Below are 70,632 nucleotides of genomic sequence, written 5' to 3'. Positions count from 1 at the left end.
ACTGCATTTAGCATTTCACCCTTATCTTTGTTCTCTGTCAAGTAAATTGTAACCATTATTACACTACTGTGTCTCAGCTTCAAGATCAAATTAGCAACATAACTCCCCCTCTCAAAAAGAAAAGGAACAAAAGCCCAGGAATCAATGAGCAATCTCATACTACACTACTACTAGGCAATTAGCAAAGAAGCAGGAGGATGAACATGGTAATACTTTCACTAGGTAAACAGAGTTCATCTGTAAAATAGGTTTATTGCTAAACATAGTGCAAAGTAGCAATAGAAATTCTACGTGCCATTTGCGCTTTCATTCATTAAGTGCATTGAACTCTGAAAACATGATTCTGACTAATGAGCTGTGTTAAGTGGCTCTTGAATACTTATTTTGTTGCTATTCTAGTGAAAGACCTGGACTCACAGAAGCTGATGAAAGAAAGAAAATCTTCAGTGCTTCTGCACTCAGGTATCAGCTTTTCAACCCAACCTCTAGGACAATTCTCCATTTATTTATTTACTTAAAGATTACAAGCACAACTAAATCCTATTTAACAGCTTGCCTGAAACAGATTTTGTCATCCAAATGGAAGAAGGATTGAGGATATAGAGTTCCCAGCTAGGGAACTTCACTATAAAATACACTTCAAAAGTATTTTGAAGACTACCAATACAAAGACTGCTCCACTTCCAGACACTAAAGTATTTAATTCAAATAATGCATTATTTACTTGTTCTAAGAAAGCAGCACATGAAAAGATGCAAAAACAACTGCTTCAGTTTTTCTTAAAGAGCTTTCACTAATATTTGTGGTTAAGTTTTACCAATTTAACTGTTTTCATCCAGGTATTGAAAAAATAAGTAAAATTATTCTAATTAATCTCTCAAAATAGGCCACAAAATACATCTTTCTTCCAAAAAGAGGTGCAAGTACTAATTTCAAGACAGTGTCAACAATGCTTCTTGCAACAAACCATAGAATTCATTGTACAATAGGCACCTTTTTTTTCCAAGAGGTTTCAAGGCACTAGGTATATTTGGCTCTATAAAATTTGTTGTTTTTTTTTTTCTTTTAAACACTCTTTTGCTGCTAGGTGGAACAGAAAAGTAATTTAAAAATAAGGTGAACCCAGAGAAGTGGCTCCATTGCTGCACAACCCAGCATATGTTTTAATACCAAATCTTCAGAATTCAGAGACTTGTTGAGGACTTTCTGTAGTTTGATGGGAAATAAACAGCTCTTGTAAGCTAATGAGGCACCTTGGTTAACACAGTACTTGTTGACTTGTCCAGCTAAAAGGCAAGATACACTTCCTTTCACTTCAGTGTGAGTTTTCCTTCAATGGCAAAGGAATTCACCTTTGTACCAGAGTATGTGGAAGAACTATTCAGTTTATATTTTTGGCAGCACTCCTCTTCAAAAATCACTCAGCACACATTGCTTGTACTTAACAAAAATCAAGGCAAAGCTTTGTAAATCCCTGGAAATGTTCCATTTTGAATTTCTAAAGTTGCTGGCTTTGGGTATGATGAACAAATTGTCTTACAACAGCGTACAAGGTACATATGGTTGGCAGGAAGGATTTTTAGTCTTCTCAGTGGAAGACAGTAGTTTCATCATTTGAACTCAAATAAAAATACTAAAACTCCAATTATTACTTGATAGGCAATTTGCAATTTCAAGCCACATCTGTTTAAAATGTCTTTTTACTAATTCATTTAAGAAGTGTTATCACAACACTAAAAAGAATGATGAAAAAAGTAATCCAGTGTTTTGCAAGGGAAAAAAAAAAAACCAAAAAATAAGATATGGAAAAGAAACTGCTAAACACAAAGAAATAAATGCAACTCAGCACAATGTAGGGAATATAGCAGCACTGAATACATAAATACTCCACACACACCAATTGCTCCTTACTTAACGATTGTAACAAAACTGTGCCACAACAAAGACTTGGCACATTTTCCTCTCGAGATCAAAAATTAAGCTGCAAGAAATCTTTTGTTATATTTATTTTTTCCACATTGTTTGCCTTGCTGGGAATGACTGCGTATCAGGTGTGCTTATTTTTTCACAGACTGCAGGCTGAGCATTGGTGATGGGAAGGAAGTATTCTGTCAACTTCCAACTGAGCATCCCTGTTGAGGTGCAGCTGTCCAGCTACAGAACCACTCACTTCTCCAGGTTTTTCCGAGCATTAATTATACTCCGTCGCTTCGCCTGGTTCCTAGCCCTGTTCTCTTCATACTGGAAGACAGACAAGGAAGTTAATAGATCAGCTGTTATCATTAAGCAGACAAGTCCAATTTAAAAGTGTAGAGTTTATTACTCAAGAACAGAAACAATATCTTTGACTGATGGACTAGAAATGCAGTTCTTATTGATATCTATATATTGGTTCATTTTCATTTTGAAATCAACATTTATTTGATTAAAAAACATGTCTCTAAGATTATTAAACTAAAGAGTATTAGAACGCTCCAATAAAGAAGATTCACTTAATCTTATGGAGGAACTTATACAGCCATTTTATGTATGACAGCTACATTTCACACATGAACTAGGAAAAAAAGTTATATTGCTGCTATTCCAGAACACTGGTCAGCCTCTTTCACTTTTAAAAGATACGGATTAGCTCGTCTGCCTTCTGAAACATGAATCTGTCTTCACAGACTTGGTTTGGTTTTGATCCTGGTCATTAGTTATATGCACAGATAAAGTATTATACCAAGATGAAAGGAAGAAAGACATATTTGGGTTGAATGAGGGTAGGACATTTCAGGGGCTCATTTTATGGTTTGAAAAAGAAACACAACAGAGACAGGACTCCAGTGTAAAATGGAATCAGAGCCTTTGCAGTTTAGATACATATTTGAGACAACCATTATTTCAAGTATGCCCCTGCACTAACAAAAGCCTGAAGACTGAAAGCCCAACTTTCTTTCACTACATCCAAAAAGGAGACTTTTCCATGGCTAAAAGAAATGAAGAATTAAAAATCAATACATGATCTGATAGATACATTTCATGAGAAGCAAGTAATTCTTGACCTTAAGTACGCATTTGTTCAACTTTTTAATAACTGGTATCAAGAATAAAGCCCAAGTAACCCACAAATACACTCAGTACACTCTATATAATGTAATAAACTACTAAGGAGATTAACTCTGGAAATGATTTGCAATTTTTCACCCATTATATTGATTGGTTTTTAACTGAAATAATGGCTTGAAACATTACTTAACATTAAAACAATGCTTAACTTTTTCCCATGCCAATATTTAATTTTTTAATAACCCATCCATGTTTTTTACATAGAATGAGAACAATGCATATTTAAAAGCTACAGCTGTACCTATTCTAAACTTATAAACAGCCTTTCAGGCACTTCCTACTAATGGCAAATCAATTTATATTTTAAGAAGATAGACAAATATAGGCGACATCAAGAACTACTTTTAATGTGAAGGCTTCAATGGAACAATGAAAAATAAGATTACATGGGAAGAAACTTATTTTCCAGATCTGTGCTACAGGGGAAATAAAAAGGTAATTTCATCTGCTTGTGCCAAATAAGTCCTGTAGACTGACAGAGGGAAAAGAGGGTCCCAAACTGTTCTGGCTATCATGCACTTGAAGTTTCCCTTTTTAGATACAATTGTGAAATTTATGTCAAAATCAGCTGAAGTTACAATTTGAAGTTAAAAGGTGTGTGAAAAGTTAATTTATGTGTTTTGTCTCGTAGGCAGGACAACCATGAATACAAAAACCAGTTGATAATCTTCTGAAAATGTGCCCATTAGCCAGTGAATCTGCTTAAACTCATAAAGTCTTCCATTCCTTTGTATCTGTAGACATAGTACAGCAATAAGTAGGTATTAAGCAGCAATATTTTCATTTAGAGCCCAACTCAGCAACTCATCAGGTAGTTTCAGTCAGTATAACTGACTTCAGTAACAAGTGTTATTTATGCAGAAGGGACCATTATTGCTTTATATTCTGTTCTGTGCAAATCCTACTACTAAAAAAATAAAATTCAGAAGCAGCCTTTAAAGTGCCAGTTAAAATGCGTGTTTGCCTATTTTTGCATATGCAAAACCAGACCATGCCATTTGTTAAAGCCAGATTTTACCTGACAAATTTATCAGAGACAGTTTAAATTTAGTCTCTGATGCCCACTCCAGTATGCGCTTACATTTATTGATTGTACTACTTAGTAAAAATCAACTCTACGTCTACACCATGGATTTTCTTTTTTTATTAAGCATTTAACTGGTAGATGTGTTTCTTACCTCTTTCTTTAAGCACTTCCGCATCTCACGGTCGATATCATTGCAGTGGCCAAAAAATTTCAAAATGTTGTGCTGGTAAGTTAGGGAGAGAAAAAAAAGACCCAAACATTTACAATTCAATGTAAATGAAGAGATGAAATGTAAATGAAGAGTTTAGAGCTCTGAAGCTCTAAATTTCTTAGAAATCACATTTTCTCCTTTTGTAAAAAGTGATGCTTTGTCACTTCAGTAACTAGAAGTTGGAGGTACTCCTGAACCTCATGTGAGTCACCCCCACACTGCTGAAAGTTGAAGGTACCATGCTGTACAATCAGACTAAAACAGGATACCTAAGCTGAAGCTAGGAAGCCTAAATGTTGAACATACATTTTATTGATCTAGGAATCAGTCTTAGAACTTTTGCTCACACTAACTTGAGTAATATAAAAAAGAAATATTCTGAACTCCAGTCTGTGATACAGAAACATCTGTATCTACAGGCATCCTGGAGGCAGTGTCCTCTGTGCTTTAGTTTTCATTATTTCTTCATGACCTAAAGAAGCAAGGGACTTGATGCTCCATCATCCCAACCACACAGAGAATGTAGTGTTGGTCCAGAAGATGCAGGTACTAGGCTTAAATGACTGAAATGTTAAAACTAGTATTAAAAATGGGGGATTAAATTTCTCCAAATCTTAAGGTTAATAAATAAGATGCATTTACCATCTTTCTGACACAGTTCAACTGTAGGCCTTATGCATACTTAAGTGTTACTTAGTTTCTGAAAAACTGCAGGCATATCCTCATGAAGATATTCCACCCTAACTTGATATCCACCATAAAAATCTGTCCTCTTCGCCAGGATTTCCTGGAGCAATTTTGTATTACCAGCCATCAAATCACCCTCAGAATGCAGTCTTCCAAAAGGAATACTTTCTCAGAGTGATGCTTGCTACCATGCCACAGTGTGTCATAGCAGAATCTGGTAGCAGAGCCATTCATCCAAGCAATTCAGATGACCTGACGGAGTGGAGGTTTTAGTAGGTATTTGCAGCTACACAATCAATAGAGAATCAGCCAATCTTTTAAAGAGCTAATGAATCTGGGGGAGTGGGAGGAAAGGCCATGAAGAACAAAACAGATGAGAATGAAGTTGCTTCTGTATTTAGGAGGGAAACATATGCACATCTAGATGGATTTACACAAGCAATACAGGAACACTGTTAAGAATTCTAACAGTGGACAAGATTTCATCAAATAGAACACGATTGAAAGTAGGATCTGGTTAATAAAGATTATGACAAACACTTAACTGTAGCAGTGCTATAATTAGCTTGTTTATACCTCTCTGCTGTATAAATGGCATCAGATGACACTCTGAAGCAGTTGCGTGTGATAAATGGTTGCTTTACTGCAAGCTGATCTTGCTTTTACAGCATTTTCATTTTATCTAATATAGATTTCATTTTGTATTCTGTTCCCCTACCTGCACGTTACATTTCAAGGTGAATGTCTGTATTTCAAATTAACTCCTCTCTTATTAGTGCATACAGTGAGTGGAATATATGTTCTGGAATATATGTTTTGGAATCTGTGTTTTGGAGTTTGAGATCATCAGGACTGTGAGAAGGGCATGCAGCAAGTTCACTGCCCTGGACTTCAAGAGAGCAGAGAACCTGCTGGATAAAGTTCCATGAGATAAAGCCCTAGAGACAAGGGGGCCTAAGACTGTTGGTTGATGTTCAAGGATCACCTGCTCCAAGCTCAGGAGTGTTGCATCCTGATTAGAAGGGAATGCAGCAGGAGGCCTCCATGGATAGATAAGGAACTGCTAAGAAAACTCAGAAGGAAAAAAGCTTATAGAAGGTGGAAGGGAGGACAGGCAGCCTGGGAAGAATATAGGGACATTGTCTGGGAAGCTAGGGACCAGGTCAGAAAAGCTAAGGCTCAGTTAGAACTGAGTCTGGCCAGGGATGTCACAGATAACAGGAAAGGCTTCTATAGGTATGTAGCAAACAAAAGACAGACTAGGAATAACGTGGGTTCTCTCCACAAGGAAAACGGAGAACTGCCTATCCTAGATTTGGAGAAGCCTGAGGTTCTCAATGACTTCTTTGCCTCAGTCTTCACTGGCAAATGCTCTGACCACACCACCCAAGTCCTGGAAGGCAGATGCAGACACTACGAAAATGAAGACCTTAGACCCACTGTAGGAGAGAATCAGGTTCAAGACCATCTTAGGAACCTGAATGTGCACAAGTCCATGGGACCTGATGAAATCCATCCGTGGGTCCTGAAGGAGCTGGCGAATGAAGTTGCTAAGCCACTGGCCATCATATGTGAAAAATCATGGCGGTCAGGTGAAGTTTCCAACTTCACTCACAAACTTGAGCCAAAGATTATGATAATGGGGATCTCTGTAGTATCGCTTCTGTTCATTGAGAGCTTTCACTGCCCTTTCCAGTATCGCTGCCAGATTACTCTCCTTTCCACCCTGGGGGAAGGTTTGCTCTGTCCACCTGACATACCTACAGATGGGATATATAAATAGGAAGTCAGTTATGAGTAAGATCCCAATGACTGGAAAAAGGGAAATATAACCCCCATTTTCAAGAAGGGGAAAATGGATGACCTAGGGAACTACAGACCAGTCAGTCTCACCTCTGTGCATGGCAAAATCTTGGAGCAGATTCTCCTGGAAGGCATGCTAAGGCACATGAAAAACAAGATGCTTGGTGACAGCCAGCATGGCTTCACTAAGGGGAAATCATAGAATAGTTACGGTTGGAAAGGACCTTAAGATCATCAAGTTCCAACCCCCCTGCCATGGGCAGGGACACCTCACACCAAACCATGCCACCCAAGGCTTCTTCCAACCTGGCCTTGAACACTGCCAGGGATGGAGCATTCACAACCTCCCTGGGCAACCCATTCCAGTGCCTCACCACCCTTAGAAGTAAAGAACTTCCTCCTTATATCCAATCTAAACTTCCCCTGTTGAAGTTTGAACCCATTAAATCCTGCCTGACCAATCTGGTGACCTTCTATGATGGGGCTACAGAACTGATGGACAGGGGCAGAGCAGCTGATATCATCTACCTGGACTTGTGCATAGCATTCAACACTGTCCCACACAACATCCTTGCCTCTAAATTGGAGAGACATCAATTTGATAGGTGGACTACTCGGTGGACTACAGACCAGGGAACTACAGACCAGCCAGTATCACCTCTGTGCCTGGCAAAATCTTGGAGCATTCTCTTGAAAAGCAAGCTAATGCACATGAAAAACAACGAGGTGGTTTGTGACAGCCAGCATGGCTTCACTAAGGGGAAATCCTGCCAGATCAATTTGGTGGCCTTCAGAATGGAGCCCCAGTGGGGCTACAGAACTGATAGATGGGGTAGAGCAGTTGACATCATCTACCTGGACTTGTGCAAAGCGTTCGACACTGTCCCGCATGACATCCTTGTCTCTAAATTGGAGAGACATCAATTTGATGGATGGACCACTCGGTGGATAAAGAACTGGCTGGATGGCCGCACACAAAGAGTTGTGGTCAATGGCTCAATGTCCAGCTGGAGACCAGTAACGAGTGGAGTCCCTCAGGGATCGGCGTTGGGACCGGTCTTGTTCAACATCTTTGTCGCTGACATGGACATGGGATTGAGTGCGCCCTCAGCAAGTTTGCCGATGACACCAAGCTGTGTGGTTCGGTTGATACCCTGGAGGGAAGGAATGCCATCCAGAGGGACCTTGACACGCTTGTGAGGTGGGCTGATGCCAACCTCATGAAGTTTAACCATGCCAAGTGCAAGGTCCTGACCCTGGGTCGAAGCAAGCCCAGGCACAGCTACAGGTTGAGCGGAGAAGAGATTCAGAGCAGCCCTGCAAAGAAGGACTTGAGGGTGTTGAGGTGAGCTACAAGGAAGAAGTTCTTTACTGTGAGGGTGGTGAGGCACTGGTACAGGTTGCCCAAGTAAGTTGTGAATGCTCCATCCCTGGCAGTGTTCAAGGCCTGGTTGGATGGGGCTTGGAGTAACCTGGTCTAGTGTAAGGTATTCCTGCCTATGGCAGGGTGGGTGGAACTAGATGATAATAAGGTCCTTTCCAACCCAAACCATTCTATGATTCTGTGCTTATTTAGCCATATTCCTAAACTGTCAACTTTTTGGCTGAGATTACAAGGAAAAAAGAATAAATTTCTCAAAAATAATTATTATGCCAATACAGTGATATGATTGCAAGACAATAAGTATTTCTTTAACTATCCACCTATACAAATAAGTCTCTTTAAAGCATGCACTTCATACAAGAGAGAATTATTAAACCAAACAAAGAAATCAAAATAAGGACATCAAATAGGAATCCCATCAACCTGTCCTCAGTAGATGCAAAACTTGATATAATGGGCAGGTTCTAGATTAGAAACAAATCAAACTGACTGTTATGAAAATGCACACACAGGACACCCAATTAAAAAAATAAAGCTTTTTGTCTCTCAGGAATATTAATTTAAATTGCAGATGAAACTTTTTAGGACATGCTGGCATTATAACAGAATATGTTGCAGTCACTGAACTAATTATGTTCACTGACTTCAGATTTCAGTGACTTCAATTTTAAAAGAATATTTCAGTACATTCCCCTTGAATTTTAAACAAAAAGGTATCGCTTCCTTTCTAGTGAGTGTGAAAGAAGCCATTTTCACTCTTTCTGTTCTGAGACTGCTAGCACAAAGACCCTCTTATAGTTGAGCATAAGACTGACAAATGTAATTCCTCTTCATGTAAAGATTAACCTCAAACAAGACCAAAAGAATACAGTCCTGTGTATGACTCTGTTATTGCTGGTCCTAGTCCAGCAATTTGACTTCAGAAGTTAAATTAGCAGTAGATGCCTTTGAATCACTTGCTGCCAAGGAATTCAGATACACCATTTAGTTCTAGTGCCCTGTCAAACTCAAGGCAGACTAATAAGCTACATTATATAAAACACCTATACTTGCATATTAGCATTCCTTGTTAAAAAACAAACAAACAACAGTCATCATTACTTTCAAGTAGTATATGAATATTTCTAGATTTTCTAGTCAAAACATAGCAAGGCCAGCTATGTATGTACCAAAAAGCAAGACAAATCTGAGTGTATTTTCTTTCCTGATTGGGTTTGTTTCACAATTATGAAAAATTAATGACAATATTTTAATTTTATATTCCCTATAGAGGTTTTAGTTTCCTTGTAACTGATAGTCATTTTAGTTGGCAATCCTTTTAATCTACAGTAGTTAATGCAAAAAAAAAACAAAAAGAGGAAAAAAGATAGTCTGTGCAGTCTCTCAAATTACCTAAACCATTTTCAGGCAAATTGAAATTTTAGAACTCAGAGGAAAAGTTAACTCATACACTTAATACAGCCGGCTTTGCTACATCTAGAGGTTTACTACAGAGCAAATTAGAAAAAAGGCTTTTAAATAAGTGAAATGAAGATTCCATCTTTGTCTTCTTGAAGCAATAAGGAGCCTTGAGAAGCCTGAAGACAATTTGGCATTTTACATCCTTGGGTAGGTGCTTATTACGAAGATGTAAGTCAAACAGTAATTCTCATTTAGCTCTCCAAGCACTGAATATAAGGCATTGCTGCATGTCCAGATCCCCATTAATGTATCTGCTTATAAACAGATTGAAGCATCTGCCCAGTGGACAGCTGAAATACGGAAATATTGGAGCATACAAAATGAGGCCATTTCAAGTTGGTGTATTATTGGTTTTTGAGAGGCACAGAGAACTGAAAGGTGCAGAAGTGATTTCATTTCTTAAGATAGACTTGTCAAGCTGTAGCACAGGGAATTTTAAGGCATGTTTTATTTCCCACAGAAATCACTACCAAAATTTTACACACAGTTGTCAGTGAAAACATACTAGCTATACTTCATGGCTGTTCTGCCTAGAGGAGGTTTTTCTGTCTATGATCATATAATATTCTCACTAATTTATCTGACACTCATTTCCCCAACCCACCCACTCTTCGCTCTGCTTAAAACTCCTTACCTCCTTATGACACTTCTTGAGCAGACTGATAACTAGGTTACATTCCTCAGTGTGCAGATGAGGAGACAGGTCTGGATGCATCTTTAGTGAGGGATAATTTTAGTAGCACAAAGACAAGAGTCTGAGGAAAACTTCCACCTGCCAACATTAAAATATGAAGTATAACCAGAAAGTCTGAGTTAACTGCTTAGGGTATTGTCACACAACTATTTTAACAAAATATATTTTAGATCAAGACGCAGCTTAATACGTATGATTTCTACTACACAGTTTAAAGTAATTAAAACCAGCACATGCCTGCTCTTCTACACAGCCCAAATGTTAGCAGTTAACTGGAAGATCACATTCCTTGCTATTATGAACATAAGCATGCATTTGGGATTTTAATTTTTAAGGGACTGCCTAGTATCATTAATCTTTCTTGAGCTTCCTTTTCACTTTCCTGAGTTGTCTTCTTTATAGTTTAAAAAAGAAAAAAAGCTAAACTTAGGTAATTTTCTTTCTCCCTTCTGCAAGGGTGGATCAGGACAGGAAGCACAATAGCATGTCATTGCAGCACTCTAAGAACTGGCATCTTTTTAATTATCTATGAACTTTTTGAAAATCCTGACACAAAGCTTTGAAGATGCTTTTAAAAACAGCACTTAATCACTCAGTCAAAACAGTAATGATTTGTTAAAGTTATGCCCATCTGGAATGTCCCTTCTTGCAACTTCACACTGTTCCCTCTTGCCCTTTCACCATGTTCCTCTGGAAAACATCTGGATCTGCCTTCTGCATGAACTCCCTACACCTTCAGGCTGTGGAAGACAGCATTTAGGTTTGCCCTGAGTCTTCTCATTTGAACACTAAAGAAGCCTACCTCCCATAACCTTGCTGCATAGGCCAGCTCTTCCACCCTCCTGAGCCTCTTCGTTTCCTCTTTGCTGGACTCGGCTTTTTACCACCTCTGTCAGACTGTGGGACCAAAATGTGAACAAAGCATTTCAGATGTATCTTCAAGACTACCAAGGAGAAGGAATAATAGTAACTCCCTGCCGGCTACACTTCTAACACAGCCCAGTGTGCCGTTAGCCTTTGTTGCCACAAGGGTGCACTGCTAAACCGTGTTCTAAATTCATGTCAACCACAACCCTTTTCTGCAGTCCTCTGCAGGGTTCCGTGGGTTTGAGCAAACTTCATTCTAGAAGTACATTTTTATGTTACCTCGCATGTGAACAAAACGAAAACCCAAGTAATTTTAATTTCGAAGATCTTCTGTTGAAACGGATGAAAGCATTGTATAAAAGTGGCTGAAATGACACTTTTGTTGTGGAAGATCACCAGAGAGGGAAGAAGAAAATGCCAGTTCATACCAGAACAAATGGACTCATCCTGACAAAATTCTACTTGTATTATCCATATGGCCACTGAATTAAAAAGATGCCTTTTGCTTACTTAACAATTTTTTACTATCTTCCACACCCCCTCCCCGGAGATCACCTTTCTAGCTACAGTACATCAGGCAAACACCACTACAAATTACACTAAGCAGCCACCACTGGTTTAACATTCCAGCTAGATGTAGCTAGTGGTCAGATTTTACAGTTGCAGAATCCCAATACTGAGCTGCAGTGCTGGCAGCTCTGCTCTACACTGTTATTCCTTAATATTAATTAATTAATTAATATAAATTAACTTAAATACTTAGAGTATTTAAGTAGCCTATTTGGCTTGAGGAGGTATGTTCCCTAATTTACCCAGTGTTTCCTATCGTGTTCAGCTTAACAAGAGTTACATTCCCACATGCAAACTAAATTTTAAAAACCCAAACAGATTTAAAAGCCTCTTGACACCCATGAGAATATGTTCCACATGGTGTTGCAAAAACATGTCGTAAATTCTTTCAATCCTCCCCCTTACTATCTGGGAGTCTAATATTACACTACATATACTCTTAGTACAGATGAAGTTGGAAACAGTACAAGTTGCTTAAGCATTCTGTCCAACAAATTAGCAAATGAACCTCTAGAAGTATGACAGCAGGAGCACGATAGTAACAGGAAAGTGATTAAGAACCCTATTGTGTTATTGCCACCAGCTTTTGATTGCATGCCATACAAAGTCAATGTGTTTTAAATTTATCAGTGGATTTTTTTGATAGCAGTAGTGTTAGCATTTCCTTGAGAGGGTGACCTGCTCAGGGACTGTGCATTACTTTAACGTGTATGAACCCGGATGATTATTAAATCTCTCCATCATTAAGCCTCCAACTGCTCTTTTAACACTGTCATCTGAGCTGGCTATCTCGGAAGGAGAAAACAAGACCAGTGCCATAGTGAAATAGGTAGCATGCACATCAGCAGAGGCCAGAAAGTCAGAGGGAGCATTTCAATGAAAGATTTACTATTTCTAAACTAAGATTAGTAATCACTGCCATTATTTACAGAATTACTCTCACATAGAGTGCATGAAAGCTATCAATGCCACAAATAGGTGACAGTGCATTTCATCAATTAAGAGCCTTCTAACAATTCAAATTAGTTTTTCCAATGGCACATCTTGCAGGACAGATGCTACAAATCAGAGCTGCTGTCACACTAGTTCTTAGATCAGTACTCCTGAAATTAAGTTTCAGATAGCATTCAATATTAAACTCTTTCAGCCACCAGATATGGCACTCAGTTCATGTAGGCACCAAAGGAGTAAAGTAACAAAAGATCTTACAGTGGTCATGGAAGGTTTAACTGAAGCCTCTTAAGTACTTTGAAGTTCATGACTGAACAGTGTTATCAGTGCTCAGTATTATATTTACGTTTAGGAGTTTCATATTAGATAGTGATCAATGAATGATCAGAAAAGGCTAAAATATTTTTGCTGGAGGGGACTGACTCTGACAGATGAATGAGTTTCAGGAGTAACAAAAACATGTATGAAAAAAAGATGGCATAAGCTATTGTTTCCTTAATTTCTTTTCAACAGTGTTCTAGTCTAAAATGAAGACAGCAGTTGCCATCTTACCAGAATTTAAGTCCACATGGATGGAATTTTGGTAGCTCATAAAGACCCTAAGTATGAAAAAGCTTGGGGGGAAAGAGATGTGACACCCCTCCCCCCCAAAAAAAAAACAAAAACACTGGGAATAAGCAATATGTATTACTCTGATAAAACTGCTAACAGAAATTCTGGATAAAGAACTCCATTAGGTTGCTTTAGTCTCACTGATCAACCTCATGCTTAGTATTTCCATGTCTGGGGGACAACAATGAAAGAAAGGTTTAAATATAGATAACTGCTTTTCTAAGATGCTTTTTCCATATGGCATTATAGGAGACTTTAAAAAAAAAAAACAACAAACTATTTTTTTAACAAAGTTTTGCTAAATTTCCCATTTTAAAAGCTGCCCATAAAACTCTGGGTTGTTGGTTTGGTTTTTTTTTTCCCTAAGTTTCAAATGTCCATGGTAAAAAAAAAGAAACAAAACAAAAAAAAACAAAACCAAAAACAAACCCATCAGATGAATTCACATATTGCTTAGGAAAAAAATGACTTCTTAAACCAAAATGAAAATCTTTGTTTACTAACCCTGAAGATCAAAAAATTGCATCAGAGCATGCCCATTGCTAGTAACGAAGCTTCTCACCCAAAATCAGAGCTTCCTTTGCACAGCATTACAGAACACACACATTTGCTTCAACCACTCAAGTAATAGCAGGAGGTGGCAGCATCATCACCCAAAGGAGACCACGTCTAGGTCTCCACATTAGTAGCCACTCTACTAACAATGTGTAACATTTACTTTCACTGTCCAACCTGAGTAACACGAGGTATTTGAAGTTTTAAGCTCTTATTTACATAGTATCGTTCCGTTTGGCTTTGGAGAAAAATACTTTTGATCTAAACAGCTCTTTGTTTATTCAAATCATTAGTGGTTTCTGTAAGATTATACAAAGTTTTGGCATAAAAAAGGATTCAGCTCCACGCCTAAATTGGTTGGTGTCATGTAAAGGTAACATCACTTCAGCAGAATTATCTTTCATATACAGTTTATAAATATTCTTGATGGTAACATCTTCGAATGCTCAGATCATTTCAGTGAAATGAGAAGTCACAGCTGAGGAATGCAATTTCAAAAAACTAGGGAACTCTAAAGTAAAGACTCTGCATCTAGCTTTCAGTAACATGGATAATGTCTCCCCGACCAGGATATTAATGCATGCAGCTGTCCTTAAGGTTGTGATTAGGCACATCAAGAAAGACCCTCAACTTTCCACCGCTTTCAAGAAACTTAGAAATTCACCTTAATAAACCAAGTTTAGCTAAATATTTTAAAAATTTTTCATAACCCCTTGAGTATCAGTCTACAAAACTCTGCAGTAGTTTTTCAATATTACATATAACAATGGGAAACAATTTAGATAAATGTATGTGTGTTATGAAGACTTGTAAACAGTAATGATATGCAAAAGGGGGTAAATTATGCCCACTTTAAAATGTTTTCTATTAGTAGATTGCATTTACTTTCCCTGAACCTAAATAATAATTAATAAAACAAAACCCAGAACTTTAACACGATTCATATCAATTTGAATTTTGTACACGACCACTTTCTGCTAACAATTCAACATCCCTTACAGGAGCTGAATGAGTGCTTACCTGCTACTTGTAGCTCATAAAACTACATCATACCTGATTTTATACTTTGCAAAGCAAGTCAAGAAGGTGTTATACTAATGACTAAAGCAAGCTGAAGGGCAACTTGAATATCAAGTAAGTTCTATTTCTGGCTAAAATAAATGATCAAGGGAAGTACAGTAAGCCATTTTTGCCTCCTGGCAGTTATTTAAGGTTGTATTCATACAACAACCATCTGCATAGAGATCAAAAGGATCATGCTCCCCAGCTGGAAAAGCCAGTGTCTCCTTCCTTGAGCAGACCCTGGAGGAAGGCACATGGCACTTGGCAGAAGCCAGTGTACTGCTAGCGTAACACAGCTCTGCTATCAAGTGAAAGGAGCTGCTGCACCTACAGTGTTCTCAACAGTTATGGCAGAAGCAGAGATGCCCGCTTAAGAGCCCTCACTGTCTTCAGTCTGTAGTTTCTCACTGTGATGGGATATGCACACACAGAGGGGAAAAGCAAGCTTATGACGGCTGCAATACAGCCTCATGTTCCCACTTAGAACGGCCCTCTTGAAAGCCCTGCTCGAGCCCTAAAGGAGGACGGGAGCAGAGGGTCCCAGAAGCCGGCCCCAAGCTGAAGCAGGGCACGTCACGGTTCCCCACAGCCGGGTGGGTGGACGGCGGGGAGGTGAGTGGGGATGGAGCTTCCCCACATACTCATTCCTCTTTTCCTTTAGGCCTCGAAAAGAACAACACTGCCCGATCGGGTCCGGCCAAAGCCTCCCTCTCAGCCACCCTCACACTTACTCCAGTCCTCAGCGGACGAGCGCACCCAGGCACCGCCACAGACGCGCCGTCCGCCCAGCGCCAGGCCGAAGCACGGCTGACAGCGACAGACCCAACCGGAAACCCGCTCACAGCACCGGGCAGACGGGAGAACAGCCCTCACAGCGCCGGCGCGGGGCGGAGCGGGGGGTGAGCTGCCTTGTTATTGGTCCGCTCCGTCACCATGCGCAGTCCGATTGGGAGATTCGAAAAGTGGGCGGTGCCCGGCAGTTGGCGGGCTCCCGGCGGCCGGTTGCTTGAAGTGCGGCCGCTGCCTCCGCCGCGGTGCGTGGTGGTGGTGGGAGTGCTGCGGTGCTCCCCTCCGTTACGCCGGTCCTTTCGTGTCTGTGCGGGCTGCCTGAGCTATTCCGGACGGGCAGTAACGGGTGAGTGCCAGCGCCCCATCCCCCTCCAGAAGCTCACACCAGGCATCAATGAGGTAAACGTCTGAGGACGTGGGGAAAAGTTACTATAGGAAGCTGTTTAACTTGCTGTTGGTGTCTGCCGAAAGCTGGTAGTGCTGCGCCTAAGGCTGATGCCAACGTTCTGCTAGTCGTGTTAGGTACAGCTTTGTATATCTTAACTACGGGAGGGAGCCTGCCTGCGCCTAGGTTCTCACCTTCTTTCACGCTTCAGCTTTCCAGGTGGCTGCGTCATGGATGAAACTGTTGCCGAGTATATCCGAACAACTGTACAAAAAATCCCACGAAATGAAATCAAGACAATGCTACAGGAATGGGGCTTTCTGTCTGAGAAGCAGCTGCAAACCATCAACTTCCGTCAGACAAAGAAGAGCATCGCTTACGATGTTTTTCAGCTGTGTGAGGTAATCCTCTCCTCTGGCAGCTGCTTCTCAGTAACGTACAGGACACACATTGAAGCACTGTCAGAACTAAATTCTTATGAGTAAATGATTTTGTTTGGTCATGACATAGCATCAAATTTCAGTCTGTAGTATGAAAAATGTAAAACTGAGCTGGGGATGCCATCAGTTTTTTCTGTGATAGGACTGCAGGATTAACCTTCCTGCATAGGGAAGTACATGTTATGAGCTCCAAGTTGCACGAGCTAGAGAAAAGCTCTGTGTTGTAAGCCTTTAAAAAATGAGTGTCTAAATTCTAATATAAAGGCACTGATTGCTATCAAGTCATTACACAGAGCTAATTTAAATCTAGCATGGGTAATAATAGCAATAGTATATGTATTCTATAGGAACTTTGGAAACATGTTTGGCCAGAGTTATGTCTGTTCTGTGTCCTGTAAGCAAAAAAAGCTTTCTTATATCTGACTTACCTACTCCTGATTTTGGTGTACCAGGAATCTTTGTATGTGTCTTCATATATAGAATCATAACCTAGATAGATATAGTTATTGTTGTTATCTTGCATTCTGTACCTTTTTGTATCATTTGCTCTGAATTTCATATGCAAAGGTTAGTCATGTGGAGTTGAGCTCAAATGGCAGGCAAGAAATTGTTGACTTGTTCTTGTAAGATAGCAAATGTAATATTTTAAAATGGCATTTGTTTCTGACACTGACCTGTACTAAGTGGTGAAGTTTCTTAAGAAACTGTAAAGGTTACATAAGGAGAAACAAATCATGTTAGAATACCAGACAGTGGAATACTAATCAGTGTTGTATCATGTCATGAAGACCTGCTCTTTTTAGTTTCTAAGAGCTTGTGCATTATAGCACAAGGGCAACATTGTTGCTGCCTCTGCAGAGGAACACTTGAACCTTGATGAAATAGCTTTCTTTATTGATTTCTCGAGAATCTTGTGTTCATATTGGGACCGGCTGTGGTGTCTTTGAGCAGAATGTACATGCCAAGGACATCAGTGCAGTGTCATTTGAATTTCCAGTACTGAGAATTTTCACTTACTAAACATTATGATGGAATGTTCTGGACCTGCAGTTGACTATTACTCTTCTTTCTAGGAAATACCTGGAAGCATAAAGGAAGCAGCTGTCCTAGACATGATCTGTAAGTTAAAAACACAAAAAAAAAGATTGAAAATACCATCTTTGTATTTTTTCTGAATAAGTTGGTAACACCCTTAATTGCGTAGCAATTGCCCCAGAGAGGTACAGATTAATTTGCTGCAGATCGCATTTTAGATGTATCTTACTGGATCTGACCTTTTCTAGAAAGAATAATAAAATCTAAAACTGAAAATCGACAAAAGGACATTTGCTTCTTCTGAGGTATAAATAGATGTAGACTGTGGTAAGCCACATATCAGTCTATACTTCTTAGTTTGAGTTTAGACTGAGTTTTGGTAGTTATAGGTAAGATTTTTCTTTAAACACTGAACCTCAGGGATACCTTTTATTAGTCACTTAACTGAATTAAAACAGATCTCCCCATCTTGTTTAATAAAAAAAATTTTGCATTTATATTTGCTATGCGTAGTAATTTTAAGAATACTGAATAAATTATATTGCATTATCTGAACTATTTTTTTAACAACCTGGTCATAAGTACTGTAAAATTATTGTTTCTTTAATTACCATTTGGTAATACACTATGTTACTGAACAATTCCCATTTTTCTTAGACACCCATGCCTATGCACATAAGAGAACATGGAAAGCATACCAGCTTCTCACAGCAGGTAAGATGTCTTTCCTTGCTGTAATCTCACAGTTCTTGGCAACTTACTGCACTGCTACCCCATACCATACATTTTAAACCCAAGTATAGTCCACTGGGTTTTTTCAGTAGATATCTTCAACATTTAACTATAGTCTAGCGTGGATTTTTCAATTGACATGTATTCTAAAAATATTAAATATATTCTATTAAATTCTCAAGCAATTATTAGAATTAGGATCTACTAATTATATAATAAACTTTATAGAGCAATACAGGGGCTCAAATTTAATACACAGATTTTTGTATAAGGCTATGCAACTTAAGCTTTTTCTGCTTATTTTATATCAGGAAAGCTAAAGACATGTCTGACCTAGCTCTTGTAAACACAAGTCTTGTTTCTTTTTTTCCTTGTTCTTGTGTAGCAGAGAAAGAAACGGAGTATTTTGACATAAGAGATTTCAAAAAGAAATTTAAAAGAAAACTTCGTTCAGCCTTGGGAAATGTAAGAATAAATTCATTCTAAATGTGTTACACAGCTCTATTGTCAATAGATTGTTTTCATAACTTTAGCAAAGTATTTTGTGGGTTGGTTTGGGGGTATTTTTCTTCTTCTGCATCAAGAATTAATTGAACTAATCATTTAGGAATGGTAGGAACTGCATGTGAAATAGACAATAGTTTCTTATCTTTATCTAAAGTTCCTGCAACTCTACAATTATGCTGGAGTGAAATAAAATGTAAAATTGTTTTAAAATATGACTGGCCTTGGGAAAGGTGGCACGTTTACGTTTTCCATCAAATCTTTGCCCTGAGTGTACATGTTGCCTAGGTGAGCTGATATTGCTTTGTCCCATTACCCAGTAACAACAATTGTAGCACAGTTATATGTTTCTTTTTAGTTCTTGTTTTGAAATAATTTTTGATGGCTATGAGAACTAGGCCCTGGTATTTAATTACATTATAATGGCTGGAAGGTCACTGTCAATAACAAGGAGCAGTTTCTAGACTACAGAAATGAGTCGAAAGCAGATACTATCACTTCACTTTTTTACTAAGCAATGCGCAGAAGCGTTTTCTTGCTTTAGCTCACCAACTTCACTTAAGTAAGGTAACAGAAATTGCCTCTGGCTAGTTGCTGTGTCACTGCTTGACACACGAAGGATTCCCACTCTCACCAGTAGAGGGCAACAAATACAATTCAGAGTAACATAAGCAGCAGTTCATACAGCTGTAGTACAATCAAGTTTTGCAATATTTTATGTTAAACGTTAAATATTTAAAATGCACAAAAACTTTGAGAAGTTATTTTGGTTCAGTAATATGAGCAGTTTATGAATTAGCTGGACTAAAAGCTTGGCTACATGTATCTCAGTCAAAGGGAGGGTTAGTTGATCTGGCATTTTAAGGATATTTTCCCACTCTTTTAACTCGCTGAGATTGAGTCAAGGTAAAAAGAAGTAACCAAGGAGTGAATCTACAAAAACAGGAATCTTATTCAAATTCCTGATTGTGCACTCTTAAGCAGTGATAAACATTACATACAGGTCTAAAAATTACAAGTTGATCAAAAGTTTGGTTTCTCAAGAATTAGACATAATGAAAATACTGCCATTAGCCCTCCATCTAAATAGACACCTTTTTCTTGTGATGTCATTTTCCCTACAGAAATCAAGGTTTTTATAATAAGCTATTTCTATTTTTGCCCTTCAGAAGAAAGTGTGTATCAACAGGAAGGAAAGTCATATTAAGAGTCTGAAATAGCTCTTTTTTGTTCTGTGTGTGGTTTTTTTTCCTCCCTGTTTTGTGAGGTAATTGTTCTTTGGTAATTTGATTAAGTACAATCCTCACCACACTAGTGTGATTTGTTTCTTATTCAAGCAATGGTGTACTAAATTATGTTTGGGTTGTGTGAATACAGGGTTAAGAGAAAATCTTTACAGACTGTACCTGACTGTACTGGTAAATCAAAGCTTTTCTTTCTGTGTTAGGTCACCATCAACTTTAGAGAGTATGAGGATAATGCAATCTGGATTAGGATTGCCTGGGGAACACCGTGTCGGGAGCCAAACCAATACAGAGCCAGCTATGTTGTATACCATTCATACACTCCTTATGTCTTTATTTCTTTCTCACAATATAGGAGCAACTTCCCTCTGCTCTGTCAGGTATGAAATAAAACTGTGTAGACCCTGACTTTACCACTGTCAAAGTAGAGCTGTTAACTGTGTTAGCTTGTAAGAGAATGCATAAAGATTTGTCATGTAATGTAATTATTTACTCGTTTACATAGTTGGGGTTTTTTTTTCCTCCCTTAGCTCATGGTAAAAACGGGGCAAAAATGAATCTTTGCAACCTTTGGAATGCTGCATCATGAATAAAGTCATTTTAATGGGATTTTTGCTGACCTTGACTTGCTCTAATTTCTTAACCAAGTGTTAGACAGCATTCAGTTAAATTGTTTCATGAAATTGAAGACTATCACATTAACAGTTTACTTTAACAGTTTACTTCAAGAATTGAATATATGAGCTCATTGGGGACTGCTATTAAGTAGTTTTAAAAGACATTTTCTGTCAATGTAGAGTGAACAGCACTGGCAGTCTTTTTTTTTTTTTTTTTTTACTTTTGGGTTTTTTTTTTCCCTTGTTTAGCAGACTTCCGTCCTAGTACCGTAATTATTTATCTCTTTGTTTTTTTCAGGTTGATAAAGTTCTAGGGGCTTACCTTGTTAATCCTGTGAATGCTTTTAAATATTAACCTAAGCTTAATAACAGTCTGTTCAACGCTTCTTCAGACATGAGAATTTTGGTAGTTACACACAGCTGCTTACCTTGCAACAAAACCACCACCAAGTCCAGAAACACTGTATTTTTTATTTTTTTTTGTATTATAGACATAGTGATAATTAAGGCTGATGTTAAAACAATTTAAATTTTTATCTGAAGGCCCTGGTTGCTGCTTCCTATTCCCATGACATCTGTGCAATGGAGCTTCAAGATCGCTGTTTAAACTCCCTTAAAGACTGTGTGTTTTACAGATATAACCCGGTGAGTCATTTTACAAATACATCCCAAGATAAATCTTACTTTTTGTTTCGGGCCTATTTCTCAACCTGAAGCAAGGGGGGGAATTCACCTTTTACAAGCTGCCATCAAGTTAAAATAACATTGAACTACTGAGATGGACAAGCCCTTTTTATTGAGGTAACATTACAGTAGGGATGTAATTACTTGGCATCCCACCTATGCTTTATTGTTGTTATTCCTGATGGTCAAACTCCATCTAAAATTTGTATGAACAACCCAGTCCTAGAATTTCTTGGCATTTAACCAGGCTTCCAAGAGCAGTAAGTTGAAGCCTATTGGAATAGGCGCTTAACCCTGCTCATCCATGTAAAATTTGCACATGGAATCATAGAGTAGTTAGGGTTGGAAAGGACCTTAAGATCATCAAGTTCCAATCCCCTGCCATGAGCAGGGACATCTCACACTAAACCGTGCCATCCAAGGCTTTGTCCAGCCTGGCCTTAAACACCACCAGGGATGGAGCATTCACAACTTCTCTGGGCAACCCATTTCAGTGCCTCACCACCCTCACAGTAAAGAACTTCTTCCTTATATCCAATCTAAACTTCCCTTGTTGTGTTTTCACCCATTACCCCTTGTCCTATCACTACAGTCCCTAATGAAGAGTCCATTCCCAGCAACCCTATAGCCCCCCCTTCAAGTACTGGAAGGCTGCTATGGGGTCTCCATGCAGCCTTCTCTTCTCCAGGCTGAACAGCCCCAACTTTCTCAGCCCGTCTTCATATGGGAGGTGCTCCAGTCCCCTGATCACCCTCGTGGCCTCCTCTGGACTTGTTCCAACAGTTCCATGCCCTTTTTATGTTGAGGACACCAGAACTGCACACAATGCTCCAGGTGAGGTCTCACGAGAGCAGAGTAGAGGGGCAGGATCACCTTCTTCGACCTGCTGGCCACGCTCCTTTTGATGCAGCCCAGGATACGGTTGCTTTCTGGGCTGTGAGCGCACACTGAAGCCGGCTCATGTTCATTTTCTCATCAACCAACACCCCCAAGTCCTTCTCTGCAGGGCTGCTCTGAATCTCTTCTCTGCCCAACCTGTAGCTGTGCCTGGGATTGCTCCGACCCAGGTGTAGGACCTTGCACTTGGCATGGTTAAACTTCATGAGGTTGGCATCAGCCCACTTCACAAGCGTGTCGAGCTCCCTCTGGATGGCATTCCTTCCCTCCAGGGTATCAACCGAACCACACAGCTCGGTGTCATTGGCAAACTTGCTGAGGGCGCACTCAATCCCACTGTCCATGTCAGTGACAGAGATGTTGAACAAGACCGGTCCCAACACTGATCCCTGAGGGACTCCACTCGTTGCTGGTCTCCAGCTGGACATTGAGCCATTGACCACAACTCTTTGCGTGCAGCCATCCAGCCAGTTCTTTATCCACCGAGTGGTCCATCCATCAAATTGATGTCTCTCCAATTTAGAGACAAGGATGTCATACGGGGCATTCTCAAAGGCTTTGCACAAGTCCAGGTAGATGACATCAACTGCTCTACCCCTGTCCATCAGTTCTGTAGCCCCATCATAGAAGGCCACCAAATTGGTCAGGCAGGATTTCCCCTTAGTGAAGCCATGCTGGCTGTCACCAAGCACCTTGTTGATTTTCATGTGCCTTAGCATGCCTTCCAGGAGAATCTGCTCCAAGATTTTGCCAGGCACAGAGGTGAGACTGGTCTGTAGTTCCCTGGGTCATCCATTTTTCCCCTTCTGGAAAATGGGCGTTATATTTCCCTTTTTCCAGTCATTGGGAACTTCACCTGACTGCCAGGATTTTTCATATACGATGGACAGCGGCTTAGCAACTTCATTTGTCAGCTCCTTCAGGACCCATGGATGGATTTCATCAGGTCCCATGGACTTGTGCACATTCAGATTCTTAAGATGGTCTCAAACCAGATCCTCTCCTCCAGTCTTCGTGTCTGCCTTCCAAGACTTGGGTGGTGTGGAAAATGTTCACAAGTATCACAGGACGGGTGTTCTTGTCTCAGACTAAAGCTGGGCTTTCTGACTTGTAATTACTGTCAAGAATTGGAAAGATGCTCACTTTCAGAATGAAGCAAAACATGGAAATCTTTTCAGCTACAGCCTCTAAAAGCGGAAATGAACTAAACCTTTTTTTTTTCCTTTTTCCATTTAGAACATCCAGACTTTTTATTCTGAACCTCTAAAGGAACACAGTGTAGAACCAGAGAGTGGTATGTATATTTAAAATTAAACAGTAGTTTCAATGCTATTTCTGCTGGCTTATGCAATGAGATTCATTAGTTTGGGTTTTTCTTTTGGCTAGGAATGAAAACATAAATGATGGAGACAGAATTTATCACTGTCATTTTTTGCTAAGCTAGTTAAAATTATTTTCAGATTTTCTCTAATCTGGTGAGAAAAGCAGCATTGTATCAGCTGACAAAGTTGTCTTTCTGTTTTTTCCCTTCCATACTCTTTTCCCCTGCAGATTTAAGGTTAGTTCAAGAAAACAGAAAAACTAAAGAAAAAATACAGAGAATGAATCAGCAGATTTTTGGTAATGATCCCCTACTGAAACTTGAATATGTACAATATAAGGTAAAAAACTTTGGGTTTTTTTTATCATTTAATTGTAATAATATGTAAAATATTTCTGGCTTATACTCCCTGGTTAAATTTTGTATTAACAGCTTCAGACGATGTTTAGAAGTTATCCTAAACAGAATGTTTTGCATCAAAAAGAACCGTTCAGATGTCTGGTGAAGTTTTCTAGTCCACATCTCTTAGAATCATTGAAATCCCTGGCGGGAACGAGTAAGTGTTCTAATTCTATAAAATGGAGGAAAAATCCACAGTTAAATATTCGTCATCTTACATTCCGCTTCTGTATTGCGTACAGGAGAACCTTTGCAGTTTGTTCAGAAATACATAGAAATCTAGTAGAATAAAAATATTACCAGTCTGAAAACTTTCTAAACACATACCAGTTTGTTCTTAGAATTACTAGTTTGTACATACATATTCAAGCTGTGGTTTAGTTTTAGAACAGTTATGAAAGGTAAATATTCTTTGGGTTAAGCTCTAATTATCTGCCTTTCTCTCCAGGTATGGTTGATGCACCGCTTTCACCACTGCTTACCTCTCTATTACGCAAACCTAGGAGCTATTATAGAATTAAAGAGAAAACTGATTAATTTCCAGAAGGCTTTCTAAGTCCCTAACTTAAGACCAATTCACAGAGGAATATACAATTCATTTATTACTGGTATTAATCTAAACCACTGTAAATGTTAAAGAACATTTTTTAAAATAACTTGTATTTTTTCCAAACTATTGCTTCTCTGAATCAGTTTTCCACATTTGTCTTTCAGCAGAAGGGTTAGCCCTTTCCTTAAATAACCAGGAAAAAAAAAAAATAGCTGTGAAATTTAAACAGATTGCAGGCTCTTGGCATATAGGTGGCAGTAAGAGGTTTCCGTTCATCTTGAGTTGATGTTAATGCAGAGGTTTTGCTCACTGAGGGCAACAGCCTGTAACAAGTACTGGAAATAAGATATTCATACAAATAGGTATATTTTTTTATCAAATTTCCTCCTAGAGGAATACAATGAAATAAGCAGTAATTTTATTTTTGTGGAAGTCCACTGTTTAGTATATTCCCATTAAGTTTTGATCTTTCTGCAATCCTTGCACATTACCAGCTTGTGGTGCTTGGAGACATGAAGACTGCAAACTTGAGACGGAAACATTTACCACTGCAAACAGCAGCATTGCACTGGAATTCAATAGGGTTGGTATATTTCAACTAGTAATTAGATAGCTATTTCCATGTAATTTGCTGCATCATTTGTAATTTGATGTGAATGTGATCTGAAGAGGCAGGTTTTCAGTAAGTGTTACTTTTAATTCTGTTACCTGGAAAGTTCATGCATCTACTTTGTGTGTAGGGAATTTCTGGTACACTTCAGATACCTCAATGTGCAGAGAGTCTTTTATAACTTCACAGCACAGCTTAAATATTTTCAGAGGCTGTATGGAATGTCTTTCTTCTGAAACTGTAAATAAATGTGTAAATTAAGTCTTCTCAATAGAAGCTTGTTTTGCCTGACTCAGAAACATGACTTAACATATACTGATTTTTGGCCTGTTCTCATTTTCATCAGCATTTCTGTCTATCTTGCCCATAGAAAGAAGTTAGTTGAGGACTATGGGCTAGTGCTGTATTTCTCAGACTTCCCTCTCTGGACTTAAATGTTAGTTTGTGAAAAAACATAATGGTATGATTAATCATAGACTCATACAGTAGTTAGGGTTGGAAAGGACCTTAAGATCACCTGGTTCCAACCCCCCTGCCACAGGCAGGGAAACCTCACAACAGACCCTGTCACCCAAGACTTCATCCAACCTGGATGAAACAATGGCAGGTTTTCTAATACATAGACCATACAGGACACATAGTTGTCTCTTGCCAACTTACACCCTTAGAGAGCCTTTCAGGACCCAGACCATTAACATTCCCCTATGCACCTGCCTCTGTGCAACTGCTTCCAAATGCTTACTCCTAAACGACTTACTTCAGGCATTTAATTAACTACCGCAAAGTTCCAAAATACCCCTTAGAACAGTGTGGGTTACCTAGCCTATGGCCTGTATCTGACTCGTGCTTCTGGGAAAGGCAGCCTCCATCTCCCCTATAACAACTGCAAAGTAGGTGTCTCTGATGTACCTTTGTCCCTCTAACTTCCTGTAATGAAGGTTACAGAACAGCGCAAGTGAACGTGAGGCAGGCCTACTTACCCCCACCACGGGAGGGTGACGGGGCTGAGGCTGGCACAAGCGCTCTCCCTGTGGAAGAAGCCCCAGCTCCACGTATTCTCGCATCCCCGCCATTACTCTCTCCTTTTCGTTTGCTTCCGTTGTACAGCCACCTACCCAGCGCTCGCTGCACGGCCGCCCTAATGGCTCCTCCTCCTCCCCTCAGCACCCATCACAGTAACAGCTCCTCGTCCCTCCACCGCCCCGCCGCAATAACGGCTCCTCCTCGTCCTCCCCTCAGCACCCATCGCAGTAATGGCTCCTCCTCGTCCTCCCCTCAGCACCCATCGCAGTAATGGCTCCTCCTCGTCCTCCCCTCAGCACCCATCACAGTAACGGCTCCTCCTCCCTCAGCACCCATCACAGTAACGGCTCCTCCTCCCCTCAGCACCCATCAATCACAGTAACGGCTCCTCCTCCTCCTCCCTCAGCACCCACCACAGTAACGGCCCCTCGTCCCTCCAGCGCCCCGCCGCAGTAATGGCTCCTCCTCCTCCTCCTCGTCCTCCCCTCCGCCGCCCGGTGACGCAGAAGGCGGGCCCGCCGCAAGCTCCTGCTGAACATTCGCTCACCGCAGCGGGTATTGGCGGCCGCGCCCGGAAGCGGGGAGCGAGCAGCTGACAGCAAAATGGCGGCGGCGGCGGCGGCGGCCGGGCGGCGTGGCGGGGCGCTGGGGCGGCCACCGGCGCCTGTGTCCGTGTCCTTGCCGGTGGGGGACCTGCCGCCCGCCGGCGAGCTGGTGCGGCCCTCGGTGACAGAGCTGTCCCAAGTGAGGACCAACATCCTGTGCACCGTGCCCGGCTGCGGCAAGGTCCTGCCCAACAGCCCGGCTCTCAACATGCACCTCAGCAAGGCCCACCCGGTCCAGGTACCGTCACCGCCCTGAGTCGGGCCCGCCAGGCGCTTCCGTCTTGCTGAGCCCCGAGGGGGTCTCACCTCCTCTCGGTCTGGGTCCGTGGGCTCTTTAATGGTGCGGCGGCTTCTACCGCTCTGGGCCGTATTCCGGGGACCACTGCGGACCCCGCTGGGTTCCGTAACCGCCGTGCCGCGGATGAAGGGATTCGCTTCTCCGGTCTGTACGGAAGTTCTGTGGGGTTGGTCTTGTGGAGCGTAGTGGGGTGGGTGGGGTGGTCCAGAGAGGATGAGGGAGTGTTTCTCGTCTGCTTCAATGCCTCCACGTGAAAAGTATGCGCGTGTACGTGTGAAATACACGAGTGTGTGTGCGCAGCCTGGGCCATCGTAGTGAGAATACCGGCGAAACTACCTATAGGGAAAAAAGGCCAGTTTTGTACTGGCGTTAAACCTAACGAAGGCAGTGAAAAGTTCCTTCGGGATCAGTTGCTGGTATTTCACTTGCCTATCGCTTCTCGTTCTGCAGTAAGTTACAGCCCCACTCGAGAGGTGCTGTGCAAACACACTGTTTCCTACCCTTGGCAGTTGGCAAGGCACCAACATCCAAACGCCGAGTGCTGTTATGCTGGGGGCGGGGGGAGTTGTTTGTGTTTTAAAACGTCTGTGAGCCAAAACCAAAAACCGCTAGCTGGATACCGTTTTGGAAACAAGCTCTCATTGCCATAGTACTCCTGAGAAAACAGCACGCACTGGGGGGAGGAGGGCCGCAGTTCTGCAAGCATGTCAGTGCTGTGTGGGCCTTTCAGAAGCATATCCTGTACTGTTCTCAAAACCGTAACACTGACTGTGTGAAGACAAACCTGATTCCTGTAAAACTTGAAGCACAGCATTCACAGCTGCGTTCTGAAAATGCAGCCCCGGTGGGCAGACAGTAAAGATACTTGTTTTGTGAAATGACTAATTCCAGGATCTGATCTGTGTTACAGATGGTCACGGGTGACAAGCACAAGGAAGTACTCTCAAGTATACTTGATATCTCCTGTTTCTGTTTTATTTCATTTCCTAATACGCGCTAACAGCTTTAGTGCGTGTGCTGTATTATCTCTCATGTGTGTGGGAGTGGAGGTACAGCAGGAGTTGAAAACGCTCATTCAGGTTCAGCAGACAGTCATCTTGGATCATGCTCTGAATGCATGCAGCAGCCAGTGACGAGCAGAGTTGTGGGTTACAGCTCATGGGTGAGGAAGCGCGGCTTGCTCACCAGTCTCCTACGTAGCTACTAACTGTCGGTGCTTTGTTGAATTGTAACATGTCATACACCTCATTACCAGACCTTATGACAGCTGGGATGAATACTGGAACATGGATGGATGCAGGTTTTCAGGAACATCGTGCTTATTCCAAGGATGTTGTAATTGAGAGTAAGATGTTGAGACTTAAGGGAGGCTAGGTTTTCTGTGATGTGCATTATGCATGGCTTGAGAAAGGCTAAAGATATGAAGTTAAACAGATACAAACCTAGGTGTGTGTTACTCTGTTTCTGCAGAAGGAGATGAACTTGCACTAATATTTTAGTTTTAGTATTTCATTTAAGAGATAACTGTCTCTCAGGAGAAAAAAAGTTTAGTAGTTTGCATTTGTTAGTGAAAAATGAGGAATTAGTGATGAAGCAGCTTTGCAAATGAGATGGTAAGAAGCCTTTGGGGAAGGGGAGAACTTAGGAGTGCTGAAGAGAAGGGAGGTTGACTTGGTTAATTTTCATTATAAAAGTAGCACCAGTAGGATCTTTCGATGCCAAAACCAGAGGTATTATTGCAGAGGAAGGACATTTACATAGGAAAGCAAAACTACCATGTAAAAACTGAGTCAAGTCAGTACAAGGTTATAGTCTTGTGGAGTGATGCCAAAAATTTGATCAGTCCTGGTTTCAGTCCTGGTTTGTAACAGAAAACTGAGATGGCAAATGCTTGCAAAAGCTGTTTGGTCATACAGTGTGCAGTTAGGATAATGCTGCTGTGAGAGGGGCAAACCTAAAATATGTCAGGAGGATATTCTTGGTCACTGGTTTAGGGTAGGAACCCCATTCAAATGAGCTAAAATGAACCCAGAAGAAGTGTAGAAAAGGGCTGCTGAGGATGATGAACAGCAATCGTGTCTGACAAAGAGAAAAGAGAAGAATTTGGCTTGTTTGGTCTAACAGAAGAAGGCATGACAAAGTGCTAATAATAGCAATGTCTGTCTTCTAGCTGTCTCCTTAGCTTAACTAGGCCACAGGGCTTGTAGCTACAATGTGGAAAACAGCAAGTAACAATCCTTGCTGCTGTTGGTCAAGGTGAATGTGGTAACGTCTTGCCTTTCTGCAATAGAAAGGTTTACTCTAAAGAATTAATTTAAAACGGTAAGTTAGACTAGACTGTAGCCAGTTTTTAAACCAAATTCTTTTTCAGCAGAAGATCATGCATTTCTTTACGAAATAGCATGAAAAGAAGTGTATTTTTCTTATTATAAAAGCTATTGCGATAATGTGGTACTTGCATTTGGGTAAACCATGCCCAGGGTAAGCTCCCCTTTCCAGTTCAGCACTGACTACAGCCTCCCTGCTATCACAGGAATACACAGAATCGTCCCCTTCATATTTTCCATGTTGTTGCCATAAGCCCTGTCTGCACATCAGTATTCCTTACAAATGCAGGGGTCTGGTTGTGAGAAGTTATTGAACAAATACCTACCAGTAATAGCGGTGGGTGGATATTGTAGAAATGTGGGAAGTGAAATCAGCTGCACAAGGACAGGACTTGTGAGAAGGTCTGACATTTGAGCAGCCAGATGGGGTTTTGAGAAGGTGTAAGATTAACCATTTGAGCAGCCAGATGGGGTTTTGAGAAGGTGTAAGATTAACCATTTAGAGCCAGAAGGGCTTTGAAGGTGGTCAAAACAGGATTATTGTCTGGATAGAGCTACTGATATGCGTAGAGTATCTCTCAGCTTGCATCAGCAAATTTATGGTGGTCTGTGCCTCAAAACTCTGTGTTCAGCTGTTGAAAGAACCTCTTGCTCATCTCATGTTTATGTTGCTTTTAAACACTTGGTGTTATTCTATACCAGTGCATAAGTAGTTTTAAATACCCTGACTGTGGTTTACCTGTTAAGTGCCTGAACATCCTGCCATGACATTTGTTGGGTTGTGACATTGAAGATAACACACTTGGAATAACTTCTCATTTAAGAATAAATAACTCCAATTGCCACTTACTAAACATATTTATTTCATCTGCAGTGTGAGAGACCAAGCGTAGTATTGACTTGAAAGCAGATCTTTTCTCCTGAAGGCTTTGAGACTGGCATCCAAGTGTTTCTGGGTAAACTTAGGGTTAAAAAGTGTAATTGGGGTAGTGGGGCTGGAACAACTGGATTCTTTTGAGTCATGTTCCTGGTTTGGGCCGTGGCTCTAGGAAGTGCAAAAGCAATCACAGTGATTATTCAGCAGAGATGAAGCAGGCCTGTTTACGAATAGTTTGTCCATGGCAAGAACTGCTGTACATGAAGGTGCTTAGAAGGTTAAAACTTTACATAAAAACTCCCTTTTGAAAGATTTATTCCAGGTTTTCTTGATGAAATGGCAGCAGATCACTTTGGTTGAGAGGCTTTGCTTCTTTGGGTATGGGATGTCATTAACAAAAATGAGCTTGCTGTGGTGTCAGCAAGTAGCAGTGTTGAGCTTGTGGAAATGTAACCAAAATGTTGCTTTAAGGAATTACCTTTTACGCAGATTATTTTAGATTGAGAGATGGTTTGAAGAAAACCAAAGTCATTGAAGTGTCCCACTCATCTGCTTCATAGTGTTCCTGAAGTGCAAATGAAAGCACTTCACAACGAAGGCAGGAGTAGCTCAGCACACAGAATTGTTGGGTTGTGACTAGCAGCAGCTAGGGAAGAAACAGGGAAACCCTCTGTATTCTGGCAGCTGTGGCACATACTTTCTTTGCTTCACATGGGATGACTATTGTGCTTTGTGGATTCTTTGTCTGGTGCAACCTGTGTAAACATGAAGCAGCTGGAGATCTGCCTGAAGATGATAGAGAGTGACTGGTGTAAAATCAACATTCTGCTGCTACTGTCACTGGAAAGTCGGGAGCAGAGCTGAGAAAAGGCATGCTCCAGAAATTTTCTGAATAACCACCTTGGGGATGCCGTTGTGGATGACTGTAACTGGCTCTGGGGGTTTGGTTGGCACTCTACTCCGTCCCAGGATGCAGAGACTCACAAATACTCTGAGCATCAGGTTTTCAGTAGTTCACTTTTTTTTTTCTTTTCTTTTTTTTTTTTTTTTTGCTTAGACATTAATGCATGATGTTTCCATTGAGACCCTTTCAGGTAGGATATGATTACAGGGGTATGGCTTCTCTGGTTTCTGTGGCTGTGTCAGTAGTAGCAGGTTCTATGTGGTTGAACAATCCAGAAAATCTCCCTAATTTTCAGTGTGCATTTTTGAGGTCCTCTTTGAGCAAGTTATGCTGCTTTCTTCTACCGTGTACGTGTGATGGTCAGTGAGGCAGATCACACAGCAAGCCTGGATATAGGAGCCACTAAACATTTGGAGGTTCAGAGTTAACAGTGACTTCAGCGAGATTTTATTTATGCTTGGAATTAAGTGGCAGAGTGTACTTGGCATTTTTCATTTTATTACCAGTAAACTCTAAATAGTGCCAACAGAATTCTAATGTCAGGGGAGAGTTGGGTTACACTGTGTGTGACTAATTTTAATGGAGCTTCAAGTAGACTGTGCTGCTAACAAGTTAAAACCACATTGAATCGGCAGTGTAGTATCCATAGGGAAAGCTTTTTGGCTCAGATAACACAAAAGGCAGTTATAATTGGTGTGGGGCAGCAAGCATCTTGGTAGAAGTAAATAGTACAGTACCACTACTCTGTAGAAGTTGCGATTTCACTTCACAATTTGATGGTACATTTGCAAAGTAGCATTAACCTTGGTGAAAACTCCATTTGAGCTTTCAAATTGCTTAGGAAAGTGCCTTTAGCTCATTGATGAGGGGTATAAATGCAGTGAGTAAAAGTTGATGTGTATTCTGAATGTCGTGACTTTCATACACAAATTTGTAAAATTGTCAACTTCTCTACTGCTTCTTTTTCAGGATGGAAAACTTAATGCGCCAATAAGGAAGAGTTTGAAAACACCTCAGAAATTCTACTGCTGTCCTATTGAAGGCTGCCCTAGAGGACCAAACAGACCATTTTCCCAATTTTCTCTGGTCAAACAGGTATTCCTGTTTCCTAAACTATTATTTTAATACTGATTTAGTCCTGACTGTGTCTCCTACAGAGTGTACACTTGTGCCTTCAGATGTGAGCAAAGCCTCTGAGCTTTATGTCCTCAAGTTGGAGAATTGTGTTTAGAAACTCAGTGTGGGCATATGGTTAAGGAATTTGCATGTTGATATTAGAGGGCTTGAACCTTTTGATGAGGCAGAATGCCAGTATGTTCTGCTAAACTAGAAGACAGTACCTCTTAGCCAGTTAAAAATACAGAGAAAGGTAAATGGCAGGGAGAGGGAGAATCACAGTAGCAACCAATAATGGTTTAAAATTACCATTTTAAGTAGTTAAACTGCTCTTTTTAAATGGTCAAGAGATAGGAGTTTTTCTCTGTTTTAGTGTCAAAATGCAATTGTTTACTAGTTACCTGCTTAAGAAAATATGTAAGACTTGTTTCTCAGTGAATGAGTGAAAAAAGCTCTTCTGTTGGTTACCCTGGATAACCTGGGGAGACTGTAGGAGGTGGAGCGGCTGGAACTTGGTTCTGTGAGTGAAAAGGAAATTCTGGTGTTTGCTCTGAAGTTGACCTGTTTGACTTGAGAGTATTTGCTCAGTTGTAAGATCTTCAGGAACGTGCAAGTGTTGCAACATATACTTAACTACGTTCTTTAATGATTATATAGATGAACCTTGTTAATGTCCATAGGAAACCTCCAATAACATTAGGACATATATCTTTTATCTGTGTTTTAAGATGTACATAGCACAAGCAGACTTGCATGCTTTAAATCCTTTCTGTTGATTTATTAAAGCTTGTAACTTATTCCTAATGAGACTTTTTAAAAACAAATTAATTCTACAATTTGATGCTATTTAACAATTAAAAAAATGCAAATATTGTCTCCCCTAAACGTGATTTTCCTTTTTCTTAGCTTAGCTGGAAGCTAATGTTTGCTTCTTATTGTGTATTCTAGCACTTTATGAAAATGCATGCTGAAAAGAAGCACAAATGTGATAAATGTAGTAACTCCTATGGTACAGAGTGGTATTTGAAACGACATATAGAGGTCTGTGGCAAGACTTTCCAGTGTACTTGTGGGTGCCCTTATGCCAGCAGAACAGCATTACTGTCGCATATTTACAGAACTGGCCATGAAATTCCTGCAGAACACAGGTAAAAGTGAAGAAGTTAAGTAATGATACTCATGTTCATCACCAAGTTCTCTGACTGGCTTTTTATCTCTTTCTGTTGATTACATTGTAACTAGGCTCACATTGTTTTAGCTGTACAGCAGTTTGCAGTTTCTTTGTTCTGTTGCTTTTGGTAGTTTCTGTTTTGTTGAAAGCAAGGACAATTGTCTAATCAATGAGATGAGGTGACACCACATATAGTCCAAAAAGTACTGATGACACTGCACTGCATGGTGTAAATGCTGGTAGTTGTTGTTCTATCTGCTTTTACAATTCTGTAAAAGTAGATTATATGGAAATGTTTATGGCTGGTAACTGGTGTGGAATGCAGTTTAGCTTTTCTTGTATAGTCTAGTCTGTTTTGCAAGTTTTGGTGGGGGAGGTTTCTTTTCTTTTTAATGGCTGTATATGCGTGTGTAGACTTAAATTTGTCTTAATATGTACATATGTTTTATAAAGGGTGGAATGTTTCCTGAGGCCTAACCTGACTGATTTGGAGATACAACTGCTGCAAAATCAAGTTTTATGTGAAGGAATGCTAACTGTACCTTTAGTTTCCATGGGAGACCTTTGCCTATACGCTCACTTTAGAAGCTCTGTTTCTTCAATGCTCAGTCTGAGTTAGCATCAAAGTTAGAAATTAAACTTGTCTTTAATTGTATTAGTTAATGTACAAGGGGGAAGAAACTGTCTAAACTTCCACTTCCATTTAGAAGTAGGTCTCCATAGAAGGGGTAGCCTTTTTTCTTTTTGAAATGGGAGAGTGAGGAATGAAACCTTACACAGCTGAAGTTCACGGAGTCTTTTTATGTTTAATCAGGGTTAGATGCTTTCTGTATACTCAACTGCATCGGCAACTTCAGTTTATGTTTTCAATGCAGTGACTCAAAAGAATGGCAAGCAGATTTTTTGTGCTTGAAAGGAATATAAATTATTGATCTCGTGTTCACAGGGATCCTCCTAGTAAGAAAAGGAAAATGGAAACCTCTGTACATAATCAGCAGTTGGCAGAGAAAGCAAACGAAGCGTTCATCAACACACACAATAAGAATCCTGGCACTCAGGAATTGGAGTCCTCTGAAGTGAAACTAGCAGCCTCTCTTGAAGGCTCCTGCAGTTCAAACCTCGCGAACCAAACGCAGCCAAAATGTACACCGAAGATGCTCTTACCAAAGCCTAAGGTGGCTTTGGTTAAACTTCCAGTGATGCAGCTTGCTCACTTGCCTATATATGTATCTGCAGCAGACTCTTCTGTCAAACCTGCTGTAGTGGCTGTTGATAATCAAGGTTCACTTTTAAGTACTGTTCATTTATTGCCTCAGTCAATAGGAATTCTGATTCCTGCACTGGAGGCAGAAACACTTGTGTTTAAAGACAGTATGCCTGTTTCAAAAGTGACAAATTCTGGTGATCGTGAATCCATAAGTACCAGTTTACAAGTTGAGTTGGATAAGGTTACATTGAGTAACACAGGGCAAGAGATGGGGAATGTTTGTCACAGGAATAAAATTTCTTCAATTAATATACAGACTGACTTAACTTATACTTCACAGAACTTTGTACCAGCTGCAACCTGGACTCCCAATTCTTCTGTATCCTCTTGCTCTCAGACAGATCTGTCATTCAGTTCACAGGTTTCCCTGCCCATCAGTGTACAAACACAGACGCTGCTGCCTGCTTCCAAACTGACTTCATCCATAGCTGCCCAGACTGATGCTTTTAGTCAGGTTTGTTTTCCAACATGTGGCATTTCTAGAGAGACTCAAACCAGTAGGACACAGGACTCTATTGATGGAAGGGTACAGATGGACCAGGCTGTGATGTGCAGTGACATTTTTGACAATGTTGATTCATCATATGTTTCTACTCACATTGAACTTCCAGAAAACAACTTAATGACTGCAAATATAGATCAAACCTTGCTGCAAAGAAGTAATTGCAAGAGCCTGAATCAAGATACGGTGAAGTCTGAATCCCTTATCAACTTCACTACACAGCCTAATATACTTCCACCTCAAAATACAATGGATAATCAAACCCAGACAATGGACTTGCTAAGTGATCTGGAAAACATCTTTTCAGGAAATATGCCTGGCCAGACACTGGATAATCGTAGCCTTTTGTCTGAGACGAGTTCTAATGCTGACACGCATCTGCCATCTGGTCCATCACAGAGCACAGGAATAGACTTTGACATTGAAGAGTTCTTTTCAGCATCCAATATTCAAACTCAGACTGAAGAGAGTGATCTTGGTACTCTGAACCCTGAGCCAGTTTTGGAGTCACTGGACATAGAAACTCAGACTGATTTTTTATTTTCAGATAGTGCAACTCAATCATACAGCTGCCGAGGAAATTCTAACTTCTTAGGTTTGGAGATGTTTGATACACAGACACAGACAGACTTGAATTTCTTCTTGGACAGTAATACCCATCTGCCTTTAGGGAGTATTCTGAAGCAGTCTAGTTTCTCCATGAGTACTGACTCATCTGATACAGAAACACAGACAGAAGTATACCAGGCTATTAAAAATACACCTACACAGAATATTGAAAGCAAAGTCCGGCTCAGTAGCACTGAAACACAGACTATGGATAGCTGCTTTGAGAATCTAGGGAGTTTATTCCTTACCAGTAATGAGACACAGACAGCAATGGATGACTTTCTTCTGGCTGACTTGGCCTGGAACACGATGGAGTCTCAGTTCAGTTCAGTAGAAACACAGACCTGTGAAGAGCTGTGCTCCTTGTTTCAGAGCTCTGACAAGCCCAGCCATTGAGTGCTACTTAATATAACCATTTCCTGTGGTTTGAAATTAAGTTATTGGGGTGGGAGAAGTGGCTTGACCAAGTTATTCACTTTGCATTATTGAATGTAGTTATCGTGAGCAGTTGACCTAAGACTTCTCGTGCTGAAGGTACTCTATCAAATATGTATAACTTGACATAAACTGTGTGTGTGAATGGAGGGGAAGGGGAAGCTGTAACATATTAATGTACATTTGAACCTTAGAAAAGAATTCATGGTGCCTATGTTTTTTCCTGAAACTCCTTTACGGAGGTGATACTGCTTTCATTTAAACAGAACAACTTTTGAAGTTGCTCTGTATATGTATATGTATGTGTCTCTCTCTACTCCTGGCTTACATATAAGGTTCCAATATGCTGGACCAAAAACCTGAGCTGTCTAGTTCAGATGCTTCCCTGAACTTATGGGGGAGGATTCTATTAGTGTAAGCTACTTCTATTTACTCTTTTTAGTAGCTTGTATTTTAAATCTGGCATGAACATAATAAGCCGTATTGTCGTCTTTTACTTTATGCCTTCACAGCTTGTTCTCCTGCATAAGCTGGTATTTTCCAAACAACAGACACATAGAAACTCCTGGATTGTTGAATATATTTATTACGAAACATGTAGAAAGCAGTAATTTTTTTTATATTTTTCCCTAAGTGGCACAGATGTCCTTTGAAGTATAGGAAAAGAACTTTGAATTCGCAACTGTAGGAGAAGGTAATGTGTTGTCCTTTTAGGTAGTGTAATAACTAACATTTCTAGAGTCTTCAGGAGGGATTTACTTAAATTATTTCTGTCTCTAAGATGCAAATGTTACAATGTGTGTGCCTCAAAGACTGGGATAATTTGGTTTTGTTTAAATTCTCCTAGCTTTATTAAGATACAAGTTGAGAAGTGTTACAGCGGTTTATACCTCTATTACCTTAACAGAATCTTCACAAATGGGAAATTAAATTCTCTAAATTACTTATCTAGATTCCCGGTTTTGGACTTCCCACTTGTAAAACCAACTGGAATCCTTACAGCAGAGCTGGGAGATCACCTCACAGAAGCCCTTTCAGAACAGCTGTATCTTGCTTTTACACATCTATCTGCAGCCCTCAGTTCCTGCAGCTTATAGAGAATTTTTCTGAGTATAGTCAAATTCAAACAAACTGATATTTATTTTCTTTCTTTTTTGCAAGAAAAATGTGACCTTTTGGACTTTTTTTTTTAATATTCATCTTGCCCCTTATATCATTTTCAGTACTTTTAATGTGCATGAAAAAAAAATGAAGCTGTGAATGTATGTTTGAATTCAGCCTTAACTAATTTTTGTATCTTACTATAATACATACAAAATGTAGGCCTCTAGTTTTGTCCTGGACAGGCTTTAGTTTCTGTTACCTTAAGTGAAAAGAGAAACCTCTTCATGTCAAGTTCCTGGGCCTCTGACAGACTTTCCTCCTCCCTTGTGAGAGGAGCGGTGTTGGCTATGTATTTACTGGGCAGCCCACCAGTAAACATATGCCCAAGCCTTAGTTTTTGAAGGCTCACTATGCTTTGTGCTTCCTATCCTCAGCTCAGGGGTGTGGGAGTTATGTTACTCATCTGCTGCAGCTAGCTTGTTTTGTTGGAAATGAGCAATACCTTTCTGTCTCTTCCTGACACCCTTTGAATTGCCATGGTTCACACTACGCTAATATGGTAAGTGTATACTTTTACTGGAAGTAATATCTTTATATTAACCCTGAAGCTCATGTTTTCCTCCTGAAAAAATGAAAACGCAGCTGTGTTGCCTCTTTTAATTTTTCAGCATTTCTGGTGCAATTTCAGAGTCTTCCAGTTTTTGGCTGAAGACACTGCAAAAAGGAATCTTGCAGCTCCCCCCAGGAGTACAGTAATTCTGCCTTGAGGAAAGGCCCCCCTCCCAGGCTTCCCAGTGCCTAAAGTTCTCATCTTAAAGGTGATATATATTAAAAACAGGCAGGGATTGCTTGTTGCTCTGTTTTCTGAAAATGTGACTGGATTCATATTTATTTGCCTGGTTTGAAATTGGAGAGATAAGATAACAAAGTTAGGTTAGTTTATTCTGTTGCAGTATTTTTCTGGTAATGTGGTATTTTCACATTTTAAGTGGTTTTCCTTCTCCTTTTTTCCCCCTGACTGGAATACTAGAGAATGTTTCTTCATACATAGGCTTCTGTTCTCCATGTGCAAGTTGCACGGACACATGGAAGAGAAGCAGCTACTGTAAATCTGGTTGGAGAAAACAGCATTTTCCACATCTGTAGAAGGCAGAAGGCCCATGACCTTTGAGTTTAGAAAGCCAGTCTTTTTTCTATGAGAGAAAGGATCTCAGGTGATGACATGCAGAATGGTGAAAGGCTTTGAACTGAGCCACCTGAGAGACCAGCTAGAGTTTAAAGAGCTTTGAAACTATCAAATCAGAATGAGAATTGCCACGTTCTTATGGTGGAAGCCAAAGCTCTTAACTGGAGTGACTATCAGAAAAATAACTAAGGTTTGTGTGGATGCAGTCTTGCAATGTAATCATTACTCATATGTTGTACTTCGTAATTAAATGTGTTGATAAGCTTTGTGTATTTTTTGGAACATGCAAATACCATTCCCTTCCCTCATCCTATGGATTTAAAATAGCTTGAACTTAATTAGGTGAACACTGTACCACAACATGAAATTATTTATTAAAACTTAAAACTATTAAGAAATTATTTCATGTGTCTGTATGGTCTAAGGGACGTGGCTGATTCTGACCAAAAGTAACTTCTTTCTTCACAAATTTGGTTCTCCATAAATTATTCGTAAAAGTCAGAAACTGGTTTAGATCCTGTGTCACTGGCATATGTTGCTCAGTTTGCATTTATTAAGTATTTTGTGAAGGCTGCAACCAGACTTCACAGTTTGCTGAATCCCACAGTCTTATGAAACCTTATCTGCAATACTGTTGCTGAATATTTTTCACATTTGAACAAGTCCTTAAAGCAGCTAATTTCCTATTTTGGCCATTGTTTTAAAAGTAAATTTCAGTTAAAACTATTACTTGGTAGTCCTAAATGATATTTGTCTCCCTTTTTCTGCAGTTTGTCTCTGATTTGATTTTTCAAGGCACTGTGTTGCAAGTATTGGTCAGCAGTAACTTACTACTTCGCTTATTCTCTTTTGTATCCTCTATTGCCATTTGAACTGCTATGCAGGAAGTAGCATCAGATTCTCCGTAGCCTTTTAGCACAAATTTTTGTCTGGAAGAGATACTAATGCTACTTTTGCCTACTGTTTGGATTCCCTGCTTAATTCTGCTAGGCTGTGATTACTGGATCTTGATCTGGATGCCTGTGTAATGCTATTCTAAAATTGAATTGATAGTTTTGTAGTTTCACGTGAGCTTTTCTTAAGCATGTAGGAAAAATCAAACAAATGAAAAACAGCAAATTTGGGACATGCATTCTATGAGAACATAAGTGCAAAACAGCTGAAAAAAATGAGAGGTGTGGTTTGTTGCCTTCCATGTTTATTTGTCACAGTGCTAAAGGTTTGTAAGACAGTAAATCTATGCTTCTGCTTTTGGATTTATTTGCCTCTATTTCTTCTAATACACTTGTAAATACTTATTTCTGCTTTCAGTAAGGAAGGAATCCTCTCCCCACTCTTCATGTCAGCCTAGAGAAATCAGTAGTTTAAAGTCAGAGTTTGCTAATGCTACGTATTCTTAGCTGTGCAGAGCTGCTTGTGTCTAGAAAATTTTAACTTCCAAAGGATATGAAATCTTTATGTATATACTTGCAGCTGTAACTGAAACATCTGTAATACAAGCCTTGTGAGACCTCATCCAGTTATGAATTCAATGTCTGTAAGTCCGTGTACGTACCTAACACTCCTCACAAATTTTTATTCCAGGGTGTACACACAGTCATTTTTTTCTGTTGAAAACAAAAGGCTGAATTTCACTGATAAGTTATATGTACCTTGATTGTGCACAGGCAACCGAAGAGGCAACAGAAGAAAGGTGACTGCCTTCCACTGTTGTAAATCTTTCGCCTTCTAGTACCTGCTCACATGCTTAGTCAGATCTGAATTGATTTTATTTTTTGGTGAGGCTGCGTAGAGGTGTAAGTGTTGGCAGGAATGGGATCTTACGGCATTAGCGTGGTTTTTTAATAACCTTTCAAATACAGGGTGAGTAGAACTAACACATACTGAATCAACATAGGGTGCTCAACTTGGAAAAGAATATGCTGCTGAAATGACAGCTCAGAGATGAACCAAATGTACTTGCCTTTATTATTAAGGGTGTATGGCTTCCTGTGCTTTAATATATTTCTGATGGTTTAGGGTTTTTTTTATACATGATCTTAATGTACAGTTTACTGTTCCAAATACATTCACACCAAAATGTTGTTAATGTTCTGGGCCTTGCAAGGTTTTTCATTCACATCGGGTTTAAGGTGTTGTTATGAGTGTGTTCCTGGTAGAACAGGCCTACTGTAAACGGACTTCTATTAATCCCTTGACGTGAACACTGAGGATAGGGCTGTTTAATCAAAGCAAGCTTTAATTCATGGTGTGAACATGCATCTCCTCTTTCTTTTGTTGCTGTTTTTAACAGTTGATATGAACCTAAACGTGTGCTAGAAGGATTTGCTGCTTAGGACATGACTGAATTTTCTTGTTTCAAATGCCATTGCTATGCAATTGACAGAATCGAGGAACAACATGGTTCAACTCTGTCTTGTAGTCAGGTTGAGGGTATGTTTGTATTTGTGCGTGTGACTCTTCCACTTCACCAAAAATGGAACTGGACAGCCTGAAACCGCAGAAACTCCTGAAGGAACTGCCGAGTTAAATAACCCAAGTCCTTTGCTTCTGATTCTTTTTCATATACTGGCTTTACAGCAACATCTGCAACATAACTAGCAATGGAGTATAATAGATGACTCGTGATGATGTAAACTGTACGTTTCACAACACCTAATGCATTACATTCATGCTTGAAGCACTTGCATGCAGAGCAAGATTGTCAGTACATCTGTCTACAAGTATTTGCAAGTGCATCTATGATAAAGCTAGATATGAAAGACAGCCATATTTTTTTTTCCAGTTACAGAATTCAACACCTGATTATGATCTAATTTTAACTTGTAACTATTCGGAATGGATGAGTAGTAAATCCCATGGGTGAGTCTTTCCCAAAGAATGTGTGTTAATCTCAACAAGGCTGAGAACTGTCCTTAAAATGTTTCTCTTCTCTTCACTAGTGGGATTTTGATCTAGTGGACAAACTTAGTTTTCAAAGGATGTCCCTGTTTAATTCTTCCTGTTTAAGCCAGAAAAATTCCACTGAACAAAAGCAAACCTTCATTTCTTAGGCCTATTTTACAAGTGACAATCCCAAAGAAGGAATGTTGTCCTAGTAATTGTGAAACTTTTGAGTATATTAATGCATGCAGAGAAAACCTTGTGCCAAAATACTGTTTCATTTTTCCCTCTATTGGAAACTGAAGTGTTACACAAAGCTACTAGTAAGTTATTCACAAGTATCGAAACGTTTTGTTCACAAATGAAGCACTTAGTCCTGTAAGTTATACATATTTTGGAATAAAGTTAACTTGAATCAGTTTTTTGGCTTCTGTTTTAATGGCTGCAGTCTGCCTACAGAGGCATTGGGTGAGGTATTCAGTGCCTGTTGGTAAGTACCACCCATTGTTCCTTAACATCTTACCTTTTGAAAGCTAAGTGTCTTTGGAATTGGTAGAGATTTTGTAAATTAAAACATTATGGTTTTTAAATTAAAAAATTATAGTGTCAGTTGTTGAGCTGCAGAGGTGAAAAAAGTTTTCCTGTGTAGTCCTCCATGAATCTTAGGAAGGTCAAACTCACAACACAAATGTAATCATAATGTCAAGATGCTGCATTTCATAAACTGGAAATAAATTATTTGAGAGGTTCTCTGCTGTAGATGAACCTAGGCATAGTCTTGTGTGGGATGTTATGCATACAGGCAGGGCTAGATTCTTCAGAGCCAGCATCATCCACATTGCCTGCAGTAGTGCTCCCTCTCAGACCTCTTGGTAGTGAGTGCAAAATTAAGTCTTAAATTAATTGTATGCACAGTGGAATTCCTTTCCAGTTTCAGCTCACTGACAGATAAATGCGTTTCTCCTGCAACAGATCTCAAGACAGAAGGGTTATTTTGCATTCTTCTACCTTGTCATCCACCCCCCCTGTAGTTTCAAGATCTCTAGAATTATAAGTAGCATCAAGTACAAATTCAGCTGCATTATGAGTGGTTTTCAAAGTGTCCTACTAGAAAAGTACAATCCTTTTTAACAGCTTATATTATTTTGCAATGTATTTTATATAACTGAGAAAATAACGGTCACTACAAGTATTTTAGAAAAGCAGGAAGCTAGAGTAGGTTGGTTTGGTGTACGGATCATACTTTGTCCCTTTTCTTCTTGTACAGTTCCCATCTTTAGTAGTGGTCCCACCATTTTCTGTTAATCGGAGGATATTAAATGGTGGTTTCTACTGTTACCTGTGTATCTTACAGATGTAATTCAGAGTAGGTGAACTAAAATTTCATCTGTATCATTACATCAGCTGCAGTCATGAGTGAGGCATTCTCTGATGTGTAGTGGGCTGCAGATTTTGGTCCCAGTGTACACTGAGGTGAGCATTTGCACAAGGCTGTATTCAGCCCTAGTAGTAGCAAAATAGGGAAGGGATTTCCAGAGGGGAGTATGTCTTAAGTGTCTAGAAACCAAATTCCTGTTTAATTAAAACTTAAAGATGCTGACTCTCCATTTAGGAATAACAGCCTTATTCCTATCATAAAGACGATTCAACTTAGTTTAGGCTGTTATTTCAGGCTTTTCGTTACTCAGAACAGATCTGGCTCATGGGCAAAAGTCAGATACTGTGACAGACTGGTCCTCATGACACTTGCAGAAATGGCAGGCAGTGTAAAAGGCAGGACAAGCTTTAACTCTTGATTGAAGACAGATTGAGATGAAAATGGCTCCTTAGAGACCATGGAAGCCTTCTGCAGTTTTGAACTACTTTCTTGTTTGCTGTTGTTGAAAAGACTTATTTCTTCCTCTAGCAGTGAAAGCATCACTGACCAGTTTGTGTTTAGTTCCTGAATTTCCTTCACTTCAAGAAATTGCATGCTCACAAGCTGATTGTTTTCTGTCAAAACAATGGAACTGGAAATTATTTGCTTTCTGGCTCCAGGATTTGTCAAGGAGGCCTCTGGAAGCCGCCCTTTTGAAGCTTGGACCCGAAACAAAAGGGAAAAATGTTGATTTAACTTTCAGGTGTTCTGTCATTGTATTTTTACATTGTTGCCAACAATTCTGTTTTGGCTTGTTTTATTTTGGCACCTAGAACACAGGAAGCACTTCTAGCTGATTGAGCGCTAAAGTTTATTTCCTTTCTTTGACGGGGAATGGCTTTATTCTTGAGAAAGTTTGCACATAAACAAGAAGCGGCGGTTTCCTGTGCTAGAGGAATACAATGTATTTAAGGAGGCAACTTAATGAACCTTACCATGGCTTAAGCGCTGTGTTACCGTTTCTTTATGTTCTAGGCCTTTAGTTAGTAGCTTTTGTGGTGTGGTGTTACAGCAATAATCTGCAAGTGTGGTCCTTAGAATATTATCTTGTATCAGGTTGAACCAACTGATTTGACAGTTTGGGAAACCTCAGTAAATATTTGGCATGAAACACTGGAAAAATGTGGAAATAAAGTTTATGGCTTTCCCTGCAACTTTAAGCACTGTTTCTGTAATGCTGAAGAATTTATTACCTGTCTGCAGTGGCTGAATCTTCTGATTATTATAAGAAATATGTTTGCCTTTACTGTTAATTGGCAATGCAGTTGTTCAGTTTTATCACTGAAGCAGCACTATTTTCAGTTGTCTGAATGGGAGAGACTATCTTCTTTCCTTCTGGGCTATGGAAAATGTTACTTCACATATGCATGTATGTTTGAATTTTCTATTTAGCAAAAAATGGGACTGAAGCAAGTATATATGGATGTATTTATCCTGGGGCTGTTTGTGAAGGATGCTTCTTTTGTAGAGCTTGCATTCTGCATCTAAACTGATTCGGAGAAAACTCCAGGAACAAACTTGCCGGCAGAGCTTCAAGTTGACAAGCAGGTATTCTTTATTGCGGCACCGGGAGACACGGGGGATAGCTCCTCCTAACGTGTGTCCCCGAATTGCTATACAGGTCATCCTTATATGGTCACTGAGCATATTAATCATTTTCCAAGAAGTTTCCTGCATGCATACAAAAATGTGGTGGTCTTTAAAGGTCGTTTACTTTTCCCAACAAGCTTAATTAACATTACAGACATAGCAATCATCCTGGCCTTCTACTTATCAGTTAGTTTAACTTCTCTCATCCTGGACATCTGCTAATCCCAGATACTCCCCATCCCAGGTCCTGTCCTTCTATTCTGCTTTTCTCACACCTTTTGTACTGAGGTCCTGAGGGCCTGAAACTATGTCAGTTACCTTCAAGCACCGCAGTTATTTTCCATTACAAAGCCATCAAACTTAACATTACTTAGAACCGATTACATTTTGTACTTTTGTTCCTCCTTGTTTCAAAACGGAATTAGAAAATACATCAGGGGAAGGGAATGGAGGAAGAAAATGGTGTGTGTTAGAGGATGTGTCCTGGCAGAATGATGCTGCACTTGTATAACTGGCACCATAATTGAGTGTCATCTGGAACAAGTTACGGCAACAAAAACCCTGTGTTTCGTGGAAATTAATAACCAGGACAGAGTTTTATTCCAGATAATCATTGGCTGAAGTTTTCAGATATCCGGGTATTGAAAGAGGTAAAAGATGCATACAGATCACCATAGACCTATTTTTCAACAGGTCTGTGCAGCTTCTGATGTGGGTGCTGGTGTGTTTGCCGCTTAGTAGGTGGTACAGCTCCCTCGGGAGCAGAGGTATCTTCGCTTGGAAAGTCGCATTTGCTGCCAGGAAACCACTGGCCCTGTTCCCACCTCCAGTGCACAGCTCTCATGGTGTGACTTTAAGCTGATACACCACTTCACATACTCTTCTTAAGGAATTGTAGCATACTTTCTATAAAAATTAGTGTTCTATAAGATTTCCAGATTTCCCTAAGCAATTCTCAGGCAAATTTGTGTTAGGTGACAAAGCAGACTGCTTGGAGTTTTAACACTAGCACTCAGCTCCTGCTTTCTTCTCCAGAGGTCGTCGTGTATTGGGTGAAGAGATGAAGACATGTTGTTAGCGTCAAGACAAACACATAACCACCGAGATGGTTATATGAGGTGCTTTATTGAGGCGCCGGGAACCAGGGGTACGCACCCAAATCTGGTTCCGATTCCCGTCACATCGCGTTCGTAATTTATACACTAAAAATTTCGTAACTAATACATATTCAACACAGATTACATCATTGGCTAATACATATGCATCAAAGATTGCTACATCAGTTTATTACGACATCAGCCTCTTCTGCGCCTGCGTCGCCCCCTCTGGTGGTCGTCCTGCTGAAGTAAGGAGTCTTCCTCAGATGAAGTAAGAAGTCTTCCTCAGGACCTTTTCCTTACTTGGATATATCCCAATCCTTGTGTGGACGCTAGCATTTTCTTATCAGCTTCTGGTATGCTCTTCTGGCTACCTTATGCATAGGTTCCATTTGGGTATAGTCTCCAGTACATACCTTTCTAAATCCACCCATACACATATCATTGCAACACTGATTACAGAACAACCGTGATACAAAATTGCAAAGTTACAACATTTTTAATATACAAAACCTCACTACTGATTTATAAATTTCTCGAACATAATCATTTCTACTATTTTATATAATTATTCTAGTGTAAAAACTTCACCCTCTCTAACAATGTCATCCTTCTATTTTTTTAAAGGAATAAACACATAATACTTTAGGTACATAGACTACAAATCACCTGTTTTACTGAAATTGTGCCTCTAAAGGTGATAATTCTTTAGCTCTGGTGTTAACATACCTGAAGATGAACATAATTAGCGAATTGATGCCAGAAAACTAAAAACTGTTTATAAATGTTTATTAGTAAAAAAATAAAAATGAATCTAAAAGGACATTGAATTCCTCCCTCTCCTTAAAAATAGAAACCATTTGCTACTGGGGGCTTTGCCCTGGTATTGTCTTTCCCTATTCCAAATTTTTATCAAAGCATCAAAGAGGGGAAGGGTAAGTTGCAGTGAATCTCTGTCCTGAATGCTGAATGGAATTGCAGTTACCTATGTATCTATGATAAGGTTGCTATTTTGCTTTGGGTTGTTTGGGTTTTTTGATTAACACAAAACCTAAAGAGAACTTGACCAGAAATTCCCTCATTTAGTATGAGATGAAACAAGAATAAGTGAATATTAGAATGCATAGAATACATATGAAACAGACAAAAGACCACATTAATAAAAATGAGTGTACTTACAATGAGTAAGAAAAAAAATAATAGGAGGTAACTCTCAGTCCCACCACTGTCTGTTTTCCAGGTTATTTTCCATTTCTTTTGGGTGCCAAATTAGCAAGAGATATATGCAAATGTTTGTGAGGCTCAATAGGATTTAGCACTGTTTAAATTGGAATATTGTTAAATTCCCTGCAGAGTAGGCATGGATTTAAGAATGTTCCTAAAGTCAGGCATTGCTTCAGTACTCAGCAGCATCAAATGCCAAATTACTGTGCTAGGCTACCATAGTCATTCAGAGAGAATCTAAATGAAAAGACTGTGCTCCATCCCCAGAATAAGTTATTTATAGCTCTAATGAATCTATCAGGAAGAAGCTAAACCTACATGAAAGTAATCAGCATTCATTAGCTTGTAATTCTATTAATAGTGTCTACAAAGCCTACCAATATTCATGTTGCTCACAAGGAAAATTTTTTTTTTTCCTCACAGTCTAACAAGTTCTTTAAAAAGCATGAAATTACAACATAGAAATGTTGGATCTGTCTAGACACAGCTCCCGCAGCATGCCTGACTGTTACAGAAGGTAGTCCAGAAAGCAGTGGAATCTCCTGCTTTTTTTATTCAGTTCCTGCCTTGACCTCAGCATACCTGCTCCTGACATCATAGAATCATGGAATGGTTTGGGTTGGAAAGGACCTTAAGATCATCCAGTTCCAATCCCCCCTGCCATGGGCAGGGATGCTCACACTAGACCATGTTGCCCACAGCCGTATCCAGCCTGGCCTTGAGCACTGCCAGGGGTTACCAGTGGGAGCCCTGGATGTCATCATGTTTTGTGTATTTTGTTTTGTATATATTGGTTTCTATGTGGTATCTGCATACAGGCATGACAGCTGTTCTTTCTAAAAGAGATAGGATTAGAAGCAGTTGCAATGCTTTGATGCAAGAGCAGCACCAGTGTAATTGCTCAGGACTGAAACCTTTATATGGCATGAGATAAACGACAATTCATGGATTCCTATTTTTTGGCCTCCTGATTAAGGAAGTGTAATCAGCCAAAGTGCCAGTGAGCATCTTCGAAGAGATAATGGCTTTTATAGTCTTCCAAGAAGGGTTTGCAGTGTCCTTAGCAGTGGCATCTTTCACGGGTGTAAGTACTTGTGAAGACCTAAAGCCAAAGAGCTGTTTGGACTAAGCACATTATTTCTGCCTTACAGCTTTAGGATTTTTCTCATCTTCCAGGCTTCATATATATGTTCTTTTTATTGGCAGGTTCTTTATTTCACCTTGGAGTGTCTGAATAGTGTAACTTGTTAAGTATTTCCATTTTAATGCCGTATGTTGTAGGGCAACAGACTTACTAGAAGGGGTTAAAATCTCTTCTGAAACTGCATCAGCTGTGGCATCTACATTTAACTAGTCTTCTTGTTTGGGTTAATTTCTTGTAGTTTCAGCTTCTTCTTGTCATGATCACAACATGTCTAACCAAAATGGCAACTGTGGGAAGTTCATTTGCCTTGCATTTCTTGGCTACTTCTTGCAGGTGGAAGCAGGCAAGCAGGTCAGTTCTACCCCAGCCTTGTACCTGGAAATAGGGAAAATGTGTTAAATCTAAGGCAAGCTAAAGCATTGTAAGAAGCAATAGTCTTTCTGATGCATCTGAACACTCTGGCATGGCTCTTTGTGTTTTCTTCTAAGTAAAAACTAATAAGTAACTAATTCCTCACCGGTCCTGTTTGGGAACCTTGCATAGCCTCCTGAACTGAAAGGAGGAGCTGAGGCGTTCGTGGTCCCTCAGTTTTAGCCCGGGAGGTAACAGGTTCATCAACCCTCTGACGCGGGCATTTGTGACAGGTGAGCAATGCTCCCTCCCTCAGTATCTCAGAGGGCGGTTGTCTTCACCCCTTTCCTTCACCATGGATGTAGAAAGCCCCCGAATGTCTCTTCAGAAGTGATTTAAAGCCCGGGGGCGCCGCTCCATTCCCTGCCTGAGGCCGCGGGGGGCGCCCTCCCGCGCCCAGCCGTTACCCCGGCAACGCGGCGGGCTGTGCGGAAATGGCGGGCCCGCCCTGAGGCCTCCTGTGGCAGGGAGTGCCCCCACGGCGCGGTGGAGGTGTCCGGTCAGTGGGGGCCGCGGGGCAGCTCCTCAGCGCCCTCCCGAGCTCGCATTCGTTACCCTGGGGGCCCTGCGGTTTGCATGGAAGTGACAGAGCTTCGTTTCCAGCCGCCGTTCTGAGGTGCAAAGTGGAGAAGGACTCTGAAGGTTAATGACAGGCGTTCGGGAACCACCAGCCCGAGAATGGCAAGTGCGAGAAACGACAGAATCGGGAGGTTTGGGGCAAAAAAAAAACCGGGAATAGTGCTGGAAAGAGCAGAAGGAAAGAGAGAGCCTGTACAGAGGCTGAAAATGTGACTAGGAAGAGAGTAATGCATATGAGAAAAATGGATGTGAAATGACCAAATATGGGGGAAAGGGGAAGACAAACTGTGAGGAAGCTGAAGAAAAGAACAAATAAAAGATGAGGAGACAAAATTATCTTACAATAAAAGGAATAATAGAATCATAGAATAGTTAGGGTTGGAAGGATCTTAGGATCATCTAGTTCCAAGCCCCTAATCTAAATAATCAGTGAATCACTACCTGACCAGTAGATCTTTAAATATGAAAAAAAAAAAGTAAATTAAAATCAGGCATACAATGAGCATGTTTTCATGCCTGAAATCATTAACTAGCACTACTGAGGTCATCTGCAGTTGCTAGGGATTCCTGTGGGTATTTTACAACATGGCATGAAGACTGAGTCACACGTGCTCTTACCAGAAGATGGGATCTGAGGAGATCCTGAAGTGCATTTACTCAATTATTTGCATGAAAATCTGTTAAAAGTTCTAGGACTGAAAGAGTCCCCGTCCTGCTGGTTGTTGCTTAATCCTTGTTAAAAACATTCCTTCCTTTTAAAGACAGCGGAACTATTTATATGAGAAAAATACTTTAAATTCTCTTCATAATTTTCTCCACATAACGAGATATGTCTGTTCGGTTGTTCTTTTTAGTTTTCTACTGTAGTCTTAATTAGGGCTTTTTTTAGCTTATGGTCTCTCCAGAAGTCTTAAGCCAATCACTTAGCATCAACAGACATGGTTAATGCTTAACTAATAAAATTGTGTGAGCTTCCTCATACAGTAAGGCCGATTCACAAGGTCATGAACTGAGGTAAACTCTTACAGTTCTATTTTCTTGTAAATATTGCATCTTCACTTGGATCCCTATATTTTAAACAAACCAAAAAACCCACAAGCCAAAACACAACCACAAAGCACCCTCCCAAATGTCACATCTCTGTTCAGCAGAACTCGCAGCCCTTTGGAAATTATTCACTCATCTTTAACATCAAATGAACTTGATACAAGTCTGTGAATCATGCAACTTTCATCTTGCTAAAGACTGTTCATCCTGGTTAGGTGAAGATGGTATTTGGTAGAGAAGATAGATACCGTTGTTCTTTAACAGAATACTTAATTTTTTTTTTTTTCTTATATGCATTAGGCATATTACCTAGTTCTAATGTGGCACTTCTCTGAGATGTGACTAAGATATTTTTCTGAGGAAATAAATGAAGTCTGAGTTAATTGTTAATGTGAAACAGTGTGGGAAGGTATTTTAAAGTGTAAGCACGCCGAATGAGTGTCTCACGCAAGGCTTACAAACTGTCAGTGTAAATACAATTGTCAGATTCATGGAGTCATGTAGGATTATTAAACTCGCGGATGAAACTCCGGTGTAACACCTACATAGTTCATCAGCTTTGGGAGAGCTGTGCACATACAAATGAGAGTAGGAGCTGACCTTTCCAATTTGCGCACTGAGTCACAACTGCATCTCGAGAGCTGACATAATTGTAATGCACTTCGCCTTTACATCCATTTTATCTTCCTACAATTCTCATTACTAAAAATAAACCTGTTCTGGAAAGTTAAAGTGGACATGTGACAATGGCCACTTTGGATAAGCCCCAGCACTCAGACAAGCCTCCCTATTAATGGTTCCATTGTCGTTCTGCTTAATGCTCCCCAGCAGTAGCATCTGCTTTCTCTTAGAGTACCTGGAATCAAGACAATTGATGAATTCCACAGAAGAAAGCTCCCAGTTCATTGCCTGCATTTGTGAATCTTTTAAATCTTAAAAAAAAGAGGGAACCATACATCTCTGTTCAACGAGCTGGAAACTCTCAGGTATCAGATGGACTTCAAATGCAGTTTGGCACAGCAGAAATGTCAGGGTCATTCAGTGCTACATGTGCAGAACAAGAGGCTGTCTCTAAAATTCTTGATGTCAGCGGCAAGGTTCAGACAGGTCAACAAAATGTTGTTAGGACAATGTTATTACGACAAACTTTTATCCTATGACTATGGTATTTAAATCTGCAAAGGAGAGGAATCTGAAGGAATGAAAACTGGCACTGAGTGCCAGTTCTGATGTCTGTTGACACTAATTGTGATGTAAGACCTCCTGCTTTTCTTACCCTCTAACACAGCAACACTGTATAGCTCTAGAATTTACATTACCACTGCTCTATTCCTCCTGGAACCTTCAGAATTATCCTGTCACAAAAATATTATTTCCCAGTGGAAAGACAGCAGGTGTTTCTTTAAAGGCGCTAGCTAGGTCAGTACTAGCAATTTCTTTGTCAGCTTGGATATTTACAGTATTCTTTAGAAAAGAACCTTGGATGATTATCTTAGTAGAGCATGATAAATGAACAGATGGATTAAATTTTTAAACTTACATGTCCCAAATTTTGTGAACTAAATTAAGCCGGTGTGTGTGTGTGTGTGCGCTGTGGATGGATGTATATTGCTGTATATATTAAGCCATGGTTTCTGTAGGTGCGGTAGTCCTTCCTTGCTTCCAAGGGTTTAAACATTTTCTGTGTACAAACATTTACAGTAGGCAAAACCAAAAGAACTTCCTTTTACAAATGGTGTCAGATGCTTCCCATTTTGAACTTGTAGCACAGCTTTCACATCACAGGATGAACAAGGCTGCAGGCTATTTGAGAGAATGTCTGTGTGTATGTTTGTTAAATTTCAGAGCTAGAAACTTGCATTTACTATATCTATCTTAAATTCAACAGAGGCAGAGGTAGAAGACCAGCCTAGTAATAAGGACACCCTCATTAGTGGCAGGTGTGGGGAAGAGTTCCCACAGCTTTAACCTTGGCAAGTAAGCAAGAGAGTAAAAGCAAGCAGATTCAGTGAGACAAGCTGGGAATGTTCAGATCAAGAGAAAAAAAAAAAAGAGAAATGCTTTCGCTATGGATTCTGGTGGAGTTTACATGGGGACAATGCTCCACAGAGACAAGGCTGAGGTGCCCCTGTGTGCCAGAACTTGAGGTGTCACGGGGAAAATGCAGGTGAAATTTTGAGCTCCTGCATGATTAGCTGGTGAATTGATGTTTGGATTTAAGTAGTATTTCATTCTGATCTTTTGAAAGCTTGTAAGTGGCTTTCTTCCACTCTACTCCACAAGGATCACCAGTGGAATTATGTACAGTGGGCATGCATTTATATCAAGTCTCTTTCTATCCTTTTCTCTACTATCCACATGCCCGTTGAGTATTTTTATTCTCTTGCAAAGCCAAAGAACCATCAGGTTTTGCCTGGAGATGACAAGAGCTGAACTTAATTGAAATTTCTGCCTTCTCATCAAGTCAATCAGTTTATATGGGTGTTCATCTGCATCTCATTTTGCCTTGACCTGGCTGGTCCAAAGCTAAGTGTGTTGGTTTATTTAGTTTTACTTATCACAGGATTTTCTCAATTTTTTTTTTATTCCACTTTTGGGGTAACTAACTTTGGGGAATCTGCATTTCCAACTCAATTATGAGGTACATCACCTACAATCACTAGTGAAGGAGCTGCTTTTTCTTTTTCTTTTTTTTTTCCATTAAATATTACCCAGATTTTGAGAGAAAAGAGAAGGTCTGGAAAAGACAAAAAGCAGGAGTATTACACAAGTTTATGATACGGACAAGTTGGGCAACTGAAATTACCAGAAGGGAAGTCAGCCTCTGCTAAGGCACCCCAATTGTGTAAAGTATAACTGTAACATAAGTTAAACTACTCCAGATTCATGTTCCTCATATGCACGTATTCAAAACTGACTGAATGTGTAATCAAGTTTAAGCTGATTTATCTTGTTAGTTCAGTTAGTTTCACAACAGTTTAAAAATGCAAAGCCTTCACATTTTCTTACTGTTTCCTGGTTTCAAAATGAAATTAGCATCAGCAAAACCAAGTGTTAATTCCTTAGAAAATTTTCATTATGACAGATGGAAATTACTAAAAAATAGCTCAAAATACGTAGCATTAAAGCCTGTTCGAACAATTCTCTGGGTCTGTTCTTTTTCTCCCACAGATCAGTATGAGTAGACAAACACCATCATGGTTTTTTTCCTGAAAGGGAAGCATAGGAAAGAGTACTAACGAATCTTTCCTATAGTGTGCATTAAAAGACAAGTGAGACAATTTTAAGATCCTGGGCTAACAAATTCAGATGTAATTCTTTATGTCATTCCTACCTGATTTTTCAAAACCTATGATCATCCCATGAATGTGACAAAATGACATGACAAATCACTGGGAAACGTAATGATGTCAAGTTTACCACTGCGGGGCATCATTTTTCATTCGCTGCTTAGGAACTGTCTGTCATTAAAAAGATTTGGAACCCAGCAGCAATAACCTAGGAATTGTTTTCTACTTCTTAATAAGGGAATTGAAGCTGATAGTTCTAGTATGAGCCAGTAGGGAGATTTTCCTTGTGTTCTAGTGACTCTTTAACTCTTGGGGTTTACTTGTTCCATACTTAATCTCATCAGCTTCATTTCCTCTGCCTAGACTTTCAAAGGAACACCAAGTGCTGCAGATAAAATGAAGGTGTAAAAGCTCCTGCCCAGAAGCTAAATCAGAATCAGACGTCAACACAGGTCAGGCTCAGTCTCTGGCAGGATGGTAGGATCATTGTTTTTAATGCAATTTACTAATTAAAAATGAGTACCAGATTATGGGAAGTCTGGAATGAAGCGGCTTACTAAAATAGTGTTTAGCTCCTTGAACTGGCTGCATCAGATTCTGCTTTTCATTAAGCTTTAATTCACTTGACTATCGCTTGGCAATTATCAAATAGTCTTTTGAAAAGAGCAGAGGCGGTTCTGGTGCAGAACCATCCTCCGTGTTTAGGCTGCAGCCACTTCGACTGCAGATGTAAATCTACAGGAGGGCTGCGGCAGGCATGTTTTATTCAGCAGATGTACTATAAACGCATTACAGCAGATTAGCTGGATTTCTTCCTTTAAATGTACACTGCGAGGTCCAGCTTACGAGCCAGCTCTTTCTTACTGGCCCATGTAACCTTCCAGAGCCCGGCTCGGCGTCCTCCTTCAGCGGCTATTTCTGTAACGGATCGGACGAGCGACAGCGCCGTGATGAATTTTAATGCTTCCACGGGGAAATCCCTCCCGCCTCCTCTTTCTGTATGAGTTCCTCGAGGAAAGACCCAGAACACAGCGAGGACGAGGAGGAGGAGGGGGACGGTGTAGCCGCGGTACTGGGGAGAGCGGGCAGTGAGAGCCGCCGGGAGAGAGGAGCCTGCCGCCGGCGGAGTGCAATTAGGGAAGGTGGCGAGGACGATCCCGGGGCGGGCAGAGGGGCGGCTGGTGAGAGCGGCGCGATGGGGGAGGAAGAGGGATGACTCGGGGCGTATTTCGCTGCCTGACCCCTGCACGTCAGCAGCGGCAGCCGCCGGAGCGCCGCGGTCCCGCCGCCTCCAGTGGACACATGCACCCTCCGGCAGTCCCCGGGGCCGGCAGCGACGGGGACAACGCCGAGGTCATCCCACTGACACCGGGTCTAGGCGAGAGGCAGAGCCCGCGGCCCGGGCTCTAGACCGCCTCGCCATCCGCAAGCAGCGGCCCGAGAGGAGGAGCCCCGGTCGGGCAGTGGGCCCCGGGTCCTACGCCAGCCGCCGGCACAGCCGCCGCTCCCACCGGCTCCCCCATGGATAAGGCGGGCTCGCTGCACACCTCGGTGCCCACACCGCCTCCTCGGCTCTACCTGCCTCGCAACTTCAGCTGCAGCGCCTGCCTCTATGGCAGCCTGGCCGAGCAGTGCAGGGCGGGCTGCAGCCCCGACGGCGACGCTGTGCCCCCGCCCGTGGTGCGGGAAGCGGCGGACGAGAAGCCGAAGCCACAGCCCCGCGGCCGAGAGCCCGCGCTCCCCGCCGTGCCGCCCAGCCCCACGCAGCGCCGCCGCGCCAAGTCATTGCCCACGCCCGGCGACCGCAGCCTGCGCCCGGCGCTGCAGCAGAGTCCGTCCCGCCGCAAGACTGTGCGGTTCGCCGACTCCCTCGGCCTGGAGCTCACCTCCGTGCGCCACTTCTGCGAGGCCGACCTGCCGCAGGTGCCGCTGCCCGCTCCGCCGCGCACCGCAGACCTCTTCAAGACCAGGAAGCCACCGGCGCTGGGCGACTTGGAGCCGGTGCTGTTCGGCCCGCCGCCGCCGCTGCTGGAACCGCTCTTCCCGCCGCAGCCCGGCTCCAGCCCCGGCTTCACGGAGCGGGTGCGGCAGCACAAGGTGAGGTTGGAGTGGGTGCGGGCCGAGCCGGCGGGGCTGCGCGGAGCCGTGCGCGTCCTCAACCTCGCCTACGAGAAGGCCGTAACGGTGCGCTACACGCTCAACAGCTGGGCCAGCTGCGCCGAGGTGCCGGCTGCCTACCAGGCACCCGGCCCGGCGGACGGCATCACCGACCGCTTCACCTTCCTCCTGACCCTGGGCGCTGCCGCCGCCGCCGCCGAGACCGTGCTGGAGTTCGCCGTCCGCTACCGAGTCGCCGGCGCCGAGTACTGGGACAACAACGAGGGCAAGAACTACCGGCTGCGGGGCCGGCAGCGCGGCCCCCCCGCCACCGGCCCGCCGCAGGACCCCGACAGCTCCGCTTGGATCCACTTCATCTGAGGCGCGGAGGGAGCGCGCAGCCCCGGGGGCCGGCTGGCCGGTCTCGCGGAGGGCTGAGGCACGGCGGGTTCCCGTCACGGGAGCGCTCGGCGCCTCTCCGGCCTGGCCGGCTCTCTGCCCACCCGGGGTCCGCGGCCCAGCGCAGGCGCCGCTTCTCTGTTAGTCGCCGGGAGGTACCTTCCTGAATTCTGTTTACAGACGGATAATTTATATCCTCTATCCCGCCAGCAATGCCGAGGGGATGAATACCTGAGGGGATGCCCTCCGGGCTGCCGCAGCGGCTCCAGGCGGGAGCCGGTTTCCTCCCTGGTCTCCCGGTGCACCGCGGCTCTCTCCAGAGAGGGGAGGAAGGGCAGGGAGGGCCGCAGGGCACTGACAGAATTCCCTGGTGAGGACCAGGATCCGCGGGTGCAGACGCACGCTGCCGGTCAGCACCCGTTACAGCCCCCTCAGCAGGGTCAGGCTATGAAACGCGCAGGGCAGTGTCGGAGGGCATCGCCCAGCCGCTTTCCTTCCCTAATCCTGCTTAAGCAAAGCCCGGCTCCGGCGGGCGGCTGGATCCGTGTTCCACTCCGTGACCCACTCGTGTGCGGTGGGCCTGATAGGGCAGGGTTAAGGGTCAGATTGCAGTTTTGAACCCAAAGACACATGAGTACGAATGCCCCCAGGTCTAGCTGTGTTACATCATGCTGTGAAAGTGATTGATGGGATTAATTATAGTTTTACTTTTTTTCTTATTTTGAACCCTGTCTCATGCATTTAAACTTATTTAGAAAAGCAAAATAACGTCACACACTAACTGAAATGCAACACACTGAGGGATTTTAAAAAGCAAGTGTTCTGTTTTAAAATTCATATGGTATGTTGTCATAAAGGTTTGTCAGGATCTGTTTGTTTCAGTAAGATCGATTCCATGAAGGTGCTTGAGCTTGGGACAGTGGGAAGGGTGTGGAATTGCACCAAAGGAACTAGAGATTGCAAGAGTTGAAGTCGTAATTCCAGTCTACATCCCAAGACTTTCCATTCTATTCCTGTTAACAGTTTAGTTGAATTTCTAGTGCCACGGCATCAGTGCAGTAGCCTACTTTCTGAAAAACAAATGCTTGAAATGTTTCATAATAATTTTAGTAAGTTGCAGATTTCACAAAACTGCCTAAATTTAGTCATTCAAATGGAGGAAAGCCATAGCTTGCCATATAAAAAATATGTCAATAAAAATTATCAAGCATGTTGACTTCTGCCTTCAAAGGTATATTTTAAATTAGCATTTCATTAGCAGTAAATAGTGTTTTCCCTTTTAAACTTGCTTTTTCAGGAGTTTAGCTGAACACAGGTTGTGCTGCTGCCAAATCTGAGTGCATGTTTTTGCAGGAGAGGGACCACTACAAATACAGTATCTGAGAGTGGTAAAACCAATGTCAGAGTGATCTGATTATGAAGGGCTGTCAGATCAGGACTTTAAAGTCTTGGATCTTTTGTAGAATGTTTAGGAATTAAATGTGGTTTTTAACTGCATTTTTGTGTTCTGCAAAAGGGTTATGTGTCCCAGACATCTTGAGTAATGTCACGTTCTCATAGAACCTTTTGACTTCAGTGGGAATTGAGAAGCAATTTTGTCTCCTGAGGGTCTGGTTTAGTCAGGATAGTTACCCTAATAAATTCTGGGGGAAAAAAGGTCTGGAAACTTGATGGGAAAAGAGTGTTTCATTTAATGTTTCTAAGTTCTGATTTAATAGAAATAATAGCAAAATTACTTTCTGTGGTATTATTAACTTGGTTTTAAATCCCTAGTCAGTTTTCTAATCCCAGCTTTTTTAATAGAGAATATAAACCAAATGTGTGGTAAACATCTACTGAGTATTTAATAGTTTAGAATATTAAGGCCCCTCTCTCATAATAAAGTAACCCTCTATGTTGCTAGTACACATTTATAAAGCTAAAATTGCAGAATTAGGGTTTCAAAACGTTCAGATTAAAGCATATTAAGTGGTGTATTTGATGAAGAAAGCCAAGTGTCTTTTAGTTAAACCTATTTTTTTTACAAGAGCCTTAATACTGGAGAGAAGGAAAAAGACTTGTCTCCATTTGAAAGCACTTTGAAATCTGGTGGAAATAGAGCATAGCGTCTTTTTATTTAGTGTTGTAGCTTTCCAAAACATGTTTTGCTTGGCCTTTCTACCCCAAAAGTTTTACCCCAACACCCATAGCTGTTATGCAAATTGATGAAAACACTTGGAGAAATAAAGAGTTTCTATGCATTTTAGATTAAGATTTAACAAGATATCTTTTCTACTGTTTTAATGGCTTTAGAAATACAAATGGTGCTAAAACCATTTTTAACAGTAACTCTAATTCTAGAACTTCAAAATTATCTTCCAGTGGATGGCAGTTGTCATTGTCAGTTTGATTTGTGCAAGCATCTGCAGGTATGTAAGCTTTTAAAAATCTCCTTATAGCAACTGTGGCTTAAACTCTTTGAATCTGGAGTTCCTACATGGATGTACGTGCATCAAGTACACTAGCCAGTTGTTGAGTTACCCTGCTTTTTATCATGGCTTAGGTGAAATTAATCTTGGTCTCTGTTGAAATGTTCTAGGCAGAATTGAGCTATGGCTTTTTAATTCTGTTCAGGGATTGTTGCTCTATAATTTATTCCCCCTTTTGTTATACACGGGTCTGAATATTAACCATTTTGAGGATGCAGAGTACCAGAGCAGCATTTTGCAAAACAGAGTCTCAAGCAGTTAAGCCTGTCCTCATCACTAAATTTTGTGAGTAACAATATGGGTTTGAACATGATCACAGGTTATCGATATGTGCAAGTCCAGTAAAAGACATGGCCTCCTGGAAGCATTTATAAACACCTGCTTTTTAAAGTCTGGAAAGGTAAGGTGGTGCCTGGTCAACTTTGACTGGAGAAGGTTGTTAATGAAGTCTGTGGAAGAAGTTTGCAGTGTTTTAATAGAAATTTATCAGGTATGTGTCAAAGCTGCCCTGCTTTGAATACGTATTTTTCACTTCTATCATATTAATCTATTTCCATTTGAGATTTATTCAGATTTCCAAACACTTATTCAGTGTTCAGTTGCAATGACTGTGATTGTTTTCCCCCCAGCAGAATGCATGTACAGTTTCCAGTCCTTTAGACTTCAACCTGATGTTACCTATGTGTGGCTTACTGGAAGTATTACGATCAGTGGAGATGAAATAAGAATTCAAAAGAATAATTATATAATATTTACATAAATGGTGACTCTGAGGAGGAAAACCTGGAGAGGATAGTGTTCAAGTTTACGAGACAACAATCATTTTAATAGGAGCTGGAGCAAACCAACTTTTTAATATCACATTTCTAAAGAATATAGTTCCACAAAATGCACTGTCACAGGCAAAGCAAAATATGTGAAAATTTTCAAGCCAACCTTTTTCTGGAGAATATGTCAGCTCTTTTTATTTTTATATGCATGAATAGAGCCTGTGCCACCTTCCTTTCCAAGTGATACTAGAATGGTTTAGGCAAGGAAATAATCCTTAGGTTGTGTACTTCACTTTTAAGTGAGTTATTCATTGCTAATGTCTCTGTGGATGTAAAAATGTGTCTGTCATTAGTTGTGCAAAGTTGTAGCTCTATGAGATGTGCCACGGTGTTTTATGTCCACTATAAAGATACTTTATACAGTGGGTCAAATTGTACTGTATGTCTGATATACATTGATGTTTGCTGCTTCACACCAAAATTGGTAGATATTTTGCATGGGATTCTATGCCTTTCATGGCAGTATTTTTGAATTTTACCTATATTGTTAGAAATCCTAAAAGGAATCAGAACAATTAAGTGACTGCAAATGGAATTTCAGCTAGCTAAGCATATTATTATTTACTAGCATAAAATCAGTAATTGAAACTGTTGCACTCATTTTTAATAAATGCACATACTTTCAGGTAAAATATATTTTTGTCATTTTACCATTAGCAGGTAACTTTTTGATGCAGATATGTGTGCAAGAAAATCAGTGCACACTTTTTGTTGTTTCAGCATATGTGAAGGAAAAATGTATCACTTGAATGAACAAATGTCTGTTCATGCGTACACATGATCTCTTTACAGAGACATGAAATGCTTTTCCATAGCATCAACAGGCAATCTTCTAATTGTATATTTTAATGTAACCTACAGAAATACTTAGAACCTGCTTTTTAACATAATATCAAATATATATTGAAATTTTTATGTGCCTTTCAACATTTCCTAGGAAGAAATCTCATGGGTTCCCAAGTTCTCTCTCCAAAAGTCCAGTAATGCTTTTGTCATTAAAATGAAATTTGTACTAAAAATATAATAATCAATTCTAATTCATGATGCATTTTCAGCTGTGCCAGAAATCCTGTATCTGTAACAGCCAGAAGGATTTGCTAATATTTTCCTGTCTTACAGTGAAAGAAATTACAGTCAGAAATCTGTCTTCCTGGTACACCTCTACAGTTATGTAGTTAAGTAAAAAAACCCAAAACTGTGACTATAGTTAATATAACAAAATATATTTATTGTATATATTAACCTCTTACACAGATATTATGAATATATATTCTATCTGAAATCAGAAGTTCTAGTTTTTTATGAACTCTATTTGTGGAGACATGGACTGTTCAGCTTTTACTGCTATTTATCTGATGCTGCATAATGCGTACCATAAAAACTTTTGGATGGATTCAATCTGTCTGCACGGTTTATAACATGAGATGAAAGTGCTCACTGTAAGGAATATCTGAAGAAAATGGCTTTTACCTTCCAGTTATACTGCATGGCTTTTTTGGCAAATCTCCATAAACTAATTTTGTTTCTTGTATGCACTTCACATGTACCTATTCTGAATACAAGAAGGGATTACTTACTGAAATGAAAATATTTTTGAGCACTGAAATTAAGGTTTTTCGAACAAGTAGTTTAAGGTAGGGAGTAAATATAGACATTTGTGCTGTAAAATGCAGAACCCTAGCCTTACGCAGAACTGATCAGTGTTTTTCTAAAATGGAAGATGGTGACATCTCTAAAATGAAACATGTTCAGGGAAACATACCTGTGTCATTAGAAAGGTTTTCTCAGGTTCAGCTTATATGAGAGAATTGCCCTAAAATAATTAAGTGGTCAGAGTACTTCCTAAATCAGTGTATGGACTTGAATGTATGTCTTCCATGATCAAAATGAATACTGAGCTATAAAACCACGGGCTATTGGTTTAGCCAATTTATAAATACATCTGTTAAATTATTCTACAGAGAGGATTTTTGACCCTGGATTTCATACATATTGTGTATGAATATCCACCTCATTCAGCTATCCTGGGTTTTGTTTGGGCTTTCTGTTATTGAAAAAGGTCTGATTTTATTTTTATGTGACATAGGAAGATTATTTTACATTACATTTTTAAGGGGATAAGACAGGAAGACCATTTTCCTTTCAATTTTAGTTTTTTAATAACAACAGCATGCAGAATAAAAATGTGCTTGAAATAATATACACTAGCGATTCCAAAGAGTATAGCTAAGAAAAATGGCAAATGTGAGATATGCTTTAATAAAACATATGTGCTTTGATTTAGTAAAGCAGGGAGAAAATCCTAGTCTTCAGTGCAAGTGTATTAATGCTGGGGATTTTTTTCTATGCAATATTATGGTGCACCTGTTTTTTTAGAAATTAACTTGATTGGTATAGTTGATGTATTGGTGTGTTGTCTATAAAATACTATGTTTAAAGTGTCAGTAAGGAAACTGTATGTCTCAAATAGTGTTTATTGTTAGGCTCTTTCGTGTCCGATCTGACTTCACTAGATCATAATCATAGTCCTCTGAATGACAGTAAGAAGACAATATTTCATAAAATTGGGTAATGAAGTCTCACATGTTATACTTCACTCTTTATCACTTCTAGGACAAAAAGTTGTGTTACTGTTGTGAGTTATAATTTTTTTTGTATTTGTGTCTTTAAAATAAGCCAAATTGTATTATGCTTTTAAACTCAAAAAGCTAAGATTTGTTTATAAAGCTGATGAAAAATATTAAAAATTGAGTTGGGGTTACTTCAAGTCCAGTTTCTAAGCTCTGGTATAGCAAGCATACATGTACATCTTGCAATTGGCTTCATGGAAGTGCACCCTGATGTGAACTTAATGCATTTTAAGGCTGATACAAAATGATCTCTACCTGGGTGCAAAACCTGCCTACATCTGGACATGAATCCATGTTGTAATGGGGAAAAATGACTGCTGTGACAGAAAGTTACTGTTCTTGGAAGGATTTAAAGAAACCCATCCCCTTCCTTATGGTGTTACACAAGCTACTTCTCTCTGTAAGGGAGATGCTGTCTGTTGAAGACGGTTTTTATTACTGTTTCTTTGATTTACCTTGACTTTGTTTAAAAATGAAAATTGTTTCTAACTGTGTATTTAACTGGTAAATTACTTTTGGTTGTAGTTTCTTCTGCAATGTTTGTATTTCACCAAGTAATGTTTGTTTCTAACGTTTGTAAAAGTAATGTAATATCACCAAAAATTCAACATCAGTGTTTTATAATATTGCCTTGTAATTTACCTAGCCTTACAGTATTTCAGATGATTTTTCCACCAAAACCGCATCTAGTCACTGATTGTCACAATTATGAAAATATATATTTATAAGCCTGTAGATTTGAACTGTCATTAAAGGTTAATGATAAAAATTGTGAGCATGTGGTGAATATAAACCTTTTTTTTTAACTGACAAACCATGAGACCTTTTTTTTGAGAATCTGAAACAATTGTGTTCTATTCATCCATAGTGGATGTGTGAATACATGTACTGTATCCATATTTCTGTGAAAAAATATCCAATATTTGGGCCTGATTTTCCAGCCAGCTGATTTCAGGCAGTCTCCATTGAAGAGTGTTCTCTGTGGAAGGTGCAGTGTGATGAGTTATGGTGGTAATCTGGTCTTTGAACAGTAACCATCTTTCAAGAAGATGGAATGAGATTATCAGTGAGTGTAGATGCATGGAGCTGTCTTTATAGTGGTGTATCCTTAACACCTTTTCAGGCATGGTTTAGCAGTCTGTAGTTCAGGAAGGGGTGACTTTACTTCAGCTAGTTGTGACTTTACTCCTTCCCAGCTTTGTGTCCTGATGGTCACTAGTAACAGCTGAAACGTCCTCAAGAGCAATTCAACATCTAGCTGCCAAAAGCCTGTGCTAGGTGCTAGAATGCACAGGAACATCAGAGGAGGGAGTGATAGGTGTGAGAGAAGACGTGGGATATGTGAAAATGACTGTGATTTGTATATTTAAAAAATAACGGTTTTTCATAGAATTATAGAATCATGGAATATTTAGGGTTGGAAAGGACCTTAAGATCATCAAGTTCCAACCCCCTGCCATGGGAGGGACACCTCACACTAAACCGTATCACTCAAGGCTCTGTCCAACCTGGCCTTGAACACTGCCAGGGATGGAGCATTCGCAACTTCCCTGGGCAACCCATTCCAGTGCCTCACCACCCTCGCAGTAAAGAACTTCTTCCTTATATCCAATCTAAACTTCCCATGTTTAAGTTTTAACCCCTTACCCCTTGTCCTGTCACTACAGTCCCTAATGAAGAGTCCCTCCCCAGCATCCCTACAGGCCCCCTTCAGACACTGGAAGGCTGCTATGAGGTCTCCACGCAGCCTTCTCTTCTCCAGGCTGAACAGCCCCAACTTCCTCAGCCTGTCTTCATACAGGAGGTGCTCCAGTCCCCTGATCGTCCTCGTGGCCTCCTCTGGACTTGTTCCAACAGTTCCATATCCTTTTTATGTTGAGGACACCAGAACTGCACACAGTGCTCCAGGTGAGGTCTCACGAGAGCAGAGTAGAGGGGCAGGATCACCTTCTTCGACCTGCTGGTCACGCTCCTTTTGATGCAGCCCAGGATACGGTTGCTTTCTGGGCTGCGAGCGCACACTGAAGCCGGCTCATGTTCATTTTCTCATCAACCAACACCCCCAAGTCCTTCTCCGCAGGGCTGCTCTGAATCTCTTCTCTGCCCAACCTGTAGCTGTGCCTGGGATTGCTCTGACCCAGGTGTAGGACCTTGCACTTGGCATGGTTAAACTTCATGAGGTTGGCATCAGCCCACCTCACAAGCGTGTCAAGGTCCCTCTGGATGGCATTCCTTCCCTCCAGGGTATCAACCGAACCACACAGCTCGGTGTCATCGGCAAACTTGCTGAGGGCGCACTCAATACCGCTGTCCATGTCAGTGACAAAGATGTTGAACAAGACCGGTCCCAACGCCGATCCCTGAGGGACTCCACTCGTTACTGGTCTCCATCCGGACACTGAGCCATTGACCACAACTCTTTGTGTGCGGCCATCCAGCCAGTTCTTTATCCACCGAGTGGTCCATCCATCAAATTGATGTCTCTCCAATTTAGAGACAAGGATGTCGTGTGGGACAGTGTCGAACGCTTTGCACAAGTCCAGGTAGATGACATCAACTGCTCTACCCCTGTCCATCAGTTCTGTAGCCCCATCATAGAAGGCCACCAAATTGGTCAGGCAGGATTTCCCCCTAGTGAAGCCATGCTGGCTGTCACCAAGCACCTCGTTGATTTTCATGTGCCTTAGCATGCCTTCCAGGAGAATCTGCTCCAAGATGTTGCCAGGCACAGAGGTGAGACTGACTGGTCTGTAGTTCCCTGGGTCATCCATTTTCCCCTTCTGGAAAATGGGGGTTATATTTCCCTTTTTCCTGTCATCGGGAACTTCACCTGACTGCCAGGATTTTTCATATACGATGGACAGCGGCTTAGCAACTTCATTCTCCAGCTCCTTCAGGACCCATGGATGGATTTCATCAGGTCCCATGGACTTGTGCACATTCAGGTTCTTAAGATGGTCTCAAACCAGATCCTCTCCTACCGTGGGCCCAAGATCTTCATTCTCACAGTCCCTGCCTCTGCCTTCCGAGAGTTGGTTGGTGTGGTCAGAGCCTTTGCCAGTGAAGACTGAGGCAAAGTGATTGAGAACCTCAGCCTTCTCCAGCCTTCAGTCCTTTTCGGTGCTGAAGGACTAGGAGAAAGGTTTCTAAGCCCCATGTGTATGCAGCAGTTTCTTTAATGAGCTTGTCTTCCTCCAGTGGTGAGGCAGAACAGAAGCTATCTAGGTATTGGCAGAATGAACTGTAAATACTCTTCCAAATATTCTTTCTCTGCTAATCGCTGAGTTCAAAGTATTTGCTTCTCGCATTGTTACAATGTGCTAGTTTTCATAGTCTTTCACTGTAGACAGCATCTTACCTTAAAATGGCCAGAACAGTTTCCAGCTTGTCTTGAGCAACACTTCTGAAGCCTTTTTTGAAATACAGATAAAAGCTATATAGCCACAAGGAGAAGGAATATTCCATATTTGTTCTTATGTAATTAGTACAACTAATATTTCCTGATTTAACATCTAATCTTTTTATTCAAGTAAAAATGAACTCTTAACTCACATAAACTACAGAATCCAGAACTGTTTTATGGAGGAGCCATTATATAAATATTATACTGCATAATTTGTATAATACAATGTAATTTCACTTTTCTTTTTGGTGAGGCATATGCTTTGAATTTAGAACTGCTGCTATGCTTGAGTGATCCTGAAATAAAGAGATTACAGTTCTGGGTGAAGATCATAACGAAGTCATGGAGCTCTAAAATAAGAAAAAAACAGGAATAGTTTTAAATTGTTCTTTCATCTTGGATTAATTTTTCTTTACTTTTTTACTCACAGGGTAAAATATTGCTACAGTAATTCATCTGACTACTAGCCAGAATTACAGTAGATGAAAGAACCTTACTAATAACAAGTGTTAAAATGTATGAAGTATTCATATAGTAGTGCTACTGACAATGATAATAATAGTCCCTGTTTCTTAATGTCCCACTCTGGGTGCTTTCTACCAACACCTTTTGGTCTGAATGATGAGTTGAATTGGCTGAGGGGCTGGGCCATGGCTGAATGCCATGGCCATCTCATGGATGGGGAGCCCTGTGACGGGCAGAGGCAGCAGGAGTGAGGAGGGTCAGGTACAGAGAGAAGGGAGAGGGCAAAGAGGAAGGGGAGAGAGCAAGAGCCTGGTCTTTCCACAGCAGGGACTGTGAGATAGTAGAATCAAAGAATGGTTTGGGTTGGGAAGGAACTTGTGATCATCCAGTTCCAACTCCCTGCCATGGGCAGCTCAGGTTCTCATACAACCTCATTGCAGGAGCTAGAGTTGTTGTCACGGTCTAGAGCCATGGTCCCCAACCTTTTTCTTTGGCCTGAGGATGACAGCCTCTTCTTCCTTGCATCCCTCCATGTATACAGGGGCCGGTTGAAAGGAGAAATAGGGGGTTCTGTGCTTCCTCTAAAGAGTAGCCTGTTGCAAAACTGTGTTAGATTCCCAATTAGAAATACTACTTTAGATCACATAGAAGCAGAGGCATGCATTAAAGGACCACAATGTCCTTCAGTTGCTTGTTACACCTATGGAAGGCATGGGAAATGGACAAAAACATGCTTCAGTTGTAAATGAGGATGATAACATTGCGGAAAGAAAAGAGCTGTGCAATGGTGGTCCTGCACAGCTTTATCACTGGCATTGCCTTGCCAGTTGTGGCACACGTGGGGGTTGTCAGAACAGACAGGAGTGGCCAAGAATACTTAAGCAGTGAAGAGGAGGGAGGCATGATGGCTGAAAACCAGAAGTGCTCTTGAATCCTGAGAAGTGCAGACTCATCCTATCCTGTGGATTGATTTTAATGGTTAGAGAAAGGTACAAGTACCTCCATTAAAATACATCTCTTCAGAAAAAATACATTCAATAGCATAAATAATTTAACATTATAAACAAATGACAAATAAAACATCCTAATAGCAGAGGATGTAGGATGCTTGTACTGCATTAAAATAGATCAAGTGGCTCAATTATGCTATGTCAGGAAGAGAGGGATATCAATATCGTGGGACACACTCTAGCCAATCCAGATACCACAGATTAAATTCTCCTGCCAAGGACTGCTCCTCTAAGACTGTGTCTCAAGTAGTGTGGGGAAAGTGGAGAAGGTTACATTGAGGATACTCTCAAAGCCTGTCTGGGCCATCTGCATGCAGTGTGCGGATAATTTATGCTGATGGACATTGCTCAGGAGTCTCCTAATATTGTTTTAAAGCCATGAGGTCATATTCCCTGGAAATGGCTTACCCAGAGGTGTTCAGGGCCCAATTAGTCCAGTCCCGTTTCACCACACTAAAATACATTTGTCTGCAGAAATGGCACTGTGTCACGTAGGTGGTTTTTGTTGTCTCCCTATGCTTGATGCAGCTTCATTAATGTTAAAGCAGTTTCCCCTTTGACTTGGTTTTCCCCTAAGTTCTCAGTCAATCTCTGCTCTATTATTGAAAGGGTCCTACTGATTTAATGGCTGGCATCAAGTTTGGAACTTGGTAACATTTTAGCCTGCTATGGACACCCCTTCTGCACCAGGCCAGGTTTTAGATGTGCTGCAAGAAGGAGTAAGAGCAGCCTGAGGGAGGAGAGAGATGCTAACGTGATAGGTACAATAAAATGAGGTTCGAGATAATTCCTGTGTGACATCTGGTGCAGTGAGGAGAGAATTTTAAGCATTTTCAGTGAAGCAAGATGTGGTTAATTCTGTTTCTGATCCTGAAGCTGACGCACGGAGCTGTCTGCACGGAGCTGAGCTGTCGTTGATCGGCGACCGAGCGGTGAACCAGATAACCCGCCCTTCCCTGCCGCTCCCATCTTCAACGTTCTGAGTGCCACCGTGTGGACAAGTTGTGCAATAACGGCTTTTTAACACGGAGTTGATAAATCCGCCCGCCACTGTTTGACAACCGGAGCTTCCACCCACGGGTGAACCCGTGTTGTTACGGAATCGTGCGCTGTTCTTAGCTTTCCGTTTTATTCCCCAGCACACACAGTGCAGGTGGTGCGACTTCTTTGCCTCTCTCTGGGTGATGTCTCCCAGCATCACACCAGAAAAGCCTCACATGTGCCGGTGAGGAGCTGAGGATCATTATTGATCTATTTATCGGCACAGTTTTGTTTATTCACATGACTAGGCTGATGCAAAGATAGACATCATGTTCCTTATGTGTCTGTCTGGTGTCTGAGAACACTGTGATGGAAACCATTACTACAGTAAGATTGTGACTTCCCAGTCTATCAGTGTGAAGTAAAGAGGATCCTCATCCATAGGGCATCAAGTGTCTGGAGACATCTGAATAGGAGCAGTAGAAACTGAGATCTGCTGCACCTCTAAACCAATCACCAGAGCTGCTGAGGTAATTGTCTTACTGCTAATTTCATAAGTGAAGTTGTCATTGCCCTTATTTTGTGCTCATCAAAACATCACCAAGTATTATTTATGAACTTCGGCTGCTCTAGTTTTATCCCATGGATTCTTTCCCCTCTGGTGAGAAGTAACAATTACATGATATGTATTTATATACATGACGGGTGAAGATTCACAAGGAGAGGCAGAACTTCACTGACTGAAAACCAGACCAAATCTTAGGTATGCAATCTTTTCCAGGACCGATGTTGATAAAAGTCTTTGAAAACTAAATACAGATTAGAAAATAGAATATACAAAAAAATTAATTACAAGTTTAGTTTATATTACTCAGCTAGATATATGGAGAGATAAAGGGGTTGGTAATTGTTGTACAGAAAGGAAGTGTTGGCAAGAAGAAAGGTGATGATATAATTAACCCCTAGGGGATACAGAGACATAATTATTGGTTGTAGGAAAAGTAAGTAAAACATAATGTCCCACAAATCCAATCCACTGAGTCTGCAACATTTAGCATCCAATAGTTGTGAGTTCAGGATGAAGACTTAAGAGGTCACAGATAAAAGGTTATTTTGTAAAACTCATCTCCTTTATTCATTTTCTGTAGGAGCACATACTGGTGAACAACTTTGATTTTCTCCCCTATGATTTATAGAAAAGCATTTCAAATTGTGTCACAGACCAAAGCTAATGCACATTCACTCCATCTTTTCACTTTGAGGAAAGGCACTCACTATGGATTCATGCTGGCAAGTTTGCATTCATGCCCTTGCAGAGTCTGGCTCCATGCAGTGGATGGTAGCCTACCTGAGCCTTCCTGCTGCTGCTCAGTGTGGTGAGGCTATAGGATTGTTTGATAGCTAGGAGCTCTGCTTGAGTAGCATACATCAAACAAGAACAAACACATCCTTTTGGCAGCATAACTCAGCTTGAGTGAATTGTAGAAAGATACAAATATTTGCTCCAATAGACATCCTTCAGCCTAAATAACTGCAGAACACCCGAGCTCTCGGCCTAAACCACACAAGAAAAGCACCTATGTATTACTGTTCCCATTTAAGAGGAACTGGGAAATTTAATAGATCACTTTAAGGTCATATAAAAATCCTGAAAGTAGTAGGGATAGAGAGGCTCCTGGTCCTTCTCTTTAAGCAAGTGAATGTCCATTCTCCAACTGCGCACCAGGAAGGAAAGGCTGAATTAATGGTTTCAGGTCATTTCTCTGGGAAGTTGTCATTTAGCCACATTGGTGTGTAGCTCAACCTGACCCTCAGATGTCACATCAACTTTGGGTGCACATTTGTGGATTCATTAAGTCTAACGGGATCAGCTGCTTCTGTTTAATGGTTTGCCAAGTGAAAGTTTCAGTTTCATTGCTGTGATGTTCTTACAGCAGTGTGCCTGCTGGATCTGACAGACACATGGGTACATTACATGTCAGACTGTGACTGATCACGATTCTCATAACCACTGCTAATACACAGATGAGGACAAAGCCTGAGGAAGAGATCACATTTGCAAGGTTTTACTATTTCCCAGGTTCTTTAGGGGAGTACAGAAATTATTCCACATTTAATTCATCAAAAGGAAATACAAACACTTCAAGGGAAAAAAATGTATTAAAATGTATTAGAATGCTCTAGACTAACCTTTAAAGTAAGATGCACAAGTCTCATACATTACATGGCAATGACTGAAGGGCCTATTTCTTTAGTGAAGTTGGAAACAGTAAGGTAGAAGAAACAGTATCAAACAGAAACATTTTCATGCATTCCTACCTCCATCTGCCTGCACTCAGCCTAATTAGAAACAAACTTTGCCTTTCCCTCTGGAAAGCGCACAGGGAGGTCGAAGACCCAAGCTTACACAGGGAGCTTGTAAAGAGGCCAGGATCAAGCTCCCAGCTCTCTCAGCCCGTTACAGTAAATAGTGCATGATGCTGTGAATAATGGATAAGCACTGGCAGTTTTTAAAGCATTTACACCAGGTTTACTGGGGCCTTTTGCTTATCCAACACTGCCAAGCCAGGACTCCTGTGACACAGCTAAACCCACTCTCTCCTTTCAGGTACTTTGCAGTTTAACTCCAATGGAGAAGATAGTTTGATCTTAAATATGCAGTGGAGCATCTCTTGGCAGGGCTTTTATCTGTGACTTCAGTAGGAAAAGTCAGCCCCTCAGATGTCAAAAAAACACCAATCACTTTGACATCCTCATAGATCATAATAAAGCCCTACATTTTTACATATTATAAAGGTTTCTGTATAACCTGCAGTGTATTTCTGCCCTTTAGAAGAGCTGTGCTTTTGAAAGGAACTTCCAAAGGAATGTGAATTTTGCCTTTGTCATCTTATATGGCTTAAACATTCCCCTCCTTCCTCTTAGATTAACTTACAGATACTTGCCTTTCATCCCCATTTTGTGCTTCGCTTCCAATCATTACTTTAAAATTGTGGAACAAAAATTTTAGACCAAAACTTTGCTGTACTATTATGTTTCCCTGG

At 40.9% G+C, this 70,632-nt stretch overlaps 4 protein-coding genes and 1 long non-coding RNA gene across 7 annotated transcripts; 4 read left to right on the top strand and 1 right to left on the bottom strand.

The window, feature by feature from the left end:
- Positions 1-1,990: 1,990 nt before the first annotated feature.
- Positions 1,991-15,096, bottom strand: CMC2 (C-X9-C motif containing 2). 2 transcript variants are annotated; one of them, XM_061475065.1, is made up of 5 exons: positions 14,984-15,096; positions 13,316-13,362; positions 10,316-10,453; positions 4,287-4,358; positions 1,991-2,241 (listed from the first exon to the last, which is right to left on the bottom strand). In XM_061475065.1, exons 3-5 carry the CDS (start codon positions 10,394-10,396, stop codon positions 2,167-2,169), a joined length of 228 nt encoding a protein of 75 aa, XP_061331049.1. In that variant the 5' UTR covers positions 10,397-10,453; positions 13,316-13,362; positions 14,984-15,096; the 3' UTR covers positions 1,991-2,166. The 2 variants fall into 2 exon arrangements, with proteins under 2 accessions (XP_061331049.1, XP_061331050.1); XM_061475066.1 differs by lacking the exon at positions 14,984-15,096 and adding an exon at positions 13,473-13,548.
- A 3,364-nt stretch (positions 15,097-18,460) lies between these two features.
- Positions 18,461-24,668, top strand: CENPN (centromere protein N). Of its 2 annotated transcripts, XM_061475064.1 has the most exons (7): positions 18,479-18,838; positions 20,325-20,501; positions 21,282-21,383; positions 23,556-23,613; positions 23,871-23,980; positions 24,073-24,196; positions 24,488-24,668. In XM_061475064.1, exons 1-7 carry the CDS (start codon positions 18,698-18,700, stop codon positions 24,574-24,576), a joined length of 801 nt encoding a protein of 266 aa, XP_061331048.1. In that variant the 5' UTR covers positions 18,479-18,697; the 3' UTR covers positions 24,577-24,668. The 2 variants fall into 2 exon arrangements, with proteins under 2 accessions (XP_061331047.1, XP_061331048.1); XM_061475063.1 differs by lacking the exon at positions 24,488-24,668 and having other exon boundaries at positions 18,461-18,838; positions 24,073-24,481.
- A 2,152-nt stretch (positions 24,669-26,820) lies between these two features.
- Positions 26,821-37,467, top strand: ATMIN (ATM interactor). Its single transcript, XM_061475035.1, has 4 exons — positions 26,821-27,065; positions 32,203-32,328; positions 33,298-33,497; positions 34,467-37,467. The coding sequence occupies exons 1-4, from the start codon at positions 26,826-26,828 to the stop codon at positions 36,292-36,294; spliced, it is 2,394 nt and encodes a 797-aa protein (XP_061331019.1). The 5' UTR covers positions 26,821-26,825; the 3' UTR covers positions 36,295-37,467.
- Positions 37,468-37,520: 53 nt separating this feature from the next.
- On the top strand, positions 37,521-41,924 carry LOC133280364 (uncharacterized). Its single transcript, XR_009747136.1, has 2 exons — positions 37,521-38,813; positions 40,208-41,924. It is a non-coding gene; the product is annotated as an uncharacterized LOC133280364 (long non-coding RNA).
- Positions 41,925-54,432: 12,508 nt separating this feature from the next.
- On the top strand, positions 54,433-57,965 carry PPP1R3E (protein phosphatase 1 regulatory subunit 3E). The gene has a single exon (XM_061475062.1). It carries the CDS (start codon positions 54,827-54,829, stop codon positions 55,781-55,783), a length of 957 nt encoding a protein of 318 aa, XP_061331046.1. The 5' UTR covers positions 54,433-54,826; the 3' UTR covers positions 55,784-57,965.
- The last annotated feature ends 12,667 nt before the right edge of the window (positions 57,966-70,632 follow it).

The sequence above is a fragment of the Pezoporus flaviventris genome, unplaced genomic scaffold (genome assembly GCF_033815535.1).
Source record: "Pezoporus flaviventris isolate CSIRO_AGI_PZ_B2104156 unplaced genomic scaffold, CSIRO_AGI_Pfla_v1 ptg000082l, whole genome shotgun sequence".
NCBI classification, from domain to species: domain Eukaryota; kingdom Metazoa; phylum Chordata; class Aves; order Psittaciformes; family Psittacidae; genus Pezoporus; species Pezoporus flaviventris.
The sequence above is the reverse complement of the archived record's forward strand: the minus strand, read 5'-3'. Positions and strand labels throughout refer to the sequence as shown.

Bases quoted from the DNA above. Each gene is read 5' to 3' on its own strand.
- PPP1R3E (XM_061475062.1), top strand. From the start codon at position 54,827: ATGGATAAGGCGGGCTCGCTGCACACCTCGGTGCCCACACCGCCTCCT.
- CENPN (XM_061475063.1), top strand. From the start codon at position 18,698: ATGTCTGACCTAGCTCTTGTAAACACAAGTCTTGTTTCTTTTTTTCCT. The intron at 18,839-20,324 runs GTAAGAATAAAT...TTTCTGTGTTAG, and splicing joins TTCGTTCAGCCTTGGGAAAT to GTCACCATCAACTTTAGAGA. The intron at 21,384-23,555 runs GTGAGTCATTTT...TTTTCCATTTAG, and splicing joins TGTTTTACAGATATAACCCG to AACATCCAGACTTTTTATTC.
- ATMIN (XM_061475035.1), top strand. From the start codon at position 26,826: ATGGCGGCGGCGGCGGCGGCGGCCGGGCGGCGTGGCGGGGCGCTGGGG. The intron at 27,066-32,202 runs GTACCGTCACCG...CTTCTTTTTCAG, and splicing joins GCAAGGCCCACCCGGTCCAG to GATGGAAAACTTAATGCGCC. The intron at 33,498-34,466 runs GTAAAAGTGAAG...TCGTGTTCACAG, and splicing joins GAAATTCCTGCAGAACACAG to GGATCCTCCTAGTAAGAAAA.
- CMC2 (XM_061475065.1), bottom strand. From the start codon at position 10,396: ATGCATCCAGACCTGTCTCCTCATCTGCACACTGAGGAATGTAACCTA. The intron at 4,359-10,315 runs GTAAGGAGTTTT...CTAACTTACCAG, and splicing joins TCAAGAAGTGTCATAAGGAG to CACAACATTTTGAAATTTTT. The intron at 2,242-4,286 runs GTAAGAAACACA...TCTGTCTTCCAG, and splicing joins GGAAGTGCTTAAAGAAAGAG to TATGAAGAGAACAGGGCTAG.